General features: G+C 47.2%; 2 protein-coding genes across 2 annotated transcripts; both read right to left on the reverse strand.

The window, feature by feature from the left end:
- Positions 1-23138: 23138 nt before the first annotated feature.
- Positions 23139-24344, reverse strand: LOC123041482 (uncharacterized). The gene is made up of 3 exons (XM_044464083.1): positions 24155-24344; positions 23826-24044; positions 23139-23687 (listed from the first exon to the last, which is right to left on the reverse strand). Exons 1-3 carry the CDS (start codon positions 24323-24325, stop codon positions 23613-23615), a joined length of 465 nt encoding a protein of 154 aa, XP_044320018.1. The 5' UTR covers positions 24326-24344; the 3' UTR covers positions 23139-23612.
- Positions 24345-25920: 1576 nt separating this feature from the next.
- On the reverse strand, positions 25921-31859 carry LOC123045646 (LRR receptor kinase SERK2). Its single transcript, XM_044468787.1, has 11 exons — positions 31524-31859; positions 30204-30336; positions 30039-30110; positions 29346-29489; positions 28829-28900; positions 28635-28706; positions 28449-28561; positions 28190-28318; positions 27722-28063; positions 26743-27137; positions 25921-26473 (listed from the first exon to the last, which is right to left on the reverse strand). Exons 1-11 carry the CDS (start codon positions 31621-31623, stop codon positions 26162-26164), a joined length of 1884 nt encoding a protein of 627 aa, XP_044324722.1. The 5' UTR covers positions 31624-31859; the 3' UTR covers positions 25921-26161.
- Positions 31860-72089: the final 40230 nt, after the last annotated feature.

Consider the following 72089-nt stretch of genomic DNA (forward strand, 5'->3'; position numbering starts at 1 on the left):
CCTGATACACTGCAATGATGCAATTCGCCATTGACAATGGTCATAGACTTGGATCGCCGGACTATCTGCCTGGCTAGAGTCTCATCCTCTGGCAACTCTCCCCGGTTCATGTACGCAAGATAAGGAACTGTCCAATCCGGTATAACATGCAGGGCTGCCACCAATTGAGCCTCCGGATCAGGAATAGCCAAATCCGCTTCACCTAGGAGCTTGACTGACGGATTGTGCAACACATCAAGAAAGACATTAGGCGGGACCGGTTTACGCTGAGAGCCCAACCGGCTTAAAGCGTCCGCCGCTTCATTTTTTCGACGATCCACGTGATCCACCTGATAACCCTTGAAGTGACCTGCAACAATATCCACCTCACGACGATATGCAGCCATGAGTGGGTCTTTAGAATCCCAAGTGCCAGACACCTGTTGAGCTACGAGGTCCGAGTCACCGAAGCACTTAACCCGACTTAGATTCATCTCTTTAGCCATCCGGAGACCATGGAGCAAGGCTTCATACTCAGCTGCATTATTAGTACAAGGGAACATTAAGCGGAGAACATAACAAAACTTATCACCTCGTGGGGAAGTTAACACGACTCCAGCCCCCGAGCCTTCCAATTGCCTGGATCCATCAAAATGGATAGTCCAATATGTGTGATCCGGCTTCTCCTCTGGTGCTTGCAACTCAGTCCAATCATTGATGAAATCAACAAGTGCTTGAGACTTCACCGCCGTCCGGGGTACGTACTTCAATCCGTGCGGCCCAAGTTCTATAGCCCACTTGGCAATCCGGCCAGTCGCCTCCCGGTTCTGTATGATATCGCCCAAGGGAGCTGAACTGACCACTGTGATAGGGTGCCCTTGGAAATACTGCTTCAACTTCCGGCTTGCCATGAAAACTCCATATACCAGCTTCTGCCAATGCGGATACCTTTGCTTGGATTCAATAAGCACCTCGCTGATATAGTAAACCGGCCGCTGAACCGGATACTCCTTGCCCGCCTCCTTGCGTTCCACCACAATAGCCACGCTAATTGCGCGAGCATTGGCCGCTACGTATAGCAATAACGGCTCCTTGTCGACCGGAGCTGCAAGAACGGGCGGATTGGCTAATTGCCGCTTCAAGTCCTCCAACGCTTCGTCAGCAGCCGGACTCCAGACGAATTGATCTGTCTTTCTCAGCATCTGGTATAAAGGGATGGCCTTCTCTCCGAGGCGGCTGATAAACCGGCTCAGCGCGGCAATCCGACCCGCCAAACGCTGAACATCATTGATACACTTCGGTTTAGCCAGGGAGGTGATAGCCGTAATCTTCTCTGGATTAGCCTCGATTCCTCTGTTGGACACAAGAAAGCCCAGTAACTTGCCTGCCGGAACACCAAAAACACATTTGGCCGGGTTAAGCATCATCTTGTAAACCCGCAAGTTGTCAAAGGTTTCCTTCAAATCATCAACCAGTGTCTTCTTCTGCCTTGACTTGACTACAATATCATCCACATAGGCGTGCACATTGCGGCCGATCTGCTTATGCAGGCAGTTCTGTACACACCGTTGATAAGTGGCTTGGGCGCTCTTGAGCCCAAAAGGCATAGATACATAGCAGAAGGCTCCAAAGGGAGTAATAAACGCCGTCTTCTCCTGGTCCTTAACCGCCATTTTGATCTGATGATACCCAGAATACGCATCCAAAAAACTCAAACGCTCACAACCCGCCGTGGCATCAATAATCTGGTCAATGCGGGGGAGGGCAAAAGGATCCGCTGGACAAGCCTTGTTAAGATCCGTATAATCCACACACATACGCCAAGTGCCGTTTTTCTTAAGAACCAGCACCGGATTAGCAAGCCACTCTGGATGGAACACTTCAATGATAAAACCAGCTGCTAAGAGCCTGGCCACCTCCTCCCCAATAGCTTTGCGCCTCTCTTCGTTAAACCGGCGGAGAAATTGCTTTACCGGTTTATACTTGGGATCAACATTAAGAGTGTGCTCAGCGAGTTCCCTCGGTACACCTGGCATGTCAGAAGGCTTCCATGCAAAAATGTCCCGATTCTCACGGATGAACTCGATGAGCGCGCTTTCCTATTTAGGGTCCAAGTTGGCACTGACAGTGAACTGCTTGGACGAATCGCCGGGCACGAAGTCAACAAGCTTGGTCTCAGCCGCTGATTTGAACTTCAGATCTGAATCATGCTCCGTAGTTGGCTTCTTCAAAGGGGTCATGTCCGCCGGATCAACATTGTCCCTATAATATTTTAACTCCTCCGTGGCACAAACCGACTCTGCATAGGCCGCATCACCTTCCTCACATTCCAAAGCAATCTTGCGGCTCCCATGAACCGTTATTGTCCCTTTGTGACCCGGCATCTTGAGCTGCAAATAGATATAACAAGGTCGTGCCATGAATTTGGCATAAGCCGGCCGCCCAAACAAGGCGTGATACGGGCTCCGGATCTTCACCACCTCAAAGGTTAGTGTCTCGGATCGGGAATCATGCTCGTCCCCAAAAGCCACCTCCAGGGCTATCTTACCAACAGGATATGCTGATTTGCCAGGCACCACACCATGGAACACCGTATTAGACGGTTTGAGATTTGTGTCTGTGAGCCCCATGCGGCGGAATGTCTCATAGTACAGGATGTTAATACTGCTCCCTCCATCCATGAGCACCTTGGTGAATTTATAACCTCCCACCTGAGGGTCTACCACTAATGCCAACTGGCCCGGATTGTCCACCCGGGGTGGGTGATCCTCCCTGCTCCACACGATAGGCTGTTCCGACCAACGTAAGTAACATGGTACGGCCGGTTCAACAGAGTTCACCGCTCGCTTGTGAAGTTTCTGGTCGCGCTTATCCAAGCTAGTTGTGAAAACGTGATACTGCCCATTGTTCAACTGCTTTGGATGGCTCTGATAACCCGACTGCTGCTGCTGCTGTTGGTTGTAACCCCCTTGACTGCTCTGATTATTCTGGTTGTTATGACTGCCCTGATTAAAACCTGAACCGGAAGCTCCATCGTGGCTTGGCCCATGGAAACCGGATCCTGAGCCACCACCTGACTCATGGTTATACCGGAAGGCATTAGAGTTTTTAAACTCCTACATAATGTAACAATCCTTCCAAAGGTGGTTCGCCGGCGCTTCCTTCGTCCCGTGTTTCGGACAAGGCTGATTCAACAAATAGTTTAAGCGATCCGGGTTAGGATTCGGAGCTCCACTATGATTCGCCGCTTTACCTCTGCGCCGCTGACCCTTGTCCTGCGCATTAGTGTTAGCCACAAAGTCCATGCTGCCATCCGCTTTACGCTTGCCTCCGTTCCCATGGCTCGCCGGTTTGTGTTGATGCCCCTTGAAATTGCTGTTCTTCTTTCCCTTCCCTGCTTCGTCATCGTCAGTCTCAGGATCCTTGGTACTATCAGAATCAGCGTACTTCACCAAAGCGGCCATGAGAGTTCCCATGTCGTTACAGAACCGCTTCATACGCCCCAACTTCAACTTCAGAGGCTTAAACCGGCAGTTGACCTCTAGGGTTAAAATCGCAGAGTCAGCATTGATCCTGTCAGACGAGTGCAAGACTTCCGAAACGCGGCGTACCCAATGGGTTGTTGACTCTCCGTCCTCCTGAACACAAGCGGCCAAGTCTACTATGGACTTAGGCTGCTTACACGTATCTTTGAAATTCTGGATAAACCGGGTCCGCAACTGGGCCCATGAACTGATAGAATTAGGCGGCAGGCTCTTCAACAGAGTACGGGCCGTGCCTTCAAGCATCATGGTGAAGTATTTTGCACACGCGGTCTCATCCACATCCAGCATCTCCATGGCCATCTCATAACTCTCTACCCACGCTTCTGGAGATAAGTCAGCGGTGTAATTCGGCACCTTGCGCGGACCCTTGAAGTCTTTGGGCAGGCGCACATTGCGTAAAGCGGGGACTAGACAGGGCACTCCCAGGCTAGAGGCGACCCCTGGCCCGGCAGAGGTGGTAGGACGAACCGGTGTAAGCTGATCCGCCTCGTTCTGTGCTGCTAACTCGGCCTCCCTTCGTGCCCGGGCCCGGTCCACTACATCCTGAGCATCGCGAACACCACCTGCCGGGTTATTGCCACGGGCCGCTTCACGGCTCCGCGCATTGCTTGATACGGCCGGTTCATCCATGTGCCTACTGTAGCTCCGGCTTGGACGAGGTGTGGAATGAATCCGATCGCGGCTGTATGAATATGCCTCCTGCTGAATCAAAGCGGTCCGGAGAAGTTCCTTAACCCGGCGCGTCTCTATTGCTTGCGGAGAGTCTCCTTCGATCGGGATAGCTTCTAATCGCGCAGCAGCTGCGACAAGATTGTCCATAGGATTAGAATAATGACCCGGAGGTGTCTGGACCGGTGGAGGAATCACAATGTTCTGCCGAGGAGGTTCCATCAGGCGGGGTTGGACTGTCGCTCCTGGCCCTGGTGCCTCGACCCGGTTTACCTCCCGGTGCCCCGGCGGATTACTGGTTCCAGCCTCCGGAGTGTGAAAGAGATTTCGAGGGTCGAACCCTAACGGCAGGCGTGATCTGTGCTTCCGCTTCAAGACCTCCTGTGATGCGTTCTGGTCGAGCATGAGCTTATAGGCCTGGGCGTCCAAAGCGGCCCGCTCTGCGGCCATCCTGTCCTTCTCTGCTGCCAGGTCGGCTTTGGCCTGTGCGATCTGCTCTCTCACCTTTGCAACCTCTGCATCATGGGCCTCCTGATCCGCCGGATTGGCCTCTGCCATAAGTACAGCTAGTGCATCAAACAGGTCAGACAGAACTTGAACCGGTGGGCGCACAAGGCCTCCTGCCCCTGCTGCCGCTGCCGCTGCTGATCCGGAGAACATTGCTGCTGCGGTCGAGGAGTGATTCGCCGCCTGCGTACCGGCCATGAATATTCCAACCCGGTTGATCTGCTCAGGGGGGTCCGGAATACTGTCGCCATCGGAACAGCCCCTAATCTGGTCGTCTTGCAACTGGTACAATGATTCGGTCTCCCCGGTCGAGGACTCGTCGCTAGAATAGACGACGGTCTCGCTACCGTATTCTGACTCGTCCCCATGCTCTCCTCCGTGGATGACTCCCACGAAGGCACGCTTCACGGCCGGTTTAACCTGGGTAGATCTTGCACGCTGAGCCATTTCGACGAGGTTGGTGCAGATGTCCGGCTCAGGCCCAGGCTCACCAATCTTGCCGATAAAAACGTGTATGCCACCAAAGGGGACCCGGTACCCGTACTCGATCGAGCCGGCTTCGGGACCCCATCCTGCATCGTCGATGTAGAGCTTGCCGCGACGACTCTTGGTCATCCGGCCCACAGCATAGCCTTCAAGTCCTTTGAGCTTGCCCTCCAAGATCATCAAACCGTCGTGCGATAGCCCCACGGTGGGCGCCAACTGTCGTGGTTTTGTCACGACAGATGTCCTCATGAAGGGACTTAGTCATGGAGCCATCGCTACGGGTTAACTTGAAGGGGTTAAAGCGGACGCAAAGACACAAGGATTTATACTAGTTTGGCCCCTTCAATGAAGGCAAAAACCTACGTCTAGTTGTGATGGAATTGATGTGGTCTCGGTGACTAGGGAGCAAACAAGCTTCGCCTAGGCTCGAGTTGTTGTTGTCTCTCCTTGAACCGCCGCCGGATCGTCCCCTTATATACACGGATGACGCCCGTCGGTTCATAGAGTGCCACACCGGTTCATATTCATATCCCGGTTGGTCTCTCTCTATTCCTATCTTACAATACAAGTTTACATATCAAGCCGGTTTACGGCTACAGGTTCTAAACCGACTACAGGCCTTGGGCCTTCATCTGCTTAATCACCTTTATACTACTAATGAAGTTAACCCGGCCTAGGTAGGCCGGTTCACACCTAGTAGTAATATCCCCAACACCTGTGCTCCCTCAACAATAGTTTCCGGATTGAAAATGTCATCTAATCCAAGTGAGAAAGATGGGGTCGGGCAGTACTCATGAACAAAACTGTTTGGTGATGCGCTTTTGCTTTGGTGAATCTGTGGTCCATCCATCTCTGCTTGAATGAAAATGGGTGACATGTTGCTTGAGATTTCTACAAGTTTTTTACTTGGAGGGGCAAATCTTTCTACGAGATCACTGATTTCCAGAACATTTATTTCTAGGCTATTCTTTGTGCTCCCCTTGAATTGTAGTGGTGGACGGTTTTCTTTGTTACCATCAAAACAAATGGGTTTTTCCCCCTTGGGACTCACTGTTTGGGCAGTCTGGGCAACTAAAGTTGACTTTGCAGGCAACTTGCTCAATGATTCAGGCAACTTTGATGAGTGACGGTCGGTGCAAATTTTGTCGCCTGTAACAACGGTGAATGTCAAGGGGCAAATGTTTTCTTGATCCTTGCCCATACCTTCATCTAGTAATGGACCCTGTGATGCTCCTTTCAACTTAAGCTCTTTGGCAAAATTGGAAACATTTGTCGATTGCGGCGAACTAACGCAAGGGAGCTTTTGTGCTTGACAATTTAGCTCGACCAAGGGTTACCTGGAACTTAGAATAGTTGTGTTCGTTGCTGTTTGTGGAGACACTCTAACGGGTGCTTGTTTGATTGAAAGATTTGCATGGAGTTTTTTGCAACTTGCTTCCTCCTTGGGCTGAGTTGCGAGACTTTGTGTGACAGTTTGCGCAACATTCTCACTTTGGAATCCTTTTGGTGCTCTTATAGTGCTTGATGTTTTATTTACTTCCACCTGGGGCTTCAAAGTAGCACAATTTGCCTCTTTCTGTACAGCAGTTGCCAGGCTTTGATGTTGTATTTGCCTAGATTTCTTAATAGCTGACCGCCTTTCCTTGGGAACCTGCACTTGTTGTGCATTTTTTGAATGTCTTTCTTTTAGATCCTCTATTGTTGTTGTCACTACTGTTGGCTGCAGGATGAAGCTGACAGTCTTTTTCTTCTTTGGTGGGATGGGTGGTAGTTCCCTCTCTGCAATTTCTTCTAGTTTTCCACCCAAGTTATGTGTTTTCCCTCTAGTTTTCCCTCTCTCGTTTTCCCCAATTTCTTCTAGTTTTCCCTCTCTACAAGGGATGGGTGGATGTTCTGCACCCATTTCTCTCATCAGCCTCTTGCACATGTGTTTTGGACATATTTCCGTCAAGTCCATTGGGGGAGTTCCTTCAACTCTAATCCCATCATCAGGTTGTGAAAAAGGCTCTTTGCTTCCCATGCAGCTGGTGGCTCATCAATGCATTCTTTCGCTTCATACACTGGTATGCGTGGGGAAAAAGATTCCCGCTCCATCATCACTATGTCTCCGATGTTAACCGAGCCAAAGTCATCAAGCTCCTTAGGTTTGCTTTCCTTCTTTTGAAGCAAAAACTGTAGTGTGCATTGATCATCGTCATCACTGTCCAAGTAATCAGCAGCTCGATCATCATTCCTGATGTTCCCACTGTCGTGGTTCTAAGGCTGACAGTAGAAAGGGGGGTAGGTATGGAGAGGCAAGATCTTAGCTATGGCGAAGATGTACACATGTTCCCACTGTCGTGGTTCTAAGGCTGACAGTAGAAAGGGGGGTAGGTATGGAGAGGCAAGATCTTAGCTATGGCGAAGATGTACACACGAGATTTACGAGTTCAGTCCCTTCTCGGAGGAAGTAATAGCCCTACGTCTCGGTGCCCGGAGGGGGTCGATTGGATTATGTGTGTTGAATTACAGGGGGTGTGAAACCTTGTGCCAGAGGAGGGGGGTGGCTTATATAGAGTGCGCCAGGACCCCAGCTCGCCTCCATTACAAGGGAAATAATGTACATAAAGTAAGGGGCGTTATTGGTAACGCTAGCATTAAGTATTCTTAATGCTCATGAATACTAAGGAGTGAATATTTGGTCGTTGCGTGCTCTTCCGACTCCCGGTCTTCGATATGGTCGAGTGGCCTTCCATACGGTCGAGTGACAGCAGGTAGTGACCGTCGAGTGATGTGACCGTCGAGTGGATGTCACTCGACGTACTTGACTGGAGCTCTTCTATTAACTCTTGGTCTTTTCATCTTCTGGGGTAGTGACCTTGGGTAGGACGTGTAGGTCAGGCCTACGACCCTACCCCAGGTCTGTATCCTCATCAGTAGCCCCCAAATGGATTAAGGTGCGAGTGCAAAGTAGGCTGAAATTGAACCTATTCCGAGCTTCGGGACCTCAAGAGTGCTTGCTGCAAGTCTGAACGCCTGCGTCGGTATTTGATGTCGACTCAGTCGCCTTGATCCATTCAGCGGACAGTCGAGTGAACTGTTCATCCCATGTGTCGAGTGTTGTGTTGGAGCGTGGCATCCTGGGCGCGATTGTCTGCAGTGTGTCCTGGATTTCACGGGATACGAAATTTCAGGGGAGCGCGCTGGACGGAGGGTGCCGAAGTGGGCAGAGCGGATAAACAGTGATTCCTTGATTCCTGTGCCGCTTTTTTCGCCACATACGCTGCGCACGACTGTTGCGGGATTTGATGGGATCGTCCGGCCCCACGCGTCAGTCACTCGGAAATGACCTCTTATAAGGTGACCGGACCGAGGCGTCCGCACGGTGCGCATCTTCTCTTCCTTCTTCTTTCTCTGCTTCTCCGCCGCACCTTACTCATCCGCTCCGATGCCGCTGCCACGTCGCCATGGCGGCGCTAGAGCGCGCAAAGAAGACGAAGGAGGTGGCGAAGGGCAAGAAGCAGCAACGCGGGTCGTCATCGCGCGCGGGGCTGCCGCCGGGCTGGATCCAGGGAGATTGGATCCGGTCTTTGATTCGGCAAGCGGACCTGGACGAGCTGATGGAGTCCGGGTTGATCGCCAAGGGAGCGGCGAGGCTGCCGGAGGGGGAGATGAGTCCACAACCTCGACTGGGTGAGTGTGTTCTGCTCGCCACCCACGTCGACCGTGGCTTTTTGCTTCCCCTGCATCCTTTTTTTCGGGGGTTTCTGAAGTTTTTCGGCGCTCAACTCCACCATTTCTCCCCCAACACCATCACGCATTTAGCCGCTTTCGTGTGGATGTGCGAGAACTTCTTGGGGTGTCGACCGCACTGGGGTCTTTTCAAACACATCTTCACTATTCGTTCCCAATCGGTAAAAAAGGCGAAGTCGAGTGACTCGAAAACCCATGTCATCCAGATGTGTGGGGGTTTAGGTATCCAAAAGAGAAAAGGGAGTGCCTTTCCTGCCATGACCCTTCCTGATTCTGTTAGAGGCTGGCAGTCGACTTGGTTCTATTGCCAAGATGCCGCGACTCCAGGTTAGTCGACCGACCTCCCCCACTTCTTGTTTGACCGAGTCCAAACTCCTGCTCCACTGAAAGTGACTGCTGGCGAGATCATGGAGACGAGGATGTTGGTGGATAGGGTGGTTCAACTTATCAATGATGGCATTACGGGTCTGGATCTGTTGGAGGTGTTCCTCAGTCGACGCATCCAGCCTCTCTAGGCCCGTGATCACCCAATGTGGCTGTATTCCGGGCCGAACGACACCGCTCGGACCCATCCTGAAGAAGTGTCGTCTGAAACAGTAGCCTCGTGGATGAGGAGCATCATAGGCAATCAGGACAATCCCAGAGGATCTAGGCGAGTCGTTCCCTTTAGCAGCGTAAACCCACCCGACAAGGTATGCTTTTCGTTCCGACTGCTTCTCATTCATGTTCCGACTGCACTTGATATTGACCGACTCTCGTTTGACCAATTTTATTCTGCAGGTGTTCACTAAGATGCATTCGATGCCCAACGGTGAACAGGCTTTGGAACAGGCCCAGGAGGGGGAGGACAGCGCAGAGGATAGTGCCGAGTGGGATTCCCAGGGAAGCGACGAGGAGGAGGAGAGCGAGGAATCGGACGAGGAGGAGGAAGTCGACTCACCGCCACGCTCCAAACGTCGATCCAAACAGTAGCATGATTCGGTCAGCGGGCGCGGGAAAGGCGTGGGTCCGAGTGTCAGTACTCAGAAGCGCATTCGGACATCGACTCCGGAGCCGACGGAGAAGGTGGCCAAGCAGCCTAAAGTTGCCCCCTCCAAGACCCGGAAGAGATTGCCGCGAATCAAGATGGACGTCCCCGTTGCCTCAGGGTAGGTATCTTGTTTGTGTTTTTGTAAGTCGACTGAAGGTTTTCTTGATCTGACCGACCGATTCTTGTGTCCTTCCAGCCCCACCTCTACTGCCACTGACATGGACGTTGACAAGGCGCCAGGAGACAAAGAGCCACCTCACGAGCTGGTAAGTTCATCCAACCCAGTTCTGTTTGATCGAGTGGGTGGTCGATTGACTGAAAATTTGATACTTCTCTTCTTATGTAGCTCCGCAAGACATCGTTGTGCTTCCCGACGATGAAGAAGAAGAAGTGCCTCTACAGGAGATGAAGAAGAAGAGTGGAGGTTCGAGCAGGAAGATACTTGAAGTCCAAATCCCTCAGTTGACACCGGCGCCTGAGGCGATAGTTCGGACTAACTTCACATTTGCTAACCCGTTGACGACTGATCGTCCGTCGGGGTCGACTGCACAGACGCCTGCTGCACCGGTGCAACTCCACTCATCCGACCCGGCAACTGCTTCGACTCCTCTGGAGCCATCCCTCTTTGCTACATATCAAACTCCGGACGACTCACCGAGTGCCGCTAGGGAAGCTCTTCGCCAGGCGAATCTTGTCATGGAGCAGGTGAAATTGATGCATGAAGCCAGCCAGATAGCCTACAATGCTAGCACTGCCCTTCAGACCAATGTCCAGGTCAGTAAAATTCCGACCGAACTTTTGAGCGTTACTTTATATCTGATCACCCACTGGGTGTTCCTTCGTTTATAACTCAGGAAATCTTCAATTTTTCACTTTCCGAATCAGTGGGGGCACGTCGAGTGCACCCACTGGGTGTAGTCCCCGAGACCACGGTCGGCTGCTGGCAGTCGACTGAGGTCTGATGATATATCTCTTTGTATTTTTTTTGAACTCATGGTGAGTATTGATCTGATCCAGTGGGGGCACGCTAAGTGCACCCACTGGGTGTAGTCCCCGAGACTACTGTTGAATATTTGATTCGGCAGTAGTCTTAGAGTAAATCCTTTCCTTCAATGTCTCTTATTTCTGTCGACTAAAATGTTTGTCTTTTCGGCTGCAGAGGTCTTGTGATCTTGGAGCTCGGCTCACCGAGTTGAAGAAGAAGCATATCAGCGTTGAACTTGACCTCGAACTGGCAAAGAAGAATCTAAAGACTGCCCAACAAGAAACGGCCATCATGGGAGGTAACCATTCGACCGTTTCATCTGCTTGGTGGACTTTCCGCTGCTTTTCTTTCAGTCTCTTTGAACCGAGTGACTTCACATAAGCAGATGTGCATAGTGAAAATCGCCAACTCCAGTCTCGTCTGAAGAGTGTTGTTTCTTTAGAGAGGATGAAGGAAGCATTGGAACAGAAGGATCTGGATCTGGCAGCTGCTCAAAAGGAAGCACGCGAGAAGACGAAGCTTGTGGACCAGAAGCTGGCTTCAGTCGGCAAATTGGAGGACGAGAACGCGAAATTGAAGATGGCCGTCTCGTACGCCAATCGTGAAGTCGAACAGCTGAGGAAGGACAAGGAGAACCTGACCGCTAAAGTTGATGGTCTCAGGGCCAAGACGGGCAAGCTAGAGTCTCATTTGGAGCAACTTGCGGCGAAGCTCGTCTTGAAGCTTGAAGGTATGACTGTTCAGTTAGATAACTGTCGTCGACTGAGATTTATAATACTGTCGACTCACTGTTTGTTGTGATGGAACAGAACTCTGTCAGGACTTTGAAGCTGAAACTGGACGGGTCGAGACAGGTCTCGACCCCATCAACTGTCCCATGAAAGATGCAGTTGCGATGAACTTGCTTCGACTAGAATCACGCTTGGACGGTGCAGTCGACTATCTGGCTCAGCTGAAGGCGGCGATGGCTTGAGTGGACGCCGAACTCTGGCCTCAGGCGGAAACGTCTCAAGACCTCGAGTCCTTGATGACTCGGCTAAATCAGATTCTAGGCCGAGTGCAAGAGTGGAAGAAATCTTCTGCCCGCTGTGGTGCTGATGTCGCCTTGTCTTTGGTCCGAGTGCACTGTAAGGAGGCTAAGGAAGACAAGCTGGCAGCTCTCAAAGTGGCAAACACTAAGAAGCACTCCTTCCAGGACTTCATGGACATTCTCCTTGAGGCAGCCACTCGCATCACCGACATCATCGATCTCGATAGCTTCTGCGACCCGACCAGTCCTTCTCCCGCCGAGTGATTAAAAAACATTATGCCACCTCTTTTATTTGCCTCGGAATGCCGAGTGGATTTGTAACCGTTAAAACTCCTTCGGGCCTGATGCACGAGCACTTTATTTTGCGGTTAAGAAACTTCGGATTTATCATCTCATATATTGCGTCCGTCTTCGAATGAAATTCGTTTTTCTCTCGAATTGTTGTCTGTTTGCTTGATGCAGCTTCTGGAAAAGGAGGGCCAGTCGCCTGATCAGGCGATCCTTGAGCAACATTGATCAACTTATCAGCGAGGCATTTCAGCAATGGTCTTGCATTCCAGTCGACCGATTGAGTGACCCTTGAGTAGCATTGATCAGCTCATCAGCAAGGCACTCAGCAATGGTCTTGACGTTCCAGTCGGCCGATTGAGTAATCCTCGAGTAGCATTGATCAGCTCATTAGCAAGGCACTCAGCAATGGTGTTGACATTCCAGTCGACCGATCGGGTGATTCTTGAGTAGCATTGATCAGCTCATCAGCAAGGCACTCAGCAATGGTCTTGACATTCCAGTCGACCGATCGGGTGATCCTTGAGTAGCATTGATCAGCTCATCAGCAAGGCACTCAGCAATGGTCTTGATGTTCCAGTCGACCGATCGGGTGATCCTTGAGTAGCATTGATCACCTCATCAGCAAGGCACTCCGCAATGGCCTTGACGTTCCTGTCAACCACCCGGTGAGGTTTTTCAAAGTTAGGCGAGCACAGGACTGCAGCTAAGCCCCTGAGTGGGAGGATCGCTCTCCACCCGGTAGGATTTTTTCAAACTTAGGCGAGTACGGGACTGCAGCTAAGCCCCCGAGTGGGAGGATTGCTCTTCACTTAGTAGGATTTTTTTCAAACTTAGGCGAGTACGAGACTGTAGCTAAGCCTCCGAGTGGGAGGTTTGCTCACCAATCGGTAGGATTTTTCAAATTTAGGCGAGTATAGGACTGCAGCTAAGCCCCCGAGTGGGAGGATTGCTCTCCACTCGGTAGGATTTTTTCAAACTTAGGCGAGTACGAGACTGCAGCTATGCCCCCGGGTAGGAGGATTGCTCTCCACTCAGTAGGATTTTTTCAAACTTAGGCGAGTACAAGACTGCAGCTAAGCCCCCGAGTGGGAGGTTTGCTCACCACTCGATAGGATTTTTCAAACTTAGGCGAGTACGGGACTGCAGCTAAGCCCCCGAGTGGGAGGACTGCTCTCCACTCGGTAGGATTTTTTCACTTAGGTGAGCACTGGGCTGCAGCTAAGCCCCCGAGTAGGAGGCGGGCTCACCACTCGGTAGGATTTTACAAACTTAGGCGAGCACTGGGCTACAGCTAAGCTCCCGAGTGGGAGGCGGGCTCACCACTCGGTAGGATTTTACAAACTTAGGCGAGCACTGGGCTGCAGCTAAGCCCCCGAGTGGGAGGCGGGCTCACCACTCGGTAGGATTTTTATCCCTTAGGCGAGCACTGGGCTGTAGCTAAGCCCCCGAGTGGGAGACAGACTCACCACTCGGTAGGATTTTACAAACTTAGGCGAGCACTGGGCTGCAGCTAAGCCCCCGAGTGGGAGACAGACTCACCACTCGGTAGGATTTTACAAACTTAGGCGAGCACTCGGCTGCAGCTAAGCCCCCGAGCAGGAGGCAGACTCACCACTCGGTAGGATTTTACAAACTTAGGCGACCACTGGGCTGCAGCTAAGCCCCCGAGTGAGAGGCGGACTCACCACTCGGTAGGAGTTTACAAACTTAGGCAAGCACTGGGCTGCAGCTAAGCCCCTGAGTGGGAGGCCGACTCACCACTCAGTAGGATTTTACAAACTTAGGAGAGCACTGGGCTGCAGCTAAGCCCCCGAGTGAGAGGCGGACTCACCACTCGGTAGGATTTTTATAACTTCATCTTAGGCGAAACAGATTCGCAGCTAAGATAACACATACAAAAGAAATAAACAACAATCATTCGGAAGACTGTAAAATGATGTCTTTTGATAATCAAACTAAGAGGTACTTCTTATTACATCTAATCAGTCTAAATACTTAAGAGTAAAAAGGGCGGAGCAGTTCCGCATTCCAGGCGCACGGTTCATCTTTGTTGTGCTCGACGTTGAAGAGATGGTATGCTCCGTTGTGGAGCACCTTGGTGACGACGAAAGGGCCTTCCCAAGCGGGGGCGAGCTTGTGTGGCTTCTGTTGATCCACTCGGAGGACCAAGTCTCCTTCCTGGAATGCCCGACCCCTTACGTTCCTGGCATGGAATCGACGCAGGTCTTGCTGATAAATGGTCGACCAGATCAAGGCCATCTCTCTTTCTTCCTCCAGGAGGTCGACTGCATCTTGTCAAGCTTGCTCTGCTTCCTCTTCTGAGAAGAGTTCGACTCGGGGAGTGTTATGGAGCAAATCGCTCGGCAAAACGGCTTCGGCTCCGTAGACTAAAAAGAATGGAGCCCGTCCAATCGACCAATTGGGAGTTGTCCTCAGCCCCCAAAGCACTGATGGGAGCTCATCGGCCCAAGCTCTTGCCGCGTGCTTGAGGTCACGCATTAACCGAGGCTTCAATCCTTTGAGAATCAATCCATTTGCTCGCTCAGCCTGTCCATTCGACTGAGGGTGGGCGACCGAAGCGTAATCGACCCTCGTGCCTTGGGAAGCTCAAAAGGCTCTGAACTCATAGGAGTCGAAGTTTGACCCATTATCAGTGATGATGCTGTTCGGTATGCCATATCTGAATATCAACTCTCTAATGAAGCTCACAACAGTACTTGCTTCAAGGTTTTTGATGGGCTTGGCTTCGATCCACTTGGTAAACTTGTCGACTGCTACCAGCACATGGGCAAATCCGCTCCTGCCGATCCTCAGAGGTCCAACCATGTCCAATCCCCAAACAGCAAAAGGCCAGATGAGTGGAATAGTCTTCAGAGCTGATGCAGGTTTGTGGGACATATTGGAGTAAAACTGACAACCTTCACACTTGTCCACTATTTCCTTTGCCATCTCGTTGGCGTGTGGCCAATAAAATATGGCTCGGTATGCTTTGGCCACGATGGTCCGAGAGGATGCATGGTGACCACAGGTCCCCGAGTGAATATCATTGAGGATCATTCGGCCTTCTTCTGGCGTGATGCACTTCTGGCAAACCCCAGTTACACTTTCTCTGAACAACTGTCCTTTTATCACAGTAAAGGCTTTAGACCGTCGGACGATCTGTCAAGCCTCTTCTTCATCCTCTGGGAGTTCCTTCCTAAGAATGTAAGCGATGTATGGCACTATCCAGTTGGGAGTGATGACCAAAACCTCCATGACTAAGTCGACCACGGCTGGGATTTCAACTTCAGTCGGATTTGTGGCACTCTTGGGCTGCGGTGACTCTTCGGTGAAAGGATCTTCCTGGACTGAAGGTGAATGAATATGTTCCAAAAACACGTTTCGGGGAATGGCCTCTCTCTTTGAACCTATCTTAGCCAACTCATCTGCAGCCTGATTTTTTAGTCGGGGTATATGGTGGAGCTCCAAACCTTCAAACCTCTTCTCCAGCTTTCTCACTCCATTGCAATAACCAGTCATGGTTGGGCTCCTGACATCCCATTCCTTCATCACTTGGTTGGCCACCAAATCTGAGTCGCCGTAGACCATAAGGCGACGGACACCGAGTGAAATGGCTATACGCAACCCGTATAGAAGTGCTTCGTATTCGGCTTCGTTATTGGAGGAATCAAAATGAATCTGGAGAACATAACTGAGCCTGTCTCCGCGGGGGGATACCAAAACTACTCCAACGCCTTAACCATTCAGCATCTTGGAGCCATCAAAGAACATAGTCCAATGCTCCGAGTGAACTTGAGTCGGTAATTGCTGCTCAATCCACTCGGCAAGGAAATCTGAAATTGCTTGGGACTTCATGGCCTTCTTTGCCTCGAACTTGATATCTAATGGAAGGAGTTCAATCGCCCATTTTGCCACTCGACCAGTTGCATCTCTGTTATTCAGAATTTCAGATAGTGGCGCGTCGATGACGACTGTAATGGAGTGGTTAGAGAAATAGTGCGCGACTTTCTTCATGGTCATGTATATTCCATAGACAAGCTTCTGATAATGTGGGTATCGTTGCTTGCATGGAGTCAAAACTTCAGAGAGATAATAGACCGGGCGTTGAACCTTGTAAGCTTTTCCTTCTTCTTCTCGCTCGACCGTGAGTACTGTGCTGACAACTTGTCCAGTGGCTGCAATGTAAAGTAGTAAAGGCTCTTTGCTGATTGGCGCAGCGAGCACCGGCTGGGTGGAAAGCAGGGTTTTGAGCTCCGCAAACGCTGCATCAGCTTTATCAGTCCACTCGAACTTATCAGACTTCTTCATCAGTCGGTAAAGAGGCAAGGCCTTTTCACCGAGACGAGAAATGAATCGACTCAGGGCGGCCAGACAACCAGTCAGCTTCTAAACGTCATGCACTCGCACGGGGCGTTTCATTCAGAGGATGGTATCAACTTTTTCTGGATTGGCGTCGATCCCTCGTTCGGAAACGAGAAATCTGAGTAACTTTCCTCCTGGAATCCCGAACGTGCATTTTGACGGATTAAGCTTGATATCGTACCTCCTTAGGTTGGCAAAGGTTTCTGCAAGGTCAATCAATAGGTCGGAACCTTTGCGAGACTTGACCACAATGTCATCCATGTACGCTTCCATATTCTGACTGATTTGAGTGAGCAGGCACTTCTGAATCATTCTCATGAATGTGGCTCCGGCATTTTTCAAACCGAAAGGCATGGTGACATAGCAAAAGCACCCAAATGGGGTGATGAAGGCTGTTTTTATTTCATCGGGACCATACAGTCGGATCTGATGGTATCCGGAATACGCATCTAGGAAAGACAAGCGCTCGCACCCCGCCGTCGAGTCAACAATCTAATCGATGCGAGGGAGAGGGAAGTGGTCTTTAGGGAAGGCCTGATTGATATGCTTGAAATCAATGCACATACGAAGTGAATCATCCTTCTTAGGAACCATGATTACATTGGCTAACCACTCGGAGTGGTAGATTTCACGGATGAACTCTGTTGCCAACAGTCGAGCCACTTCTTTGCCGATTGCTTTCCTCTTCTGCACGCCAGACCGCCGAAGGTGCTCTTTGACGGGCTTTACTTTGGGGTCGACACGCAAACGGTGCTCGGCCAGTCCCCTGGGTACACATGGCATGTCAGAAGGTTTCCATGCAAAGATGTCCTAGTTCTCACGGAGGAACTGAATGAGCGCTTCTTCCTACTATCGAGCATCGTTGATATATGAGTCGGTGCAGCATTGGGATCCGTCGGGTGGATGTGAATTGGCTTCGTCTCACCAGTCAATTGGAATGCGGAATCTGTGGTAGGCTTCTTGGCTCGAAGCAAATCACTCGGATCTACATTCTTCTGACATTCTTGGAACTCGACTGCTGCCATCTGTGCGTTGGCGATTTTGGAACCTTTCTAGAAACATTCCTCAGCTTTCTGCCGATTGCCAGTAACTATGATCACACCTTTGGGGCCAGGGATCTTCAGTTTGAGGTACACATAACATGGTCGAGCCATAAAACGTGCATAGGCTGGCCTACCCAGAATGGCATGATAGGCACTCTGGAAATCCACGACCTCAAAATGTCAACTTCTCCTTTCGGTAATGCTTGGAGTCACCGAAAACCACGTCGAGGGTGATCTGGCCAAGTGACTTGGCTTTTTTTCCAGGGATTACGCCATGAAAACTCATATTGCTCTCGCTGAGCTTGGACATCGGAATGCCCATCCCCTTCAGGGTCTCAGCGTAGAGGATGTTCAGACCACTGCCATCATCCATCAGTACTTTTGTCAGTCGAGTGCCTCCAACCACGGGGTCGACCACCAGTGCTTGCCTCCCAGGGGTGGCCACACGAGCGGGATGGTCTGACTGGTCGAACGTGATGGCTGTCTGAGACCATCTCAGATAGGTGGTATTCTCCGCAGGGGCGACCATATTCACTTCTCTATTGATGACCTTCAATCGACTCTTGCTTTCAACATCAGCAAAAATTATCAGAGTGGAATTGACTTTGGGATAACCATCGTCTTCCTCCTCATCCTCGTCTTTGTCTGACTCATTCTCCTTCTCATTGGGCTATTTCTCTCGGAACTGCTGGATTAGGAGTCGACACTGTCGAGTGGTATGTTTCGGGTAAATCAGATTACCTTCCTCGTCCTTCTTTGTGTGGATGTGGCACGGCAAATCTAGCACATCATTCCCTTCTTTATCCTTCACCTTCTTAGGGGGCCAGGGCCCCTTAGGTTTTCCCTTAAACTTTCCTTGATTCACTGCTGCAATCTCTTCAGGTGCCGCTGGCTCGGCCTTACGCTTCTGTTTCCGACTGGAGTTACCTCCACTGGCCTCTTGGCCGACTGGTTTGCTCTTCCCGCTACGGAGTCGATCCTCTTCTTCTCCGTTAGCGTACCGGGTGGCTATCTCCATCATTCGAGCCAGGGTCATATCCCCAGTTCGACCGAATTTTAAGACCAACTCCCTGTATTTGATGCCTTCCTTGAAAGCACATATAGCCTAATGCTCTGGAACATTCTTGACGGTGTGATGCAAAGTGGACCATCTCTGGATGAACTCTCTCAAAGTCTCATTTGGCTTCTGCACACAGTGCTGCAACTCGGGCAATCCTGCAGGTCGCTTGCACGTGCCCTTGAAAGTTCTCATGAACACTCAAGATAGCTCTTCCCAACTGTGAATACTGCCCGGAGTCAACTGAGTCAGCCACGCTCGAGCCGACCCTTCCAACATAAGAGGGAGATGCTTCATCGCTATCTCGTCGTTACCGCCTCCAATCTGCACAGCCACTCGGTAATCTTCAAGCCAGGTTTCAGGCTTGGATTCACCGGTAAACTTACTGACCCCGGACGCCAAGCTAAAGTTGGGAGGAATCACTGCTGCCATGATGGCTCTGCTAAAACACTCGGGACCAGAAACACACTCGACTGCCATTTGGACGATCTCTGCCTGGGTCTTCTCTGTGCGCCCTGTTTCGGTCGACCAAGCCTTGAACGAGGATAGACCTCGCGTTAAAGCCCGGTTCCCTTGGGTCGACTGAAGCTCTGCGCTCACCACTATGATGGTGCCTGTCATCGTTCCGCCGAGGAACATACGATGTACTCCTCAGGGGAGGCGTGGGCCCACGATGGCGATTGTCACGGTCGAGTGGATGATCATACTGCCCATGGCCTTCACGCCGCGGAGGCGATCTGGGGCTGTGAGACGACTGAACCGTGTCCGCTGCAATGGATCTGCTGTGAATCCAGTTCCGCGACTGAGATACTGCTGTATTCTGCTCTCCTGCCGCCCTGAGCAGGGCCCGGATTTGCATCAACCCTCTGCCAGCTTCTGACTGGGAAGGTTGGATCGACTCGGCTATGCGGGCTGCAGCTGTGAGATTCTGAATCGGAGTGCGGTATACCTTAGGTGGAGGCAGAAAAAGTTGTCGCCGACTGGACTCATGGACCCACTCCTGAGCACGCTCATGAGAGCCTGCTGAAGGTTATCCAGTCGAGTGCGCTCAGCCAGATTAGCCAAGCGCACCTCCTCCAAGGCCCAAGCCTCAGGGGTTTCTCCAACGATGGGCGTGTGGAGTGCATCCATGTTGCGGCGACGAAGTTCTTCCCTCTGCTGCAAAGAGAGGGGTTTGGATCGGTATTCCTCGTGGACGTGCGATGGATCGCCGCCTCCGTCTCCGCCACCCTCGCGGAGGAAACCAGGTGGACTGTGAGGACCATCGACCATCAAAACTTCGGCCGCAGGATCGCTGCTATCGCACTTGGATGCGGTCTCCGTGGAGCCAGTCGACAGATTGAACAGGCCGTGGAGAGTTTCGTCGGGCTCAATTGCCGCGACTTGGTGGGTGGTCGACTGCCGAGCCACCGCGTGTTTCACCCACCGCTGAAGCCGCGATCGATCGGACCGCTTGCGGCGGCGGACAGCGGGGAGGGAAAACGCCATCGGAGCCGACTGATACTGAGTCGACGGCTGCCGAAGAAGAACACCGCGAATGCACGCGCGGAAGTGCGTCGCCCCTCGGACGGGGAGCGCCTCAGTGTCCAGGGGAGCTTCTTGAAGCCATGCAGAGTCGTCGGCGACGAAAATGAACCGCTCAGACGGATCTCGCGGCCCTCAGCCAATCCGCCGCCGGAAACCATGATGATGGTGATCGGAAAAACTTGCAACTTCACCAACAAGTCGCTAAGACACCTGCCCCACGGTGGGCGCCAACTGTCGTGGTTCTAAGGCTGACAGTAGAAAGGGGGGTAGGTATGGAGAGGCAAGATCTTAGCTATGGCGAAGATGTACACACGAGATTTACAAGTTCAGGCCCTTCTTGGAGGAAGTAATAGCCCTACGTCTCGGTGCCCGGAGGCGGTCGATTGGATTATGTGTGTTGAATTACAGGGGGTGCGAACCCTTGTGCCAGAGGAGGGGGTGGCTTATATAGAGTGCGCCAGGACCCCAGCTCGCCTCCATTACAAGGGAAATAATGTACATAAAGTAAGGGGCGTTACTGGTAACGCTAGCATTACGTATTCTTAATGGTCATGAAGACTAAGGAGTGAATATCTGGCCGTTGCGTGCTCTTCCGACTCCCGGTCTTCGATATGGTCGAGTGGCCTTCCATACGGTCGAGTGACGGCAGGTAGTGACCGTCGAGTGATGTGACCGTCGAGTGGATGTCACTCGACGTACTTGACTGGAGCTCTTCTGTTAACTCTTGGTCTTTTCATCTTCTCGGGTAGTGACCTTGGGTAGGACGTGTAGGTCAGGCCTATGACCCTACCCCAGGTTTGTATCCTCATCACCCACCAACATCACCGTGGCCACTGCTATTACCTCCATTGCTATCCTCATCATCCTTGCCATCCCCATTCCCATCCCCTTCCTTGTCTTCTTCCTTGCCACCACCTTTTCCCACATCATCATCATCATCTTCTTCATCCTCGTCATCTTCTGTACTAACTTCATCTTCTTCCTTTTCATCGCTATCTTCCTCTTCATCATCTCCCTCTTGCTCGACTGTTTGATGTCCCTTGCCCGCTACTATACTTGCCACTATGTCACCTGGTCGTGTTTCCCCATCCTTGCTAGCACTGCCGTCACGGGTTGCTTGATCCTCTTGTTCCATTTCAGCAGTACATGCTTCCTTCCTCTCACCTTGTTCTTCTGGCTTGTTAGGGTTACGCCCTGCATCTTCCCTCCTCAGTTCATCACCATCATCATCATCTGAGTCACCATCGCTGCCGCTGTCGCTTTTTCTCCATCATCATCTGCTTCATCAGATTCATCTCCATCTTTGTCTTTATCATCGCTGTCCGACTTGTATGAATCTTCTTGACTAGGTAAGCTATTGTTGCCTTCTTCACTTAATAAGCTTTCACTGTCACTGCCCAATTGTTTACTTCTTCTGTTTGAACGTTGCCTGCTTGTTCCCATCTTACTAGGTTCTATCGTGTTTGTCCCAGCTTCAATATCATCGATCCTGCCAATATTGTACACAAGCTTTCCAACTGAGTGTGATATTTCGGAACACATTTCGTGCACCATGATTGATAACTTCTTTTGTTTCTGTAAAAGAATAAAGAAGTGGTCAGAACATATAACAAAAAGTGCTGACACTACTGTAAGCAACTCTAAAAAAGTGCTGACAATATAGTTGTATGTAAAGTTGCCTAAAACACAATTGCATTAATTTGTGCAAAAGAACACTCAGATGAATACATGTTGCTTAAAAACAAAGAGAGAAAAAGTAAATGAAAAATAGAAGAAAGGTTGAGTGAATTACTTTAGAAGGAAAAAAATGAAAGTTGCATGAATAACTGTGTGAGGAAAATATAGATAGATAAAATGAGTTTGCCTACATATACACAATAATATGATTTAAACACTGAAGTTGCCTAACCTCAAGAAGTTAGTTGCTTACATGTGTGTTTAAATTTGTGCATGATAAAATGTCTATGGAGGAATTGGGAACTTGGCACACAATAAATATGATTTTAAAACACTGAAGTTGCCTACCCTCAAGTAGGAAGTTGCTTACATACATGTTTAAATTTTCCATGCGGCTAGTTAGCTTGAAAAAAAACACGAGGAAAAAAGGCCATAATGACTTGATGCTAACAAATAAATGAGAAAACAAAAGCTAATAAATTACTTACTTCTTTATTATATGACTCGGGTAATCTTGTTGCAACAAATTTTGTAATGTGATCCATGCTTCCGAACAAATTGTCGTCCGCACATCGGGAAAACACGGTCTTAAGCTAATTGCATTTGTTGGTAGAGAAAAAAGAATAAAAAAAGTGTGAGCACATAAGATCCATTTTGTGGAAAAAACAGTATGATATAGTATATAACTTCACGTTGGGAAAATAGGCAATTTTCCACCTAAGAGTTGAGCTAAATTACTAGCATGTCTGAAAAAAAGTAACAAAATTGCTTGACCAAAATATACGACTTGCCAGATTTATATACATGAATTGCCTATTTTTCTATCATTATTGTACCTTGTACTTTAAAAGTACTCCACGGACATAAGAAGTTTGTGTGTCCTAATAAAGCACAAAGGTGAACATAAAAAGGAAAAGAGAAAAAAACTTACACATAGTTTGCCATACTGACCCGGGTCAATCTTATCCTTCTTCATGACTTTTGCGATTAAATCTGAGTTCCAAACAGAAACTCTTGGTGTCAAGCTTGGAATAGGTTCATCCACATCAAGTGAGTCTAGATACAACAGTTGCATGGGAGTAAAATAAACACATGATTTTCCAACAGAAAAAGAAACAAGAAAGAAGAGAGAACCAATGTTAAGATTGTCTGCACTTACTACAAGATGGAAAGCACAACAGCATACAATATTCTTCTTGACACCTGCTACTATGAACGATGCCTTTAACTGATCAACAACAAACTGACAAACATTTATCTTTGTTTATACCATTGACATCCATAAAAACAGGGAAGCTTTTTGGAGAAATGTTTAGACTTGTTGATGGTGCAAGAAAGCAAGAAAAGGCGACTGCTAGCCAAGCACGGAGGAAATTGTCGTCATGAGCTCCACCCATATCTTCAATCATCTTACACCATGCCGTGAGGGTTGGTGAGTTCTTGGATGTAATGTTGTAGATGTTGTAAATGGCCTTTGTGATGTCAGGACAATTCTCATAACAGACCTTTATGCCCTTGTTTGGCGACCCCCATATCCTATGCACACTTGCTGCATCTACCGGGATCTTCCCCCTCTCTGGTATAACAACTTGGGACTTCTCGGGGTCGTAGTGTTTCATAATCCATTGGCTGAGATCTGCATCCATTGTAGTGGCTGCAGGTCCAACAAACCACCGAACTCTTTGTCAATGATCAACCCTTTTGGACAGATATAAGAGATTTGTTTAGTTTATACAGCCTTGCAGGTGATCCCCTGTTCCTAAAACCCTACATAAACAAAAACATAAACACCGGGAACCACCCTGTTAAAAACAGATTTGAGGCAACACATGTATATAGTTTGGCAAATCACACACATTAGATGGGCAAAAAGTAAAGCAAATCTAAGCAAAAAAATTGCATTACCTCATTTCCTGAAGACTTTTGGCGCTTTGCTTTTCTTGGATGATCCTCAATATCTTTGTCAGCTTCACGCTCATTATCTTTGTCAAATTCAGGGTCCTTATCAGCATCTCTAGATACATCCTCGTTGCTATCAATATCTGATGGACGGGGGCCACGAGCAATGATCGCTTTCGACATTCTTTGACGCTTGTACCCAATTGTGGGCGCAGTGCTACGAGCCTACAGAGGTGCAAGAACCAACAAAAACAACATATAGACATGCTGCCAATTAAATGCAGCACTATGAAAAAAGGAAGGAAAAATAATTTTGAAGAATTTTCCCCACGCACCTCTGTTTCATTATCTGCAGTAACATTAGAAGGATTGGCGTCAGGATTGACTGGAAGGCGGTCTTCCTGCATTTCCTTACTGCTGTCATCCATTGTTCCTGATATATGCCAGAAAAAAGCCATTCTTAAAAACGATGGGTAAAAAAATAAAAAATACATACATAAACACATGAGTTGAACATTTAAGTAATCAAGGGAATGAACAGTTGCTTCCACTTCAACTAACTTACACAAAAAAAGCATCCTACAAAACTAATTCCACTTCAACTAATGCACAGGACACATGTGAAGCAGTTAACTAAATACACAGGGAAGTGCATCCTTTACAGTAGGCAAAAACAATGACAAAAACAGGCAAAAACTATTAGGCAGAGGACACGGCAATGCATGGTTTTTAGCAAACATGTGTACATAGAAAAGAACATAGTCAGCAAGGCTATATCAGCGATGACCTGTGGCAAGGCTATATAATAGACTCAAAAATAGTCATATGCACAAAATTGCCGTCCACCAGATATGACTATTTGTTGTTTCCCCTCCAAAAATACACATGCAATTTGTTGTACATCGGTTGGGCAAACACCATCCAGTTGACAGGCAATTAGGGAGACAAATGTTAGGCAACTATGTTGTACATTGGTTGGGCAAACACCATCTAGTTGACAGGCAATTAGAGAGACAAATGTTAGGCAACTGTGTTGTACATCAGTTGGGCAAATACCATCCAGTTGACAGGCAACTAGGGAGAAGTGTTAGGCAACTAATCTGAATAACTTCTATTACGCATGGTTTCCCCCAAAAACCTAACGAGTTCAACAGACGACGGAGTAAGAGGAACCTCTGACCAAAAAACTACTACAAAATCGCCTTACCAAAAATGATTTCCCGCACATCTAGAACCTCCCGTGGTGGATTAAAACATGCACGCACACATGCCCGAAAAATCGAGTTCCTCCACCCTTCCTCTAACATCAACAAGCGTGAGTCGCCTCGCACCCCCAACCAAAATCGAGCGTGTCCAGGGTCCAAGGCTATCCTAGCAACGGGCGTGAGTCGCCTCGCAAACCCGAACCAGATTCGAGCACATCCAAGGCTATCTACAACGAGATGCATAGATGGGGAGCAGAGCTAGGGCGGAAATGCGCAGCGAGATTCATATGTGGGGAGCAAAGCTAGGGCGGGGATTACCGGAGTTTTGGGACATAGATCCTTCGCTCATCCCCGGATCATCGGTCCTCCCTGCGCCCTGCTGCTGCCGTTCACCGCACCACCGCTGTCGGTTGTCGTTCCTCCGTAGATCCAACCCGTCAACGAAGCAGCTCAACCAGCGTCGCCGAGAGCACCGAATGCCTTGCCCCTCGAACGGAAACGCCGCGCACCACTCAAATCGACGGGGGAGGAAGGATTTGGAGAAGGAACCACCGGATTTCGTCGCGGGGGAGGGCGAAAATGGGAGGAACGGCAGTTTCGAAATGGGAGGAGCCGTTCCTCTGAGCCGAAGTAGGGGAAGGGCGGTGGGCGTGGGAATGGTGACGCGCGACGTGGCTGCAAGGGTGGGGATAGACTAGTCGCATGTGTCGAACGTTGCGGGCCGACAGGCCAAAACCTGAAACCCACCTGGGACGCGCCCCCGACCCGACCAGGCAGCACCTGCGCGTCGCGATCTCAGATCGGACGGCGGGTGAGGGTGTGCGCTCGGGACGACAAAGCAGCACAGCTGCACTTTTTAGGATTTGGGTAAGGATTTAGCCTTGGCACGGACGAAGTGTAGTGCACGTACAAGTACAATACATCACGAGTAGCATTAGCCACCACAACAATGAGTTGCAGTCAAGAGCAGCCTGCGACTGGGAACTGCTGCTGACATTTCCCCTTAAATTTGACACTAATTAAAGGGACCAGCTATCTGTCGGTCATCATGTACAAAAGAGAGCTAAAAATTCTGAAACGAGGCGCTGCCTGGAGCTTGTCGATCAGGAGACGATTTTGTTTTGTTCTTTTTTCCTGTTACCTCGGGCCGGACAGCTCCACCGCCCGGAGGTTGTAGGTGGAGTCGACGATCCAGTCGTTGTTTCGCGGGGCCAGCTCCGCCTCCTGCCGGACCACCTCCACCTTCTGCCACTCCTCCCAGCGCTCCGCCAACCCGTCGCCCTCCAGCATCCTCACCACCTCCGACATCTTGGGCCGGTCCATCGGCGACCCCTGCGTGCACAGCAGCGCCACCTGGATCAGCGCCTCCACCTCGTGCTCCACGTACACGCTCTGCAGGTCCGGGTCCACCAGCATCTCCACCTTCTTCTCTTTCAGCAGCCCTTTCACCTGCACCCACGCCACGCACAATTCTCGGCATTACTTTTCACTTCTCACGCTAGCCTCCTCTCAAGTCTCAATCATGGATGACACATCACACATGGGAGGGAGGCCAAGTGTCAGTCAGCTTGTTTACTCACTCATCATGCATGCTATAGGACACTGAAGACTGAACCAATAACTAGAACTGGCAGACAGCTAAGATGCACGATGCAAACAAACCTATGAGTTGCATCGCTGCTCATGACATATAAGCTCAATGATAGAGGAGAACTTACCCAGTCAAGCAGCATGACATCGTCGTCGTTTGCAAGACGTGCAAGGTCAAATGCCCTCTGTCCAGTGATAAGCTCCAGAAGCATGATGCCGTAACCGAAAACATCCGTCTTCTCGGAGGACTTCCCGGTGGATAGGTACTCGGGAGCAATATGACCGATCGTTCCACGGACAGCTGTGGTTACATGAGTGTCCTTGTAGTCCATAAGCTTGGCCAGTCCAAAGTCACCCACAACCGCCTCAAAGTCTTCATCCAAGAGAATGTTTGCAGCTTTGACATCACGATGAATGATCTTGGGGTCGCAGTGATCATGCAAGTAAGACAGTCCTCTGGCAGATCCCAGTGCAATCCGAGTTCTTTTTTCCCATTCAAGAGCCGGCTCATTTGGCCCTCGCTCTAAAAATCAAGTACCATAAGTCAAAACTGAAATCGCTAATCATGTACTAGAGGTACCATAAATCATAACTGAATTAACTAAAAATGCTCTATGAGTAGTACATAAAGTAAAGTTTAGTTATTTCAATTGCCGTAAAAGTTATATTGCTTCTGATCACATTCACAGGTTGTACATATGGGGGACGCGAACTTATTCATCGGTTAAATTTTAGGATCAGAATTTAGTGCAGTCCAAACAGCAGCCCATGTCAGTTGGATTTGCAAAAGTGGGTACATAATGAAGCTCAGAGTCGCTGCCTGGTTTCTTCTTTTTTATAGACTAAATACTAGAGACATGCTAAGTGCAATGCTGCATTGATCACATCATGTCCCATGTGTCAAAGTTATGCAGATGAAGCAATTAAACAGTTTAAAGTCAAGCTTTGACAGTATTACTCTTGCTGTCCCGACTTGATTTTGCTTGCTTAAAAATAAATGTGGCTCTGTATATGTACAGAGAAAGAGACAACTAGGCCTACAGTTGGTAAAAAATGTACAGAAATGTAATAAAAAGTCTAGAAGAATTAGTACAACAGAGTAGGTACCTCGCAAACGTGATGCAACGCTGCCATTAGCCATGTATGGATAGACTAGTAGCCGTTCTGTAGGTGTCATGCAGAATCCACGGAGACGAAGCAGGTTCCTATGCACTGCCATACTAATCATTTCAACTTCTGTTTGGAATTGGAGTTCGCCACCAGGAGTACGTTCTTCTTTTAATCTTTTCACTGCCACCAATGTACCATCTGTCAGTCTCCCCTTGTACACCTTTCCAAAGCCACCTCTTCCTAGAATGTTCTTATTGCTGAAGTTATCGCTAGCAACTTGAAGCTCCCTTAGTGAGAACCTCTTCAGCTGGCCAAGGTGCACTTCTGGATCCTCCTCAGCTGAAGATAAACAAAAGTACAGACAAATGCATTGAATAACATGACCAAGGACAGCAAAGCATGCTATATATATATATATATATATATATATATATATATATATATATATATATATATAATACTGACCAGGGACATCAAAGAAATGCTCTTCAGGTTTACGTCGCCGCCACAGTGCAAATCCAATTGCAGGAACAGCAAATATCAATGCAGCACCCGCAGCAACACCTCCAGCAATTGCCCCGGTTTTAGGGTCACCTAGCGGAATTGAATTATTCCAGAAAGCACATGTTAAATACTATCATCCAGATAATTTGAGAGTTTCAAGGATTGCCCATTTCAAGAAGAATCACCACAGTGCCACAGAATCATAGTTAACAAAATTCACCTGGTGTCGTAGGTGGTGTTGGAGGGTTGAACGGGGGCGGTGGAGAAAAAGGAGGTGCCCCAGGACATGGTTTCGAAGTACCCGGGCCACAAAGATTTGGATTATTACCAAAACTGTGACAATAAGTCAAAAATCACCATCCTCACAAGATGCAGTAAGACCTGAATTTTCAACCAGAAAGAGTACCTTATAGGGGTAAAGAGTGAAAACGAGCCAGTTGATGGAACCGCTCCGGAAAGATTGTTGTTTGATAGATCCCTGTGAGATTGTCAGATGCATGTGTTATAATGTACTGGTTTGAAGGTTTGTTACCATGCCCACAGCATATCCTTCAGATACATATAGAATATGAACTATGAATAGTAGAACAGATAACTTACAGAACTTGGAGGGTGCTAATATTGGTCAAGGATTGTGGAATTTGACCAGAAAGACTGTTGTTGTTAAGACGGCTGTTATTCCAAGTAGACATTCCCAGAAAGAAGTATATTAGAAACATTCCAACAAGCAGGGTTAGAAAATAATCATTCGAACCAGCGGGCCTACAGAAAAGCATTAAAGCCACAAGAAAAGAACTACACAATAGATTTACCCTCCATTGTAACTAGATACCTAACTGGATATGGTCATACGAAAGAAGAAAACTACAAGAACACCTTATCATTCAATAAGACATGCAAATCTAAGAGGACTTCTGGGAAGAAAATCTCGTACAAATGCATGCATGTGCCATGATGCATCTTTATTGTGGTTCTGTGCGGAGTTCCTATTATGGTTTTTTTTTTGGTAAGGGTGGGGCACATGTCAAAGAAATGTGGCGGTCTGAACCAGAAAAACATGACACGTGGAATTGACAATTATATTCGTTTCGAAAGGAGTAAAAAGGTATATTCTTACAGGAATCGCAACTTTAAGAGTTGCCCCAATGTGTCTGGAATACCGCCAGTGAATTTGTTCAGGTACAGATCCAAACTGACCAGGTTTGTCAAGTTCCCGAGTTCCAAAGGTATTGTCCCGCTTATATTGTTGCTGTACAGCTCCCTGTCATATAACAGTGAAATTTCACTAAAAGTTTCAAGGCATACATAATGAGAGCGCCAAAATTGTAAAAGGTACCATAAATGATTGACAAAGAATAGAAGGCACAGAAATAATGAGAAAACTATAAAACTACACAATGTAGGATCTCAGCAGAAATCTCACAAACATCACTTCCAAAATCTGTAGGAGAACAAACCACATGTAGTAGCCACTCTAAACATCCTAGAGTAGTACAATTGGAACATAATTACAGATTTTATTGAAAACCAAAGCAGTTCAGGTATGTAGATTACTCATTTTGTCATCAGTACTCAGCACAGCTATGTTCTGCAAACCCAAGTCGTGTACTCATTTTATTGCAGGACAGATTTTATCGAACATAATTACACATTTTGTCATCAGTACTCAGCACAGCTATGTTCTGCAAACCCATCATGTATGTAGATTACTGAAGTTCAGGCACCAAGCTTACGAAAACATACACAGATGCAACTACTGCACCATAAAACTATAGAAATAATTCTCGGAAGGCTAGAACGTTAAACTTACAAATATTGTAGATTTTTCAACTGTCCAAGTTGGGACACCAATGCACCTGACAGTTGTGCGTTTCCAAGATCACTGCAACAATAAAAGGTTACAGTCGACACACAAAAGATCACCTTTATAACTTTTAGCAAGTGTAAATTGGAGAAAAATCAATCAAAAACTTACACTCTGATTACACTGTTGTCAGTGTTACAAGTAACATGGAACCATGTGCACGGATTAACCAGAGTGGGATCCCAACTCTGCAGCACATTGTTAGCATCTTTAAGGCTTTGACGCAGACTGTACAGAGCATCACCTACCAATGGAAGTACAATATGATCAGGTATCAGCAATATTATACATGCCTAGTCATAATATACAGATATTCTCCCAATAATCTTATGTGCAGAAATTTAACAGTTACTTCGCCACCACATTATGCATACAAATATATAGCTCCCATTTTGTCCAAAAAGCTATGCAAAATTTAGCATAGCCTACTAATCAATATCTAAAGTACAGATAAATGTGTGAATGCCAATATAAAAACAGATAATTCATGTGTGTTTAACATGATTTATTTTTAGATTATGGAAGAGAACATCTCTTTAGGCCTGTGCATCCAAAGATGCGCACTGCCCCCTTTTTTGCAAGAATAAATGTGGTCCTCATATTTAGCTTCAATTCCTTGAACCAAGCAGTTACTCTAGTATAGGGGTCAACATATAGTAAAAACCAAAGGTAAAGCAAATACATTTTTGTTCATTGACCAAAATAGTACCTACACATTCATACAACAGGTACATCTTTGTTATGTACAGTTCGTGTAGGAGCCAGGCATTACTAAAATTAATGCAAAGCAAATTATTATGACCATAGACAGAATGATATCACTATTTTGATTCTTACACCAGAAGAATACTAGTTCTGCCTTCAGACAAATAAATTCTACTAGTTCAGTTAAAGCCCAATGATATGGAAATCTAAGTGAAAAAAGGCAAGACTATCTTTACGAAAGGTTCAGACAGAGAGAAACATGTGCGGTGGTGGTCTCTACAAATAAATATGTGTCGTGAATAGTGAAACTTGTAGAGCCATAACATGCACCTCCAGAAAACCAGTTTAAGCATAAGCCAAATTACAGACTTGGCGTTACTTCAGAAGGGGAAAATGTTTTTTATTTTAAACCGTAGTTGGGACAAGCAGATACTGGTACTACTTGTGTGGAAGCTAATTCTATCTCTGTGAATTTGCCAGTAGACCAAATTTATCAGCCATAGGGGAAAAGGAACCTACATAATCCATCAAAGCTATTAACAGGAATAAATTCAGTCCGCGCCCATGGACGGAAACTTGCTAAGAAGTACAGCAACGCATGCGAGATGTCCCCTTCCCCCAAAATATGTGCTCACGAGCTCACGCATAGACCAAGCAATTCGTCAACCCGAAAGGAGGGCGGAAGCCAAATAACTCAAAATTGATAAAATTGATGGAGTGGCTCACCCTCTGTGTTAGCGGCGACCCGGCTCACGGCCAGCACCACCGACAAGACCGCCACCGCCGCCCACCAACGCCTCCGCAGCATCTCCGGCGACGCAGCCATCCAAGCGCAGGCAGCCGCCAGGTGGGCCCGTCTCAAAGCCGCGGCATACGCGCGCTCCCGGTCTCCGGCGCCCTTCTGAGCTGCCTACGACGGCCCCCGATTACCTCCCGCCGCCGCGTTGACAGCTCTGCCTCGACCCTCCCCTCTTCTCTGACGGAGCAGAGCACGGAGGAAGCGATTTTTTTACCGGTGTGGAGTATTTTTCAGCTGGAGATGATTTTTAAATTTCTGCTGGTCTCTGCCCGTGCCCCAACCTAAAATGTTCCATCGGCAAGGGAGGCCTGTTTCGCGGAAGGCCGGGCCACCGCGCGCTGCCCACCTCGCGTCGCTGTCAGGTGGGGAAGGCACGCGCGGGGCCCGCAGGTCGGTGAAGGAGAGCCGGTTTCTATACGGTGGCTGTCGTTTTCCACCGAGGGTGGTGGAGGTTAGTGGGAGGTGGAAGTGCAGCAGGAGGGATGGGCGGTGACGCCGGCGTGATGCGGGAGCGCGGGGCTTCCCTGGACACTGTCCTCGTACGCCTGTCACCAGTATCAATCTCTACTTCTAATGTAGCAGTTGGTAGTCTCGCTTCCAGGTTTTTTTCGTCCCTCGTCCGGTTTTTTTCGTAGGTTAACTGTCGTAGATTTTTTTCAATGATGGTTTTTTATTCACTGGTTTATTTACCCCTCAGCTCTTTCCTTGCAAATCAGGACTTTCCAAACGTGCACGCATCACGGATCTAAATTTACTAACTTATCCAAATCAACCGATACCTTCCATTATTGCAAATTTCTTTAGGAAACAAATAATAGATTTTAAGAAAACAAATAAAAGATTTTAAAGACACATCATACTTTACTAATAATCACTAGAAATCAAATCTAAATTAATTAACCTTACCTTAAATCACTCAAGCACTTTAATTAGAAAACATTTTCTTTCCTAACTGCACCTCGCTTAGTGTGCACATAACAATCCGAAGTAATTAGAGTCACATGATTGAATCCATTTATTTAGAGCGACATGATTGCGTTCCGGGATGGAGGCCATGATTTCGTCGAGGTCGTTGCTGCCTCCTACACTCAGGGTGTGTCGCCGAGATCGAGGCGAGCATGAGGAGCTGTGGCCACCGCCATGGTCACCTCATCGCAGGGGATGGATCACGCCGTCGGCCTACAGCTTGTGGAGATCAGCACTTTCCAAACGTGCACGCAATCACGGATTTAAATTTACTAACTTATCCAAATCAACCGATATCTTCCATTATTGCAAATTTCTTTAGGAAACAAATAATATATTTTAAAGAAACAAATAAAAGATTTTAAAGACGCATCGTACTTTACTAACAATCACTAAAAATCAAATCTAAATTAATTAATCTTACCTTAAATCACTCAATCACTTTAATTAGAGAACATTTTCTTTCCTAATTGCACCCCGCTTAGTGTGCACATAACAATCCGAAGTAATTAGAGTCACATGATTGAATTCATTTATTTAGAGCGACATGATTGCGTTCCGGGATGGAGGCCATGATTTCGTCGAGGTCGTTGCTGCCTCCTACACTCAGGGTGTGTCGCCAAGATCGAGGCGAGCATGAGGAGCTGTGGCCACCGCCATGGTCACCCCATCGCAGGGGATGGAGCACACCGTCGGCCTACAGCTTGTGGAGATCACTGTTGCTCTTCAGGTCGCGTGGTGACCGGATCTTGCCGATGTGTCCCTCCCCGACGACCTCCTCTTCGCCCGGTTGGCCGGCATGGATCTCGCCACTACTGCCCTCAACTTCTCTGCCTCGAGCTCGACGGTCAGCCACCATGGATCCCCCAGCTGGAGGGTCACGTGAACCAGCCGTCCTCCCATGCTGCAGCGGCGAGAAGGTGACATGGCTCTCCGTACACGAAGAGTGGAGTGTGGAGTTCGGTCAAGTACTTATATACTTGGCCTCTACTGCTGATTCATGTACATTGAGAAGAACAGACAACCGCTCATTCATGCTTCGTTCCACTCCTTTGCGCTACATTACTGGAGGTGACATTTTCCTATCTCTCTATGTTGTAACAAGCCTGTTGCCTGCATAGTTAATGGATTTTTTATTTAAATTTATCGCTGCTTAGTGCTTTGTTGCAATTGTTCACGCAAGATTCTTATATATAATCCGAGCGTATGTAGGCATACTTAGCTTTGCTATTCCATTTTTTTTGGCGCATAGAAATAAGAGTATTGTCCAGGTTAAGTATTCAATTGAGTATGATATTTGGATTGCTATCAGAATGTCTTTTCTATGCATGTGATTTCTCATATCTGGTTATAATATTTGTGAAGACATGCATTGCACGTGCACTTGGAAGCGGGCCCGTGGCCCGCGCTGGACGGCGCCGACGCCGACCCGAGCCACCTCGTCCGCGTATTCTTGGAGCTGTGGATGGTCGATTTACATGAAATTAATTTCCTCAGTTATGGTGGCAAATATAATACACATAATCCATATTGTTATGCACTAGCGTGTATGTGTGAAATAGATGGATTATGGTCCCGTACCCAATAAGATGGATATGTGTGTGTGTTAGCCAGAGAGGGAGAGAGGGATAGAGAGTGAGGAAGACGGAAGGAGAGTGTGTGTCTGTGTGTGAGGATTTGATGGTAAAAAAAGTCGCCAATGTCGTAATATTGAACTCTTAAAATTAATGTGACCCCGTTGCAAACTCACGCGCGTTCTTCTAGTCATTCACGAATAACTGAACCCACGGCGGCTTCGACCACGAGTAACCGAAGCGGCCACGTAACACGGATTTTACGGCGGGACAGCAGGGCAGAGTAAGTACTGTGCCGAAACGGGCCGGAGCGGAGCAGTACGGCGCGTCCACGCACCACCGTGCCCGGCTCGTGGCCACCGGGGGGGCCGGCGCTGGCAGGACGGCAGCTGAAGGGCGCAGTCAAAATTCACCCTCGTGAACGGGGGATCCGGTGCGGTGCGGCACCGCGCCTCGTGCCGCGTCCGGCGTGCCGTTCGGTTCGGGGGTCCCGCCGGAATAGGCCAGTAGGAGGCCGTCACGCGGCGGGGTGACAGGGGCGAGACGCTGTTCGCTGCTCGGGAGGGGCGCACGCGATCCGTTCCTCCCCGTTGCTACGGACGTGGGGGCCACGGGCCGCGGCGGGCCAGGTCGGATCCCGTATTTTCCAGTCAAAGTTGTGGACCGCGCTGGTCTACGGTCTACCCCGTCCCTCCTCTAGGTGCGTGGTGTAGACGAGTTGTAGAGTGGGGGTCTGGAACGGCTCCGGCCTCCGGAGGGGGAGGAGACTTGACTGCGAGCCTGAAATGTCACTGTTCATGAAAAGGAAATGGGAATTGACGCGCGCGTCTGCATTTTGTGTTTTTGACGATGCCATGATGAAGGAAGAAAACGGGACGATACTATGCGTGGTGTCGTCGGACCGGCCAGAAGGACGTACGAATACGATTGGTGTTTGTGTCCTAGTGGAGTCGGCAAGTTTGATCAGAAAAGGCGTCGGAATATGAAAAGTTATTCGGAAAATTCAACTGTGTCCAGTGGCATACGAAAACGACAGTGGTGCCGGAAGGCCTTGCTCGACTGCTCGTGCTGTCCAAATGGCACGCCTGAGATGCGATGGTCTAGGGCACGATTAGCTGTTTGTTCATGTTCAGCCTATGCTTCTAGACCAGACGTGTGCGGAAGCTGCAACGCTCTAGCCTGGGGCTGCACGCGTTTAGAGTCTAGGTTCACTGCAGACTCTGCGGTTGTACTACCAAGTGCATAAATTTGCAGGAGAAAGCACATTGATTCGCAACTACAGAAAAAAAGTGAGAATCGTTGATTTTATACAGTGAACCGTGCACACACTTTGCTATTTTGAAACTCTGTCATTTTGTCATTTTTCTGTACCTTACGTGTCAATGTATTTTCTAATGAATCAATGTTCAAACAAAATGTATTTTCTAATGAAAATTTGCACATATCCAGTATATCCATATGACAATGTGTATTTTTCTTCAAACAAAATTGGACTTTGAAACAATTGTTTTGATTTTCTTCATAAAAAATGAGCTCGAGCACTAAAACGCACTTCTTTTGAAAGCTCAGTAACTTGTGTCTTACGTAGGGCGTCGCTACAAGAAATATATTTTTGGGGGGTAAATAGGAGTTTTATTCTGTAATTCTAGGGTTATAGTCAAGAAGAAAAGGTTTCTCAATACATGGGTTCCTCTATGTAGTCATACAGTAGTGCTACTCTTCCTACGACTATACATTGTCAAGCTATGTGGCTTGAGACTCCTGTGAGCATCTTCGAGAGACTGAATCGGTATGTTTTGTGATTGACGAGTCACCACACACACACTTCATAGTCGACGGATACATCATACAACGTAAAGAATAGCACCGAAAAGTCTGAAACATATTCAAGAAATATGCGAGCACTCATACTAAGGGCATCTTCATCGCCGACCCTCAGACCACCCGCAACCGTCCGGACCGCACGTCCCTGACGTGTTTTGCCATCCAATGCGGGCATGTATCCCGCCGACCGGTCTGGACGTACTTTTTCTCGCAAAACCAAAAAAAAACTAGTGGGGGTTTGTGTGTGTTCAGTTCATTGTCACATCCGCTTCTGATTGCGCTGGCCCACCTTAAATACCCTCCCTCGCCCGCGCACTTTTCCACTCGGAGCTAGCTACATGCATTCATGCAGCTCTAGAGTGGCCGCTCCGCATTGACGTCGGCCCAGAGCGGACGTGACCTCACGCTGGGGACGACATTGAAGCGGCTCGCCGGCCTAAGGTGTCGCCCGCGTCGTGTCCCCGGCTTCCGCGCCTGTTTAGTGCCTAAGAGACGTTTACTGGGCGGGGCGGGATGGATATCTACCATGTCCGTTCAATGCCCATCCTCCGTCTGCCGCTATTAAACCAGCTTGGCGCCCGAGAAACCAACTTCGGCACATGTGCATTGACGCACCCGAACGCTCGGTCTCACTGGCATCCACTATTTACAAGGCAGTACACCCGGCGAATAGCACACCACATCCCATCCGCTCCACATCTTCCTCATGTGCACCACATTCTCCATGACCGCAAGCCGGAACGTTATGTGGGAGAGCCTGTTGACGGAGATGAAACACGAGGTAGCCGCCCTTGCGGCCGCCTGGAAGAGCCACCATGCCAGGCAGATAGAGGTCGGCATGACGACCAGCTTTCCTGAGGTCTCCGATGACGACCCCACGATGTTGACTGACTCCGACGATGACTCCGCGCCGGAGCCCGCCCTGGTGCATGCCGGCTTAACGATTGATTGGCGCACTTTAACGCCGCCATGGCTGGGGAGCTTCCGGCGCCTGCGCCTATGTTGTTGTTCCGAGGGGCGTAGGAGAAGCAGTGGTGCAACCTCTTCCTCCTCGAGCAGCACCAGTTGGCGGAGGGTCGAACCGACGATGAGCGAGCGATGAAGCCCTGGCGGCCATAGCCGCGGCGAACCTAACTTCATTGCGGAATAGTAGCGCTCTGCGAGGCCACCCGCGCTCAAGCCACCACTTGCAATGCACAGGCGGCGGCGCCGGACATGGAGGTGGCGTTGGCTGCGTGCGTGATCACAGACCAGAACGCCACCAGCTACGCGGCATACGCGTTGCTAAATGCTTTTTGGCCGTGCCGGTGGGACAACGAGAGTATCGACCCCCTCCATTTCCATTGTGGACCTCACATCCACCAGCAGCAGATAGGTCACTGACTCCGCCAAGGATGAGTAGGGCATGGGAGGTTAGAGGGCATTGTGTCCAATGTAGGCTGGTTCGTCTCCCATGTGCTACTCTTCCTCGTCGGCGACTGCACCTTCACTTCACGGGTCTTATCACCGCCACTCATGGAGATTCAGATGGAGGATGCAGTCACCGGAAGGAAAAAACAAGGACTTGGACGACAGATGTCGTCGTAGTCTATGTTTAGGTCTGGTCCCTCTTTTTTAATGACAAATCTCCGAAATGTATGAATGTGCTCCGGTTTGTATGAATATCATCTAGTTTGCATGAATTTCGCCTGGTCTGTTGGAACTTGTTTTGAAATGTATGCAGATAGCATTGGAAGGCTGCCTCTTGCATCTGTGCCCCGGACCACCCCCTGTCCATGAACGGATGCGGTGTCTAGTTTGCAGGTCAGCGTTGGAGATGCCCTAAGTCTAGTGCTGGAATGTGGATGGGTTGGTTCCACCACCAGGAATCTAGTCATCTAACGGCATCTGCAAAGCACTATACCTCAAACGAACATCTTCAAATGTTCGTAGACACATCTGGACGTGTCTATGGACAATCGGGCAGGCGAGAACCATCCAAGGCTAGCACTCAAATTCCTCCCTACTTGTTCATCACTCCTCCCCTTCTCTTTTATTCACCAAGTCAAATTCTTTGATGAGCAACATTCAATAGCAATTCACCGGCACATATAACACTTATAAACAAAAGTAACCAAAAGAAAAAGCATTGTATGTTCAACAAGTTTCATAATCTGCATCCATCAAACAAATAACCGAATAGAATGAATCATTGCCCATCTTTTTTTCGTGTAGTGTGGAACGATGTCGCTCACATCCTATATACATAAGAAGTTGATCCCCATTATCCTACTTATCTCAACATGCATACATGCCACCTCATCAAAAGCCCACCACTATATGCATGAGAAAAAAATTCCATTATTAGTTGATCTCAGGCACACTTTTCACCTCATCACACATGACACCTCATCAAAGGTCCACTCAACATGGATGAAAAAAAGCTTTCCATTACGTTATGCCACTTATATCAAAATATTTATAACTACACAATAATCAAATACAATATAGAATATTTATTTTTAGCTTTAGTTTATATATTATTAATTCGACAATGCAAGCTTCATACAATCAAATCACTGAAATATATTGCAATCGATTCCCGCAGCAACGTGCGGGGTATTTGTAGTTTGATGAACATACTTTGCCACATCGGGATCTAAGTTGTTGGCCTTCGTGCATAAGACCTTGGACTCCTCGCACATTTTCTTGGCAACAGGTTTCTTCTCCTCAAGGCTAGCCTTCATTTGTTGCATCTCCTCGAATGCTCTAAACATATCTTCCTTCATTTCCTCATTGATATCATTAGGTTTGGCACTTTCCTCCTGCCGAGGATACAATGCACGGGCTCCACAAGTCCAAGAAAGATAAGGAAGATCGTCTCCTATTGGGCCATGCTAATGGCTCATGGTGAGGCAACTTCACGAATACGCAAGCTTGCGTATCTTTTCATTAATAGAAGGAAATAGAATGAGTACAATAAAGGGTACATCACATGACATGAATGCAGGAAGGCATGAGAATGGAAAGATATGGGATGCTCGGCCTGAACAGAAGAAAGACACAACTAAACCCACCAAGCCTAGAACTAGAGAGGCAGGCCGAACCAGCATGACATCGAACATCCCCAAATCCAACACCGGGGACACCACGAGCAAGCAAGATAACGCCTTCATGAAGGGGAACGATGTCGTGGTGCCGCTGCCATCCAATCCGAAGAACTGGTCCTAGGGTTTCCCCCAATGCTCGAAGAGGGGCACGGATAAAGGCCATGGCAGCACCTCCAAGAAGGGATACGGCACCCAGCGAGTGACATCGCTACTAGCATCGGCAAGCCGAGCAGTCCGAGCAATCCCATAGACACCAGATCAAGATCCGAAGATGAAGAAGTCAACTCATGGGACGAAAACCACCGTAGAAGGGGGTGGGTCTGCACCTGCCGCCGCCGAGAATACTTGGACCCGACATGACATGTAGGTGGACGGGGTCAGGAAGGCAGCAGGGTAGAGTGACGATGAGGAGGGTTGGGTGTGACTGACACCACCGACAGGCCAAGAACCAGAAGAGGACACACTGTCGAGCCATCGAAGGCGGTGCCGCTAGAGCACCGGCAAGCCAAAGCTAGAGGGCACGCAATAATGGAACACCGGGGCCGCAACCGCACCAGAAGAGACGCTGGCAAGCCATGAACGCTGCAAAACGCAGGTCCGTGGCCGCCAAGGCCGGAGCGGTGCCAACAAGGATCGACCGCAAAGCTTTGACCTTCTGCCAAAAGAGACCACCGTGACCAAACACACATAAGTCATTACCACCGCTCAGAGAAGTCACCATCGGAGACGAAGGGAAACCAGCGCCAGTGTAGGACCAAGCCGCCGCCACCTCCACCAAAATGACCTCCCACACCCCCACAACAGTAGGCACACAAAGAGGAGTTGTACCACCGGGGGAGGAGCACCACAGTCGTGGCCACGTCAGGCCAACAGGATAGGACACGTAGTAGTTGGAGCAGGGGTGCATCCACAGAGCGCGGCATCAGACATGAGGGGGGTGGAGGGGGCACTCTGGCATGACACTACTACAGGATGCTGCTAACGCGACACTACAATCAGAGACCCTTTGACGAAACTGTGTGCGATGCATTAATCGCAAACGATGATGTAAAAAACCGTCAAAAAGATGCAAAATGTTTGCGATGGCGGATACATCAAACACGGTCCATATTACAGTTGCGTGTGCGATGCATGACATACCGTTAATCCATAAGAACTGTTTGCGATGAGGCAGAACAACAGAAACGGGTTGCTATATAAAGGTGTGTGGGATATACATCATACAATTCGCTCGGATGAATTGTTTGCTATTAGGAAATGCAACAGAAACGGATATCTAGATCAAGGTGTGTGCGATACACGGCATACGGTTCACTCGAACGAACTTTTTTCGATTAGGAAACACAACAGAAACGGTTCAACTTAACAAGATGTGTGTGATATGTGGCATACAGTTCACATAGATGAACTGTTTGTGATGAGCCAAAAGAACACAAATGACTCGTGTAAACAAGATGTGTGTGATACACAGTAAATAGCCCACTCGGAAGAACTGTTTGTGATGAGAATATATAACATAGATGGTTACTAGAGTTAATTCGTGTGTGATTCTGTATGTAGAAAAAACTTTGAAAACTACAAACTAGTTGCTTGGATGGCTAGGAGTATCGCACACGACGCATGTGTGAGTACTCGTGTGCAATGATTAGTAAGTTACACATACCATTCCTTATGGCAACACGTGTGCGATAACACGTGACACCGCATACAGTTGTCGGGTTGTGTACACCACTTAGTCTTCATGCGCTCCAGCGAAGGCTTCTCGTGCTCCACTGGGGTGAATTGTAAAATCCCCAATCCCCTAGCCAGCTGCTAGCTATAAATAACCACATCAAGGCCATCGGCGGCGACTCGCTACTGATCCAGTTGCTAGCTAGTTACCCACACATACCGGCATACCCCCAACAGCCGACGATGGGATGGAGTCGCGCAATGGCGAAATCGAGGCTGAAGGCACGATGGTTAGCTTGGCGGTCGACAGCCATGCCGCCACCTCTCCCGACGATGGCTAGAGGAAGTAGGAAACACGGTACGAGCAAGCTGCCAGGTTAGCCAGGGTCATCTAAAAGCGGACAGGGATCGCCAACGGGCGATACTGCTCGCTCGATGCAGAGTATGGCAGATGGTGCGGGCAGCGGAAGAGGAACCGCAACAACGCAAGGATAACTGCAGTAGTGGCAGCCGCCACATGAGGCGCATGCTTATGTCCCAGATGGAGGAGGGCGCAACGCCGTACGTCACGGGGCATGCCTGGGGGCCATCACGGCAGCCCTGGCGAGAGCTAACGTCACCTCGCCGGACTTCACCGGGGTCCGGGGCAGACCTCGCGGTTGTGGTAGCCTAATGAGCGCTGCGCCTGAGGCAGTACCGACGATCCTCGATGTTGAGTCTGCCCCAACCTCGACTGATCAAGGTGTGTAGGTCATCGACTTGGCGGCCTTCGCTCCCACTGAGCCAATGATCGACACGCTGATGGACAATGGCCGCTATGCATGTTGTCTCAACATCAGGTGCACAATAGCTCTTTTGTGCGCGCGCGGTTCATTATATTCTTGTAAATTAGGATATATATATATATGAGAGGTGTGTTTTCATTGATAAAGGGTGAGAGCACGGCACTTGTATAGGAAAGATAGAGGAAGGGAGAGAGCACGACACTTGTACAGGAAAAAAAGAAAGAAATGGAAACAAAAATTAAAAAGTAAAGAGAAGAATGCTAAATATGATCTCATGATAAGATGTCAGCCACCAGCGAGCGCCCACATGAGCAAACCTATAGTAGGTCCTAAGACACATAATATGTGATTAAGGGGCATAATTGGATTATGAGTTTGGACCAGAGATACTTCCTAAAGTATATGCATTGTAGCCCTTAGCAATGCACGGGCGTTCTACTAGTATAGTGTGTGCCGCAGTACTCACGCGAGTGAACTTCCCGTCGCAAAAAAACTGCACGCCGTGTTTTTTGGTACTGTTTTCACTTTAGTTTTTTAACCGTTTGTTGGAACGAGGCGTATAATATACCATTGGAAAGCTATGGGCTAGGCGCAACTTTGACCTGTTGAACACTTTTCGATATTTCTCGTTGTTTAAGAGCAGTTTTGAAAATGGTGCGGCCCACAATGAGTGCCAGCAAGTGTATTTTTGTGATTTTTTCTAAACCGCTCATCGCAATAAAGCAAATGATACGCCGTTGGAAAGATATCATTGAGACGCATCTTTTTCATATGTATTTTTTCTCTAATTCGTTATGGTTTAAGAGTAGTTTCAAATTTACTAAATCGCGGAATTACGTTTTTTTGAAATTTTTGCAATTATCGGTACTGTTTTCGCTCTAATTTTTGAACCGTTTGTCGAAACGAGGCATGTAATATGTCGTTGGAAAGTTATGGACAAGGCGCAACTTTCATATGTTGAAATATTTTTGAGATTCCTTACAGTTTTAAGTTAATTTTGAAAATCGTGCGGCGGACGACGAGTTTCAGCGGCCGTTTTTCGCGAAATTTTTACAAATCGCTGGTCGGAATAATTCAAATGATATGCCGTTGGAAAGATATCAATGAGGCGCAACTTTTTCATGTAGAACACTCTCTCTAATTCTTTATGGTTTAAGAGGAATTTCGAATATACCGAAATGCGGATACTCTGTTTTTTGCGACAACCAAATCATCGTGCATACTGCATCAGACAGATGAGTGCACTGCTTCAAACAGAAAAGCGCACTGCATCAGATAACCAAGTGAACTTCATGATTCCTTTTGTCGGGAGTAAACTTTCTCACACCTGTTTTTGTGAGTTTTTTTCAACATTTTTTTATGAATGAGAGTGGACCACAGAGACAAGGGCAAATGAACTGCGACATATATCAGAAGGAACCGCATTACTATCTTGTTGTTCCGCTAATTTTTTTTCACTTTTTCATGTTGGGCGCAAGTGAACAGCATCACTCTTAAAAGTGAACCACATCCGAGAACTAAACGCACTGCAAGTGTTGGTGTAGTCGACTAAATTTGGAGATACGAAACAAATTGGACTTCATACAAAGGGGTAATGAGCTGCTACAACAAATGGAGTGAACTAATTTTTTCAATCGTCTCACAAAAAAACAAATTACATCAGAAAAAGAAATGAACCTCTTGCATTAGAAAAAGAAGTGAACCTCATGTGGGGATTCCCCCCCCCCCTTCTTTTTACAAAAGTGACCACTAAGGGGCTGCACTTTTTTCACAAAGTGAACCGCTATTGTTTTTACAAGTGAATAACAAAGAGTCTTCACACTGAACTACATGATGTTTCAATAAATTATGAAGAAGTGAAACCGAAGCAAAATTAAGAAAAAAAACAATCAGGTCGCTAAAGGTCTACGGGCTGTACTTCCACTGATACAAAACCGCACCACTCAAAAATATACAAAATTGCAGCCTGCATGACATCAAACCACAACACCTTGCACACGGGCCACGCCATTGGACTGAAGCAAAAAAATATGCAGAGTGAATTGCAACAGAAAATTCACAATGCAGTGTCGGGGCACACTAACGAGCAATTGAGCTGCGTTCGCAAGAAAACTTTACTTCTGTAGCAAAAAAGAAAAGAACTTAGCTGCGCCAAAACTGTATTTTGTGGATCAATAATCTGAAAAAATAATCTGCACTGCAGTTTTAAAAGTGCACATACACCGACAGAACTACTTGTGGAGGCGCACTGCACTGCTAGCATATGACAATCTCACAGCTATCCCTCCCGCTGTTGACTACATGCGTCTTGTAGCCGAGCTGCACGATGATGGCCACTCGAGAGAGGTGGAGAGCGAGCCTATGGCTGACTAGCCGGTGATGCCCCTGTTCTTGCCTGAGTAGCCCTGCAGTGTGGACGACATCGAGGTGGACTGGGAGCTGCGCAAGAGCACTACCTAAATTGCACGGCAGTGCCACCGGTGGGATGCCTGCAGCAAAAAACCAAAATTGAAATCATAGAAGGAATTCTGGGCTGCAAACCACAGGGCGTGTGAGCTGCACTGCCGCAATCACGAAATGCTCACTGCTACCTCTTGAGCACTGCGTTGGATTTCCCCGAAGAGGAGAGGATGATGCAGTAAAGTAGCGTAAGTATTTCCCTCAGTTTTTGAGAACCAAGGTATCAATCCAGTAGGAGATCACGCACGAGTCCCTCGTACCTACACAAAACGATAGCTACTCACAACCAACGCGATTAGGGGTTGTCAATCCCTTCACGATCACTTACGAGGGTGAGATCTGATAGAGATGATAAATAATATTTTTGGTATTTTTGATATAGAGATGCAAAGTGAAAAGTAAAAGGCAAAAAAACAAAGCAAATAATAAAGTAATGGAGATTGATATGATGAGAATAGACCCGGGGGCCATAGGTTTCACTAGTGGCTTCTCTCAAGAGCATAAGTATTCTATGGTGGGTGAACAAATTACTGTTGAGCAATTGATAGAATTGAGCATAATTATGAGGTTATCTAGGTATGATCATGTATATAGGCATCACGTCCGAGACAAGTAGATCGAAACGATTCTGCATCTACTACTATTACTCCACTCATCGACCGCTATCCAGCATGCATCTAGAGTATTACGTTAAAAATAGAGTAACGCCTTAAGCAAGATGACATGATGTAGAGGGATAAATTCATGCAATATGATAAAAAAACCATCTTGTTATCCTCGATGGCAACAATACAGTACGTGCCTTGCTGCCCCTACTATCACTAGGAAAGGACACCGCAAGATTGAACCCAAAGCTAAACACTTCTCCCATTGCAAGAACTACCAATCTAGTTGGCCAAACCAAACGGATAATTCAAAGAGACTTGCAAAGATAACTCAATCACACATAAAAGAATTCAGAGAAGAATCAAATAGTGTTCATAGATAAGCTGGATCATAAACCCACAAGTCATCGGTCTCAACAAACACACTGCAAAAAAGAAGATTACATCGAATAGATCTCCATAAGAGAGGGGGAGAACATTGTATTGAGATCCAGAAAGAGAGAAGAAGCCATCTAGCTACTAGCTATGGACCCGAAGGTCTGAAGTAAACTACTCACACTTCATCGGAGAGGCTATGGTGTTGATGTAGAAGCCCTCCGTGGTAGATGCCCTCTCCGACGGAGCTCCGAAACAGGCCCCAAGATGGGATCTCGCGGATACAGAAAGTTGTGGCGGTGGAATTAGCTTTTTGGCTCCGTATTTGATCTGACGGGGGTACGTAGGTATATATAGGAGGAAGGAGTACGTCGGTGGAGCAATAGGGGGCCGACGAGGCAGGGGGCGCGCCCTAGGGGGGCACCCTCGTGACCTCCACGGCTGTTCCTTGGAGCAGGGTCCAAGTCTCCTGGATCACGTTCGGTGAGTGTTGGGGAACGTTGCAGAAAACAAAAATTTTCCTACTCGTTTCACCAAGATCATCTAGGAGTTCATCTAGCAACGAGTGATTAGATGCATCTACATACCTTTGTAGATCGCGCACGGAAGCGTTCAAAAGAACGGTGATGATGTAGTCGTACTCGACGTGATCCAAATCACCGATGACCAGCGTCGAACGGACGGCACCTCCGCGTTCAACACACGTACGGGACGGGAGACGTCTCCTCCTTCTTGATCCAGCAAGGGGGAAGGAGAGGTTGATGAAGATCCAGCAGCACGACGGCGTGGTGGTGGATGCAGGGCGTCACAGCAGCAGGGCTTCGCCGAGACTACGAGGGAGAGACGTAACGGGGGGAGATGGAGGCGCCAGGGGCTGGTATAAAATCCCTCCTCTCCCCCCACTATATATAGGGGTGCCAAGGGGGGGGGCGCCGGCCCTAGTAGATGGCATCTACTAGGGGGGCGGCGGCCAAGGGGAGGTTTCCCTCCCCCCCAAGGCACCTAGGGGTGCCTTCCACCACATGGACTCTTCCATGGTGGAAACCCTAGGCGCATGGGCCTATAGGGGCTGGTGCCCTTGGCCCATCTAGGCCAAGGCGCACCCCCTACAGCCCATGTGCCCCCCCCAGGACAGGTGGCCCCACCCGGTGGACCCCCGGGACCCTTCCGGTGGTCCCGGTACAATACCGATAACCCCGAAACTTGTCCCGATGCCCGAAATAGCACTTCCTATATATAATTCTTTACCTCCGGACCATTCCGGAACTCCTCGTGACGTCCGGGATCTCATCCGGGACTCCAAACAACATTCGGGTTTCTGCATATACATATCTTCATAACCCTAGCGTCACCGAACCTTAAGTGTGTAGACCCTACGGGTTCGGGAGACAAGCAGACATGACCGAGACGACTCTCCGGTCAATAACCAACAGCGGGATCTGGATACCCATGTTGGCTCCCACATGCTCCACGATGATCTCATCGGATGAACCACGATGTCGAGGATTTAATCAATCCCGTACGCTATTCCCTTTGTCTATCGATATGTTACTTGCCCGAGATTCGATTGTCGGTATCCCAATACCTCGTTCAATCTCGTTACCGGCAAGTCACTTTACTCGTACCATAATGCATGATCCCGTGACCAGACACTTGGTCACTTTGAGCTCATTATGATGATGCATTACCGAGTGGGCCCAGTGATACCTCTCCGTCATACGGAGTGACAAATCCCAGTCTTGATCCATGTCACCCAACAGACACTTTCGGAGATACCCGTAGTCTACCTTTATAGTCACCCAGTTACGTTGTGACGTTTGGCATACCCAAAGCACTCCTACGGTATCCGGGAGTTACACGATCTCATGGTCTAAGGAAAAGATACTTCGACATTGGAAAACTCTAGCAAACGAACTATACGATCTTGTGCTATGTTTAGGATTGGGTCTTGTCCATCACATCATTCTCCCAATGATGTGATCTCGTTATCAATGACATCCAGTGTCCATAGTCAGGAAACCATGACTATCTGTTGATCAACGAGCTAGTCAACTAGAGGCTCACTAGGGACATGTTGGTGTCTGTTATTCACACATGTATTACGATTTCCGGATAACACAATTATAGCATGAATAAAGACAATTATCATGAACAAGGAAATATAATAATAATGCTTTTATTATTGCCTCTAGGGCATATTTCCAACAGTCTCCCACTTGCACTAGAGTCAATAATCTAGTTACATTGTGATGCAACGAACACCCATGGAATTCTGGTGTTGATCATGTTTTGCTCTAGGGAGAGGTTTAGTCAACGGATCTGCTACATTCAGGTCCGTATGTACTTTACAAATCTCTATGTCTCCATCTTGAACATTTTCACGAATGGAGTTGAAGCGACGCTTGATGTGCCTTGTCTTCTTGTGAAACCTGGGCTCCTTGGCAAGTGCAATAGCTCCAGTGTTGTCACAGAAGAGCTTGATTGGCCCCGACGCATTGGGTATGACTCCTAGGTCGGTGATGAACTCCTTCACCCATATTGCTTCATGTGCTGCCTCCGAGGCTGCCATGTACTCCGCTTCACATGTAGATCCCGCCACGACGCTTTGCTTGCAACTGCACCAGCTTACTACCCCACCATTCAAAATATACACGTATCCGGTTTGTGACTTAGAGTCATCCAGATCTGTGTCGAAGCTAGCGTCGACGTAACCCTTTACGACGAGCTCTTCGTCACCTCCATAAACGAGAAACATTTCCTTAGTCCTTCTCAGGTACTTCAGGATATTCTTGACCGCTGTCTAGTGTTCCTTGCCGGGATTACTTTGGTACCTTCCTACCAAACTTACGGCAAGGTTAACATCAGGTCTGGTACACAGCATGGCATACATAATAGAACCTATGGCTGAGGCATAGGGGATGACGCTCATCTCTTCTATATCTTCTGCCGTGGTCGGACATTGAGCTGAGCTCAATTTCATACCTTGTAACACAGGCAAGAACCCCTTCTTGGATTGATCCATATTGAACTTCTTCAATATCTTATCAAGGTATGTGCTTTGTGAAAGACCTATGAGGCATCTCGATCTATCTCTATAGATTTTGATGCCTAATATATAAGCAGCTTCTCCAAGGTCCTTCATTGAAAAACTTTTATTCAAGTAGGCCTTGATGCTGTCCAAGAGTTCTATATCATTTCCCATCAACAGTATGTCATCTACATATAATATGAGAAATGCTACAGAGCTCCCACTCACTTTCTTGTAAACGCAGGCTTCTCCATAAGTCTGTGTAAACCCAAACGCTTTGATCATCTCATCAAAGCGAATGTTCCAACTCCGAGATGCTTGCACCAGCCCATAAATCGAGCATTGGAGCTTGCACACTTTGTCAGCATTCTTAGGATCGACAAAACCTTCCGGCTGCATCATATACAATTCTTCCTTAAGGAAACCATTAAGAAATGCCGTTTTGACGCCCATTTGCCATATTTCGTAATCATAGAATGCGGCAATTGCTAACATGATTCGGACGGACTTCAGCTTCGCTACCGGTGAGAAAGTCTCATCGTAGTCAACCCCTTGAACTTGTCGATAACCCTTAGCGACAAGCCGAGCTTTATAGATGGTCACATTACCATCCGCGTCTGTCTTCCTCTTAAAGATCCATTTATTTTCTATGGCTCGCCGCTCAATGGGCAAGTCAGTCTAAGTCCATACTTTGTTTTCATACATGGATCCTATCTCGGATTTCATGGCTTCTAGCCATTTGTCGGAATCCGGGCCCGCCATCGCTTCTTCATAGTTCGAAGGTTCACCGTTGTCTAACAGCATGATTTCCAAGACAGGGTTGCCGTACCACTCTGGTGCGGAACGTGTCCTTGTGGACCTTCGAATTTCAGTAGGGGCTTGATCAGAAGTATCTTGATCATTGTCATTAACTTCCTCTCTAGTCGGTGCAGGCACCTCAGGAACATTTTCTTGAGTTGCGCCATTTTCCGGTTCAAGAGGTAATACTTCATCAAGCTCTACTTTCCTCCCACTTACTTCTTTCGAGAGAAACTCTTTCTCCAGAAAGGACCCATTCTTGGCAACAAAGATCTTGCCTTCGGATCTGAGGTAGAAGGTGTACCCAATAGTTTCTTTTGGGTATCCTATGAAGACGCATTTTTCCGACTTGGGTTCGAGCTTTTCAGGTTGAAGTTTCTTGACATAAGCATCGCATCCCCAAACTTTTAGAAACGACAGCTTAGGTTTCTTCCCAAACCATAATTCATACGGTGTCGTCTCAACGGATTTCGACGGAGCCCTATTTAAAGTGAATGCGGCAGTCTCTAAAGCATAGCCCCAAAAGGACAGCGGTAAATCGGTAAGAGACATCATAGATCGCACCATATCTAACAGAGTGCGACTACGACGTTCAGACACACCATTACGCTGAGGTGTTCCAGGCGGCGTGAGTTGTGAAACTATTCCACATTTTCTTAAGTGTGCCCCAAACTCGTGACTCAAGTATTATCCTCCACGATCTGATCGTAGAAACTTGATTTTCCTGTCACGTTGATTTTCAACCTCACTCTGAAATTCCTTGAACTTTTCAAAGGTTTCAGACTTGTGTTTCATTAAGTAGATATACCCATACCTACTTAAATCATCCATGAGGGTGAGAACATAACGATAGCCACCACGAGCCTCAACACTCATTGGACCGCACACATCAGTATGTATGATTTCCAATAAGTCGGTTGCTCGCTCCATTGTTCCTGAGAACGGAGTCTTGGTCATTTTACCCATAAGGCATGGTTCGCACGTGTCAAATGATTCATAATCAAGTGACTCTAAAAGTCCATCAGCATGGAGCTTCTTCATGCGTTTGACACCTATGTGACCAAGGCGGCAGTGCCACAAGTATGTGGGACTATCATTATCAACCTTACTTCTTTTGGTACTCACATTATGAACATGTGTAGCATCACGTTCGAGATTCATAAAGAATAAACCATTCACCATAGGAGCATGACCATAAAACATATCTCTCATAAAAATGGAACAACCATTATTCTCAGATTTAAAAGAGTAGCCATCTCGAATTAAACGAGATCCCGATACAATGTTCATGCTCAAAGCTGGCACTAAATAACAATTATTAAGGTTTAAAACTAATCCCGAAGGGAGATGCAGAGGTAGTGTGCCGACGGCGATCACATTGACCTTGGAACCATTCCCGACGCGCATCGTCACCTCGTCCTTTGCCAGTTTCCGCTTATTCCGCAGCCCCTGCTTTGAGTTACAAATGTGAGCAACTGCACCGGTATCAAATACCCAGGAGCTACTACGGGCACTAGTAAGGTACACATCAATTACATGTATATCACATATACCTTTTGTTTTGCCGGCCTTCTTATCCGCTAAGTACTTAGGGCAGTTCCGCTTCCAGTGACCGCTTCCCTTGCAATAAAAGCACTCAGTCTCGGGCTTGGGTCCATTCTTTGGCTTCTTCCCGGCAGCTTGCTTGCCGGGCGCGGCAACCTCCTTGCCGTCCTTCTTGAAGTTCTTTTTACCCTTGCCTTTCTTGAACTTAGTGGTTTTATTGACCATCAACACTTGATGTTCCTTCCTGACTTCTACCTCTGCTGATTTCAGCATAGCAAATACTTCAGGAATGGTCTTTTCCATCCCCTGCATATTGAAGTTCATCACAAAGCTCTTGTAGCATGGTGGAAGCGACTGGAGGATTCTGTCAATGACCGCATCATCCGGGAGATTAACTCCCAGCTGAGTCAAGCGGTTATGCAACCCAGACATAGTGAGTATGTGCTCACTGACAGAACTGTTTTCCTCCATCTTACAGCTGAAGAATTTGTCGGAGACTTCATATCTCTCGACCCGGGCATGAGCTTGGAAAACCATTTTCAGCTCTTCGAACATCTCATATGCTCCATGTCTCTCAAAATGCTTTTGGAGCCCCGGCTCTAGGCTGTAAAGCATGCCGCACTGAACGAGGGAGTAGTAATCGAAACGTGCCTGCCAAGCGTTCATAACATCTTGTTCTGCAGGGAGAACGGGTGCGTCACCAAGCGGTGCTTGTAGGACATAATCTTTCTTGGCAGCTATGAGGATGATCCTTAGGTTCCGGACCCAGTCCGTATAGTTGCTGCCATCGTCTTTCAGCTTGGTTTTCTCTAGGAACGCGTTGAAGTTGAGGACTACGTTGGCCATTTGATCTACAAGACATATTGCAAAGATTTTAGACTAAGTTCATGATAATTAAGTTCAACTAATCAAATTATTAGTGAACTCCCACTTAGATTAGACATCCCTCCAGTCATCTAAGTATTACATGATCCGAGTTTAACTAGACCGTGTCCGATCATCACGTGAGACGGACTAGTCAACGTCGGTGAACATCTTCATGTTGATCGTATCTACTATACGACTCATGCTCGACCTTTCGGTCTTCTGTGTTCCGAGGCCATGTCTGTACATGCTAGGCTCGTCAAGTCAACCTAAGTGTTTGCATGTGTAAATCTGTCTTACACCCGTTGTATGTGAACGTCTGAATAAAACACCCGATCATCACGTGGTGTTTTGAAACAGCGAACTGTCGCAACGGTGCACAGTTAGGGGAAACACTTCTTGAAATTATTTTGAGGGATCATCTTATTTACTACCGTCGTTCTAAGTAAACAAGATGCAAAACATGATAAACATCACATGCAATCAAATAATAAACGTGACATGATATGGCCAATATCACATAGCTCCTTTGATCTCCATCTTGGGGCTCCATGATCATCTTGTCACCGGCTTGACACCATGATCTCCATCATCATGATCTCCATCATCGTGTCTCCATGAAGTTGCTCGCCAACTATTACTTCTACTACTATGGCTAATGCGTTTAGCAATAAAGTAAAGTAATTTACATGGCGTTTCTTGATGACACACAGGTCATATAAAAGAATAAAGACAACTCCTATGGCTCCTGCCGGTTGTCATACTCATCGACATGCAAGTCGTGAATCCTATTACAATAGCATGAACATCTCATACATCACATATAGATCATTCATCATTCATCACAACTTTGGCCATATCATATCACAAACCACTTGCTGCAAAAACAAGTTAGACGTCCTCTAATTGTTGTTGCAAGTTTTACGTGGCTGAATTAGGGTTCTAGCAAGAACGTTTTCTTACCTACGTTAAAGCCACAACGTGATTTGTCAACTTCTATTTACCCTTCATAAGGACCCTGTTCATCGATTCCGCTCCAACTAAAGTAGGAGAGACAGACACCCGCCAACCACCTTATGCAACTAGTGCATGTTAGTCGGTGGAACCGGTCTCACGTAAGCGTACGTGTAAGGTTGGTCCGGGCCGCTTCATCCCACAATACCGCTGAAGCAAGAAAGGACTAGTAACGGCAAGAAAGTTGACAAATCTACGCCCACAACAAATTGTGTTCTACTCGCGCAAGAAGAACTACGCATAAACCTGGCTCATGATGCCACTGTTGGGGAACATTGCAGAAAACAAAAATTTTCCTACTCGTTTCACCAAGATCATCTAGGAGTTCATCTAGCAACGAGTGATTAGATGCATCTACATACCTTTGTAGATCGCGCACGGAAGCGTTCAAAAGAACGGTGATGATGTAGTCGTACTCGACGTGATCCAAATCACCGATGACCAGCGCCGAACGGACGGCACCTCCACGTTCAACACACGTACGGGACGGGAGACGTCTCCTCCTTCTTGATCCAGCAAGGGGGAAGGAGAGGTTGATGAAGATCCAGCAGCACGACGGCGTGGTGGTGGATGCAGGGCGTCACAGCAGCAGGGCTTCGCCGAGACTACGAGGGAGAGACGTAACGGGGGGAGATGGAGGCGCCAGGGGCTGGTATAAAATCCCTCCTCTCCCCCCCCACTATATATAGGGGTGCCAAGGGGGGGGCGCCGGCCCTAGTAGATGGCATCTACTAGGGGGGGGCGGCGGCCAAGGGGAGGTTTCCCTCCCCCCCAAGGCACCTAGGGGTGCCTTCCACCACATGGACTCTTCCATGGTTGAAACCCTAGGCGCATGGGCCTATAGGGGCTGGTGCCCTTGGCCCATCTAGGCCAAGGCGCACCCCCTACAGCCCATGTGGCCCCCCGGGACAGGTGGCCCCACCCGGTGGACCCCCGGGACCCTTCCGGTGGTCCCGGTACAATACCAATAACCCCGAAACTTGTCCCGATGCCCGAAATAGCACTTCCTATATATAATTCTTTACCTCCGGACCATTCCGGAACTCCTCGTGACGTCCGGGATCTCATCCGGGACTCCGAACAACATTCGGGTTTCTGCATATACATATCTTCATAACCCTAGCGTCACCGAACCTTAAGTGTGTAGACCCTACGGGTTCGGGAGACAAGCAGACATGACCGAGACGACTCTCCGGTCAATAACCAACAGCGGGATCTGGATACCCATGTTGGCTCCCACATGCTCCACGATGATCTCATCGGATGAACCACGATGTCGAGGATTTAATCAATCCCGTACGCTATTCCCTTTGTCTATCGATATGTTACTTGCCCGAGATTCGATCGTCGGTATCCCAATACCTCGTTCAATCTCGTTACCGGCAAGTCACTTTACTCGTACCGTAATGCATGATCCCATGACCAGACACTTGGTCACTTTGAGCTCATTATGATGATGCATTACCGAGTGGGCCCAGTGATACCTCTCCGTCATACGGAGTGACAAATCCCAGTCTTGATCCATGTCACCCAACAGACACTTTCGGAGATACCCGTAGTCTACCTTTATAGTCACCCAGTTACGTTGTGACGTTTGGCATACCCAAAGCACTCCTACGGTATCCAGGAGTTACACGATCTCATGGTCTAAGGAAAAGATACTTCGACATTGGAAAACTCTAGCAAACGAACTATACGATCTTGTGCTATGTTTAGGATTGGGTCTTGTCCATCACATCATTCTCCCAATGATGTGATCTCGTTATCAATGACATCCAGTGTCCATAGTCAGGAAACCATGACTATCTGTTGATCAACGAGCTAGTCAACTAGAGGCTCACTAGGGACATGTTGGTGTCTGTTATTCACACATGTATTACAATTTCCGGATAACACAATTATAGCATGAATAAAGACAATTATCATGAACAAGGAAATATAATAATAATGCTTTTATTATTGCCTCTAGGGCATATTTCCAACAGTGAGAAAATCACGTTCCCGAAGGTTTCATTCCGTTTGGACTCCGTTTGATATTCTGTTTCTTCAAAATACTGAAATAGGCAAAAAAACAGCAATTCTGGGCTGGGCCTCCGGTTAATAGGTTAGTCCCAAAAATAATATAAAAGTGGAAAATAAAGCCCAATATAGTCCAAAACAGTAGATAAAGTAGCATGGAGCAATCAAAAATTATAGATACGTTGGAGACGTATCAAGCATCCCCAAGCTTAATTCCTGCTCGTCCTCGAGTAGGTAAATGATAAAAAAGAATTTTTGATGCGGAGTGATAATTTGGCATAATTTCAATGTGAATCTTCTTAATTGTGGCATGAATATTCAGATCCGAAAGATTCAAGACAAAAGTTCATATTAACATAAAAGTAATAATACTTCAAGCATACAAATTAAAGCAATCATGTCTTCTCAAAATAACATGGTTAAAGAAAGTTATCCCTACAAAATCATATAGTCTGGCTAAGCTCTATCTTCATCACACAAAATATTTAATCATGCACAACCCCGATGACGAGCCAAGCAATTGTTTCATACTTTAATAATCTCAAACTTTTTCAATTTTCACGCAATACATGAGCATGAGCCATGGACATAGCACTATAGGTGGAATAGAATGGTGGTTGTGGAGAAGACAAAAAGGAGAAGATAGTCTCACATCAACTAGGCGTATCAACGAGCTATGGAGATGCCCATCAATAGATATCAATGTGAGTGAGTAGGGATTGCCATGCAACGGATGCACTAGAGCTAAAAGTATATGAAAGCTCAACAAAAGAAAACTAAGTGGGTGTGCATCCAACTTGTTTGCTCACGAAGACCTAGGGCACTTTTGAGGAAGCCCATCATTGGAATATACAAGCCAAGTTCTATAATGAAAAAAATTCCCACTAGTATATGAAAGTGACAACATATGAGACTCTCTATCATGAAGACCATGGTGCTACTTTGAAGCACAAGTGTGGTAAAAGGATAGTAGCATTGTCCCTTCTCTCTTTTTCTCTCATTTTTTTATTTTTTTGGGCCTTTTCTCTTTTTTTATGGCCAATCTTTTTTTTTCGTCCGGAGTCTCATCTCGACTTATGGGGGAATCATAGTCTCCATCATCCTTTCCTCACTGGGACAATGCTCTAGTAATGATGATCATCACACTTTTATTTTTCTTACAACTCAACAATTACAACTCAATACTTAGAACAAAATATGACTCTATATGAATGCCTCCGGCGGTGTACCGGGCTATGCAATGAATCAAGAGCGACATGTATGAAAATTATGAAGGTGGCCCCACAAATACAATGTCAACTACATGTTCATGCAAAAAAGCAATATGACAAAAGTGATGTGTGTCATATGAACGGAACGGTGGAAAGTTGCATGGCAATATATCTCAGAATGGCTATGGAAATGCCATGATAGGTAGGTATGGTGGCTGTTTTGAGGAAGGTATATGGTGGGTGTATGATACCGGCAAAAAATGCGCGGTATTAGAGAGGCTAGCAATGGTGGAAGGGTGAGAGTGCGTATAATCCATGGACTCAACAGTAATCAAAAGAACTCATGCACTTATTGCAAAAAATTAGAAGTCATCAAAAACCAAAGCACTATAGGCATGCTCCTAGGGGGATAGATTGGTAGGAAAAGACCATCGCTCGTCCCCGACTGCCACTCATAAGGAAGACAATCAATAAATAAAATTGTGCTCCGACTTCATCACAAAGCTGTTCACCATACGTGCATGCTACGGGAATCACAAACTTCAACACAAGCATTCTTTAAATTCATAATCACCCCAACTAGCATTGCTTTGATATTATCACCTCCATATCTCAAAAAAATTATCAAGCATCAAACTTATCTTAGTATTCAACGCACTCAAAAGAAAGTTTCACATATCTTGAATACCAAGTATATTATCTTTAAGCAAATCACCATGCTATTAACAACTCTCAAAATAATCTAAGTGAAGCATGAGAGATCAATAGTTTCTTTAAAACAAATCCACCACCGTGCTCTAAAAGATCTAGGTGAAGCACTAGAGCAAAAATTATTATGCTCAAAAAGGTTTAAGTGAAGCACTATGAGCAAAACTATCAAGCTCAAAAGATATAAGTGAAGCACATAGAGTATTCTAGCAAATTCCAAATCATGTATGACTCTCTCAAAAGGTGTGTATAGCAAGAATGATTGTGGTAAACTAACAAGCAAAGATGCAAACAATACAAGGTGCTCCAAGCAAAACACATAACATGTGGTGAATAAAAATATAGCTCCAAGTAAATTACCGATGGAAGTAGACGAAAGAGGGGATGCCTTCCGGGGCATCCCCAAGCTTTGACTTTTTGGTGTCCTTGAATTATCTTGGGTGTGCCATGGGCATCCCCAATCTTAGGCTCTTGCCACTCTTTGTTCCATAATCCATCGAAAGAATTCACCCAGAACTTGAAAACTTCACAACACAAAACTCAATAGAAATCTCGTGAGCTCCGTTAGTGAAAGAAAACAAAAGACTAATTTAAGGTATTGTAATGAACTCATTCTTTATTTATATTGGTGTTAAACCTACTGTATTCCAACTTCCTTATGGTTTATAAACTAATTTATTAGCCATAGATGCATTGAAATAAGCAAACAACACAAGAAAAACAGAATCTGTCAAAAACAGAACAATCTATAGCAATCTGCAACTAACGAAAATTTCTGGAACTCTAACAATTCTACCGAAATAGGACGTACTGGAAAATTTGTTTATTGACCAGAAGCAAAAAGAATCAATGCAAAAACATGTTTCTGTGATTTATTGAATTTTTTCTCGTGAGCGCAAAGTTTCTGTTTTTCAGCAGAATCAAATCAACTATCATCATAGCTTATCCTATAAGTTCTACTTGGCACAAACACTAATTAAAACATAAAACCACATATAAACAGAAAGTAGAAACAAAATTTAACACTAAACAGGAACAAAAACAAAGAAAATAAAATAAAATTGGGTTGCCTCCCAACAAGCGCTATCGTTTAACGCCCCTAGCTAGGCATAAAAGCAAGGATAGATCTAGGTTTTGCCATCTTCGGTAGGCAATCCATAAGCGGCTCTCATGATAGATTCATATGGTAATTTTATTTTCTTTCTAGGTAAGTGTTCCATACCCTTTCTCAAGGTAAATTGGAATCTAATATTCCCTTCATTCATATCAATAATCGCACCAATCGTTCTAAGGAAAGGTCTACCAAGAATAATAGGACATGAAGGATTGCAATCTATATCAAGAACGATAAAATCTACGGGCACATAATTCCTATTTGCAACAATAAGAACATCATTAATTCTTCCCATAGGCTTTTTAATAGTGGAATCCGCAAGATGCAAGTTTAGAGAACAATCTTCAAAGTCACGGAAATCTAGCAAATCGCACAAAGTTTTGGGAATAGTGGAGACACTAGCACCCAAATGTTGGAAATATGCCCTAGAGGCAATAATAAAATGGTTATTATTGTATTTCCTTGTTCATGATAATTGTCTATTATTCATGCTATAATTGTATTGACCGAAAACCGCAATACATGTGTGAATACATAGACCACAACATGTCCCTAGTGAGCCTCTAGTTGACTAGCTCGTTGATCAACAGATGGTCATGGTTTCCTGACCATGGACATTGGATGTCATTGATAACGGGATCACATCATTAGGAGAATGATGTGATGGACAAGACCCAATCCTGAGCATAGCACAAGATCGTGTAGTTCGTTTGCTGAAGCTTTTCTAATGTCAAGTATCATTTCCTTAGACCATGAGATTGAAGGAAATATGCCCTAGAGGCAATAATAAAGTTATTATTTATTTCCTTATATCATGATAAATGTTTATTATTTATGCTAGAATTGTATTAACCAGAAACATAATACATGTGCGAATACATAGACAAACATAGTGTCACTAGTATGCCTCTACTTGACTAGCTCGTTTATCAAAGATGGTTATGTTTCCTAGCCATGGACAAAAGAGTTGTCATTTGATTAACGGGATCACATCATTAGGAGAATGATGTGATTGACTTGACCCATTCCGTTAGCCTTAGCACTTGATCGTTTAGTATGTTGCTACTGCTTTCTTCATGACTTATACATGTTCCTATGACTATGAGATTATGCAACTCCCATTTACTGGAGGAACACTTCGTGTGCTACCAAACGTCACAATGTAACTGAGTGATTATAAAGGAGCTCTACAGGTGTCTCCGAAGGTACATGTTGGGTTGGCGTATTTCGAGATTAGGATTTGTCACTCCGATTGTCGGAGAGGTATCTCTGGGCCCACTCGATAATGCACATCACTATAAGCCTTGCAAGCATTGCAACTAATGAGTTAGTTGCGGGATGATGTATTTCGGAACGAGTAAAGAGACTTGCCGGTAACGAGATTGAACTAGGTATTGAGATACCGACGATCGAATCTCGGGCAAGTAACATACCGATGACAAAGGGAACAACGTATGTGTTATGCGGTCTGACCGATAAAGATCTTCATAGAATATGTGGGAGCCAATATGAGCATCCAGGTTCCGCTATTGGTTATTGACCGGAAACATGTTTCGGTCATGTCTACATTGTTCTCGAACCCGTAGGGTCCACACGCTTAAGGTTTCGATGAAAGTTATATTATGAGCTTATGAGTTTTGATGTACCGAAGGAGTTCGGAGTCCCGAATGAGATCGGGATATGACAAGGAGTCTTGAAATGGTCGAGACGTAAAGATCGATATATTGGACGACTATATTCGGAGTTCGGAAAGGTTCCGAGTGATTCGGGTATTTTTCGGAGTACTGGAGAGTTACGGGAATTCGCCGGGGAGAAGTATTGGGCCTTATTGGGCCATACAGGAAAGAAAGATGGGCTGCCTAGGGCAGGCCGCGCCCCCCCAAGGCCTAGTCCGAATTGGACTAGGGGGGAGGGCTGCACCCCCTCCTTCCTTCCCTTCCCTCTCCCCCTTCCTTGACTCCTACTCCTACTACTTGGAAGGGGGGGAATCCTACTCCCGGTGGGAGTAGGTGATGTAGGGCGGAACCCTATGGTGACGATCTTTCACGTTTGGAGTGGATCCTATGGGGAAACACGAAGAACGCGCGGAAGAACACGAGGAAATCACGGGGAGGAACGAGAGAAAACACTCAACCAACAAGGAATCGGTCACACAAGTGCTAGATCAAAGAACACAAAGAGATACACGAGATCCAAAGTCAACAAAGGTAAGGATACATAGGTAACCGATCTTCTCCGTGAGGAGGTCTTGAATCCGCAAGGGGATCTTCCCACGAGGGGGTCTTGAATCCGATTGGATCTTCTCCGAGGAGGCCGCGGTCTCTCACGAAGAGGAGATCCGATGGATAAGCGAAGCTCTATCTCTAATCTGAGCTAAATCAACGCTAAACCTAACTAAGAGGAGGTGGAGGAGTATATATAGTCTAGGGCCACGAAGGGGTAAGTGAAGGGGTACATGGGTTGTGGCCCAACACATGGCAGCGCACAGGCGCCGGTCGTCCGACAGGTACCGGACGTCCGGTGGCTCACGAGGGTCCGGTCGTCCGGTACATGTCGGACGTTTGGCGTTTTGGCTCTGGACAGGTGGTGTCGGACGTTCGGTCGGCGTCGGTCGTCCGGGCGCTGGAGAGTGTCGGACGTCTGGTGTCTGGTGGTCGTCTGGGCGCTGGGAGTCGTCGGACGTCCGTTGGCTCCGGTCGTCCATGGATTCGGCTCGGGTCCTCAGGGGCCGGACGTCCGGGCTGGGCCGGTCGTCCGGTGACTGTAGCTTCACGCAGCTTCTTCTCTTGGTCCTTGTGCTTGGTGTCCTCGCCGTCTTGTCCATGGTCTTCCTCCTTGTTCCTAGTCATGCATAGCACATATATTTGAGGTAGTAACCATGTCTCACATGTGGGAAGTGAAGGTTCGGAGAGGAGCGAGTTCACCTTGTGTCCTGTGGCGTTTGTTCGAGGTCTCGTCATATGTCCACTTGGGGCTTGAAGAGTAGTGGGAGTGTACATGGGGATGAATGTGGGATGCTCCGCATCATCTCCCCCCCCTTGGGAAAGATCCGACCTCGGATCGTGATCCTCATCACCATGGAAACGGTTGTCGTAGACGGACTTGTAGTTGGACGAAGTTGAAGACATGGCGCCATCCGAGTAGTCCAAGGTGTCGCCGGAGTGATAGACACGCAAAAAGAGCAAATACAAGCAACACTCTGAAATACAATGGTTATCACACACAAAGTGTCGATCATGCAAGAATGAGTCCGTGCGGCAAGATTGGTCGTGACAAAGCGCATGAAGCTTATCAAGATGATCTATAATGAGATGCAAAGCATTCATGGGAGGAAATGCAATCATTGTGCACACAATTGTGTTATGAATATGAGCAATGCAACCACGATGCAAAATGATGTCATAATAGATGGTGTATCAAAAGCATGAACATAGCAATGGATTTTCAATATGTGAATGTCATCATGCAATTGATGGTTGACAAAATGATCATGATGTATGAAAATGCCATCAAGGTAGATCACAACAAATTTGCTAAGGAAGTGAACAAGCTCATATATCATGGATGACATGGAAATAGATGCAACAAGACAAGCATAATGTGAGTCAATCCATGCATAGGGTGCAAACTTGTGGTGAGTATGATAAGTCCATCGAGCATGACATGTATGAGCACAATCAACAAATATGGAGGTGTTGGTGTACCAAAGCTCGATGTCGAGGCATGAGTGGAGTTTCGAAGGTGCATCCAATAAGTGCGAGCGCTCCTCAATGTGAAGGTCCATGTAGCCAATCTCCAATGTCAATCCTCCGTTCACGAGATGTATCATGTAGACAACAAGAAGGAAACAACAATGAAAGAGTGACCCATCCAATATACAAACTTGAGGATGGATCAAAGGGAAGGAGGTCACCTTTAGGAGTGTCTCAAGGATGATGTAGTTGCGCATCTTGTATGCCTTCACATAACCAATATGTCTCGTGGTGGTACCGCCTTGTAAATCCTTCAAAATGAAAGAACATGACAAACACTCGGAAAAACAAATGAGGTTAGCAGAAGTGCAAAAACCTATGATTCATGTGGTAAGATACCCAACAAGTGTATGCATCATGCTCATCATAAGAATGGACAAGGGAGCATTTCATAGTATGAAGGCTTATGATGTAAGAACAACCAAATACAAGAGGCTCAATCAAACAATCATGCATCACAAGTAAAGTGTCCAAGTCTCCAAGATCAATAAGCATAACAAGTTGGCACTCAATACAAGGTGATATGAGAGATGCAACTAATGGATACAAGAGGCAATGATCATGACAAATCAAGTGAGAGGCATGAACATATATGTCATCAACCCAAGAAAGCAAGTGATATTGGAACATGGGTGATGCAACATAGCAAGCAATCATAGCGATCAAGTCAAGCATGCTAGTAGTGCAAAGATGCAACATACTAGAAGGAATCATGGCAAGCATGTCATGTGTGCAAATAGTGGGCATGAATAATTCACATGTCATAGCACAAGCATGAAAGCAAGATGTGAGGAACATAGCATGAATGTATTGGTGAGAAGCCATATGTAAATAGCAAGTGGTCATCATGACTCTCCCAACACAACAAACATCTATAGCATGGGGCACATGATAAACATGACAAAAGCAATAAGGATCTCCACCAAGCATGCAAATACACATAGGAGTATCATAATGGTGAAGCATTGGTAGATGCAAGCAAAGGTCACAATTGCATGGCAAAGGCATAGAAGTAAGAATAACATGCAAAGTGAACACGGGAAAATGAGCATAAGGTGACAAGTGGTAAATAGCCCATAGCCGTGTGAGAGCCAAGTAGAAGAGATGCGCGTAGTCCTTGCGCGAAGGGAACGGTGGTAAGGATAGTCCTCGTGATCCCAAGTCGTCGTTGCGCTCAAGAGCTCGTTTCGTCAACTCATGGGATTGTGAGGTTAACGAGTGTTCATAAGTACCTACACAAAACAAAGACAAAGAGAAAATTGTGTGTGCATGGTATATGTACACATCATCCATCATGATGCGCACGGGCATATGTTGGTTAGCACAAAATAGCCAATGCTCAAAAAATGAGATGCGTGATATAGAAACATGTCATCCATCATGATAGGTTTGTTGTTATGTATAGCATATTGGAGACTCAAAGGATGTAATGCATCATGAGAAATATCTAGAGCATTGTTATTCATGGAATGCATATGGTGCAAGCAATCATGGAAATCATGCCAAGGATGGGATGAATCAAAATCTCCTAATATGTATGAGGAAGCTATGGGGATCTCCTCATGAGCATGAGTAGCAACATCACATGGAGAATATTGACAACATCCAAAACAATCCATATTCGAAACAATGTGATCATGGCATGACATAATAGATGAATTGCGCAAATCATGTAAAGAAAGCATGGCAATATCATCACAAGAGAAGCAAAAGCCAATGACCATCATCTCGTCATCTATGCCATAAGTGCAAATGGGATTTATTTTAATGGGGCATGCATAGTTACTATGTTGAGATTGTAATGATGCAATATGGGAGATCTCACTCATAGCATATGACAAGTTCAATGGATTGTCAAACATGATGTGACCAAAAGAATTTTCACATGATATCCTATGGAGCATAGCATCACAACTAGGCAACTCAACATGCTCATCATCATATTCATCATAAATTGGTAAGTCAAGGCATGAAGAAGTCTCACTAGCATGAAGCATGGCAATAGGTTTGTCAACATCATGGGAGCAATCAATGTCAAGAGAGTCACTAGTGGGACAAGAGAAGCACCATCACCTATGTTACCTTTGGAGCACCGCTCACGTGTTGTAGGTGAGGTGTTGAAAATCCACTCGTTGTCATCTTCATCTTGATGGAACCATGTGGGGGGTGCATCATTATCCACCATGGCCATCGGTTTTTCCATTGGAGGGATGGACTCGTCGCGTATAGGCATGTCGTCATGTAGGAGACCTAGCACCAAAGAAGAAAACACACTAGGAGTAGAGGTTAAGTCGTTAGAAATCATGGTGGCCTCACATGCCGTGTCAACTACCTCACTCACTAAGTGTTGTGGTTCATTCACTCCCTCTTGGATGCTCTCACTCATATGGTTGGTGGAGTCACTCAAATGACGCTCAACCTCACATAGGATGTGTGGCATGATCTCATGTGTGGGGCTAGTGGTGGTCACACTCATCCTCTCAAAGGAAATGCTCTCAATGTCACGTATGGTGAAGTCACTCATCTCTCTCATGGGGTGGTGGCTCTCCTCACATGACAAATGGGGCATCTCAACATATGTGGGTGTCAGAGAGATGTTGGTGCAAATGTCTCCATGCGCGGTCGCGTAGCTTGACTCGGAGTAGGAGTCCAATGTGGGCGCCGTCTTCATGGTGTTGAAGAGGTTCTCGCTCGTCGTCGTGGTCGAAGGGGATGGCCCTTGCTCGACCGTCTTGTCACCGTCTTGGTGTGGGAGGCCCATATGATGTGGCACCTCGTAGCTCGTCTCCATGACCAAAGGGAGTTTCCCATGCTTGGCCATCTTCCTTGAGGGGCTTCCGAAGATGGAAGTGTCTCCCTCGCTTGTAGGTAGTCGCCTTGGACTTGATGAAATCGATGTAGGCATACTCGTGGGAAGTAGGCGAAGATGCCGTACGTCCAAAGGCGAAGATGCCTTGATAGCACTTGGTGAAGATGCCGAAGTGGTTGATGTAGCCATAGTGCCGTCTTGGTGGTGCTTGTCTCGCGGTCTTCTTTTGTGCTCTTGAAGCTTGGACTTGGCGTGAAATAGGGCTTGTTGGGACTTGTGCACTTGCGCTTGTGGAGCATCTTCATGATGATGATGTCGTTGTCGTGCTTGAGCTCGTAGTAGATGTCGTTCGTTGTCGTCATGCACATGATGCTTGGAGGTGACTTGCCCTTCATGACGATGTGGATCATGAACGTGATGGTGGTCGCCATGTAGATGTGGACGAGGATAATTTGCACTTGCATCGTTGCCGTGCTCCGAAGACTTGTGGCTTGAATGCCGCCGCCTTGAAGATGACGAAGGGGAAGAAGACTTGATCAATGCTCTAATCTCCTCCATCCTTGCATCTTGCTCCTCTTTATGTGCGGAAAGCTTCTTCTCGATGTGCTCTAGCAATCTTGATTGTGCGCCTTGCACTTGTCGTTGTAGATCGAGGATAGACGCTTTGGTGATGTAGTTGTTCACGCCGTCGTTGTTGTCGAGGACCGGAGAGGAAATGCCTTGCCTATCCATCACAAGACTTAAGCAAATATGAGTGGGAGAACGATAAGAACTTATACCAATGTACCTTGACCGATGTTGACAATGAATCAAGTTCACTCAAATGCGGACAATGAAATAGCACTATTGGTACCAATCCTTGTTGGTTCTCACACCTACACAAGTAAAGCTTATAGTGGAGCTCGGTGAGGATAGTGGCACAAAAATTTGATGCAAAATGTTAGCAAGAGTCAATAATGTTGAAAGAGATTCACAAATTCGCAAGTGAAACAAATGGACCAATAGCAAAGAATGGCACACGGAAACACACACACGGATAGATAAATGGGGTCGTGCAACCAAGGAATGAGCACAAAATGTGGAATCCACGGAAAACGCTCGTGTTGCACAACTCAAGAGAGACGCTAGCACGATTGCTCAATAGGCGGATACGAAACTTGTGCACAACCTATAAGATGCAAAATGGATAAACTTCTATCCCAAGTATGCTATGTATGTATGGTTCCCGGTGTTTCTCTCAAGATGATCCAAGATGATCGGATATGACAATCTTATATGCAATATGGTATGATGCTATGGCACTTGCTTACAAGCTTCTTTGCTCTCTTTCTTTTGCTTAAAAGCTTTATTTTCTTTTTTTTGTATGGCCACTTTTGCACAATGCACAAACCAAGATAGCAATTGTGTATATGCGGGAACAAACTTGAGACACAATGGATGATATGATACCAAGATGATATGGTATGTATGCTATGGGAAGTATGATCACTAATGTGCACAAGTAACGTTGTCGACAATACTCAAATGGCTAGTCTCGATAGGCAAGTAACGCAAAATGGGCTAGGGGTTATCAATGCAATTTGCAAGGGGAATATACAATGGTGTTGTCGAGGTTACCGTCCTTTGCGATGATGAGTGGCGGTGTTCTTGATGTAGATACCAAGATGATGGAGACTCGTCCCTAAGTAGCCGAAACACCTTAGGAAACGGAAAAACCGCGAACTCAAAATCTCAAATAACAAATGTCAAATGGTGGTAGCGGGAATGCGTTGGTGGTTTGCACTTGGCAAAGTGGAAGTGAAATGATGGGCTACACACGTGTCGGAGTTGAAGTTGTCGTCCCTAAGTAGCCTAAACACCTTAGGAGACACAAGCCACGACTCAAACAAAATTGGGTTAGGTTGGGTTGTCGGAAGTGTATGGTGGGCAAGGTTATGTGGAAATGGAGGTGGTGGTTGATGAAGAAGCAACCATCCCTAAGTAGCCGAAACACCTTAGGAGACTCGAATCACTACTCAAGCAACCACTAATGCTATGGTGAACAAAATGGGTTAGGTTGCGGAAGTCGGTGGTGGCTATGAGGATGATATGGTGGAAGCCCTAGGCAAAGATGCCAAAGTTCCAAAAATTTGATGGATTCAAATGATTTTGGTGGTATTTTTGTGGGAAGGGGGATGTCAATAGCTTCAAAACGAGCTAAAGAACGTCAAAATCGGAGTTCGGATGAATTAGTTATGACCGAAACAAGAATCAGCCGAAGTCAATATCTACAGGTTACGGACGTCCGTAAATGGACGGATGTCCGGGGCGTCGGACGTCCGGGAAAGTCGGAAATCCATAAATTCGGTTCAGGTTAGGGGTTCCGGTCGTCCGGAAAAGGTCGGACGTCCGGTCGTTCCTGGGGCTCCGGACATCCATAAAACTCCGGTCGTCCGGTGGGTCGGGGTCAACACGAGATGCGAGTTCAGGGGCGCGATTTTGAGCGGAAAATGGAGATTTCGGGGTCAAAATTGACGCGATTTTGTGGAGGAAAGATGGGGAAACTTGGGGTGATGCTAGATCCACTTGAAACCAAGCAAATCCATGGATCAAAATCAACAAAACATCATCAAACCAACAAATCACAAAAAAATTTGGGGCTATTTTTGGTGGGGATTTTCAGATTTAGGCAAGAACACACAAAATCAAGCAAGAAAAAGAGGGGTAGGGGCTCCAAAACGTGATCAACGTGGCTCATGATACCAAGATGATATCATGAGACAAGCTGGCTCTGATCCAAGATGATGTAGGATGGAACCCTATGGTGACGATCTTTCACGTTTGGAGTGGATCCTACGGGAAACACGAAGAACGCGCGGAAGAACACGAGGAAATCACGGGGAGGAACAAGCGAAAACACTCAACCAACAAGGAATAGGTCACACAAGTGCTAGATCAAAGAACACAAAGAGATACATGAGATCCAAAGTCAACAAAGGTAAGGATACATAGGTAACCGATCTTCTCCGTGAGGAGGTCTTGAATCCGCAAGGGGATCTTCCCACGAGGGGGTCTTGAATCTGATTGGATCTTCTCCGAGGAGGCCGCGGTCTCTCACGAAGAGGAGATCCGATGGATGAGCGAAGCTCTATCTCTAATCTAAGCTAAATCAACACTAAACCTAACTAGGAGGAGGTGGAGGAGTATATATAGTCTAGGGCCACAAAGGGGTAAGTGAAGGGGTACATGGGCTGCGGCCCAACACATGGCAGCGCACAGGCGTCGGTCGTCCGAAGGGTACCGGACGTCCGGTGGCTCGCGAGGGTCCGGTCGTCCGGTACATGTCGGACGTCCGGCGTTTTGGCTCTGGACAGGTGGTGTCGGACGTCCGGTCGGTGTCGGTCGTCTGGGCGCTGGAGAGTGTCGGACGTCTGGTGTTTGGCGGTCGTCCGGGCGCTGGGAGTCGTCGGACGTCCGGTGGCTCCGGTCGTCCGTGGATTCGGCTCGGGTCCTCAGGGGCCGGACGTCCGGGCTGGGCCGGTCGTCCATTGCCTGTAGCTTCGCGCAGCTTCTTCTCTTGGTCCTTGTGCTTGGTGTCCTCGCTGTCTTGTGCATGGTCTTCCTCCTTGTTCCTGGTCATGCATAGCACATATATTTGAGGTAGTAACCATGTCTCACATGTGGGAAGTGAAGGTTCGGAGAGGAGCGAGTTCACCTTGTGTCCAATGGCGTTTGTTTGAGGTCTCGTCATATGTCCACTTGGGGCTTGGAGAGTAGTGGGAGTGTACATGGGGATGAACTTGGGATGCTCCGCATCAGTAGGACTCCTCCAGGGCGCGCCATAGTGGCCGGCCCTCTCCCCCTCCTCTCCTCCTTTATATACGGGGGCAGGGGGCACCCCATAGACACTACACACAAGTTGATCTTCGTGATCGTTCCTTTGCCGTGTGCGGTGCCCCCCTCCACCATATTCCACCTCGGTCATATCGTTGCGCTGCTTAGGCGAAGCCCTGCATCGGTAGAACATCATCATCGTCACCACGCCTTCGTGCTGACGGAACTCATCCCCGACACCCTGCTGGATCGGAGTCCGGGGATCGTCATCGAGCTGAACGTGTGCTGAACTCGGAGGCGCCGTACGTTCGGTGCTTGGATCGGTCGGATCGTGAAGACGTATGACTACATCAACCGCGTTGTCATAACGCTTCCGCTTTCGGTCTACGAGGGTATGTGGACACACTCTCCCCTCTCGTTGCTATGCATCACCATGATCTTGCGTGTGCGTAGGATTTTTTTTGAAATTACTACGTTCCCCAACAGTGGCATCCGAGCCTAGGTTTTATGCGTAGATGTTATATGCACGAGTAGAACACAAGTGAGTTATGGACGATACAAGTCATACTGCTTACCAGCATGTCATACTTTGGTTCAGCGGTATTGTTGGATGAAGCGGCCCGGACCGACATTACGCGTACGCTTACGCGAGACTGGTTTTACCGCCGTGCTTCGCACACAGGTGACTAGCGGGTGCCTGTTTCTCCAACTTTAGTTGAACCGAGTGTGGCTACGCCCGGTCCTTGCGAAGGTTAAAAGAACACTAACTTGACGAACTATCGTTGTGGTTTTGATGCGTAGGTAAGAACGGTTCTTGCTCAGCCCGTAGCAGCCACGTAAAACTTGCAACAACAAAGTAGAGGACGTTTAACTTGTTTTTGCAGGGCATGTTGTGATGTGATTGTTGGAAATATGCCCTAGAGGCAATAATAAAAGTGTTATTATTATATTTCTTTGTTCATGATAATAGTCTTTTATTCATGCTATAACTGTATTATCCGGAAATCATAATACACGTGTGAATACATAGACCACAATATGTCCCTAGTGAGCCTCTAGTTGACTAGCTCGTTGTGATCAACAGATCGTCATGGTTTCCTGGCTATGGACATTGGATGTCGTTGATAACGGGATCACATCATTAGGAGAATGATGTGATGGACAAGACCCAATCCTAAGACTAGCACAAAAGATCGTGTAGTTCATTTGCTAGAGCTTTGCCAATGTCAAGTATCTCTTCCTTCGACCATGAGAGCGTGTAACTCCTGGATACCATAGGAGTGCTTTGGGTGTATCAAACGTCACAACGTAACTGGGTGACTATAAAGGTGCACTACAGGTATCTCTGAAAGTATCTATTGTTTTATGCGGATCGAGACTGGGATTTGTCACTCCGTGTAAACGGAGAGGTATCTCTGGGCCCACTCGGTAGGACATCATCATAATGTGCACAATGTGACCAAGGGGTTGATCACGGGATGATGTGTTACGGAACGAGTAAAGAGACTTGCCGGTAACGAGATTGAACAAGGTATCGGTATACCGACGATCGAATCTCGGGCAAGTACAATACCGCTAGACAAAGGGAATTGAATACGGGATTGATTAAGTCCTTGACATCGTGGTTCATCCGATGAGATCATCGTGGAACATGTGGGAGCCATCATGGGTATCCAGATCCCGCTGTTGGTTATTGACCGGAGAACGTCTCGGTCATGTCTGCATGTCTCCCGAACCCGTAGGGTCTACACACTTAAGGTTCGATGACGCTAGGGTTATAAAGGAAGTTTGTATGTGGTTACCGAATGTTGTTCGGAGTCCCGGATGAGATCCCGGACGTCACGAGGAGTTCCGGAATGGTCCGGAGGTAAAGATTTATATATGGGAAGTCCTGTTTTGGTCACCGGAAAAGTTTTGGGCGATATCGGTAATGTACCGGGACCACCGGGAGGGTCCCGGGGGTCCACCAAGTGGGGCCACCTGCCCCAGAAGGTTGCATGGGCCAAGTGTGGGAGGGCACCAGCCCCTAGGAGGGCTGGTGCGCCCCCCACAAGGGTGCAAGGCGCAAGGGAGAGTGGGAGGGGGCAAACCCTAGTCCAGATGGGCCTTAAGGCCCATATTGGTGCGCCTCCCTCTCCTCTCCCCCCTTGGCCGCCTCCCCTTTGCCATCTAGGGCTGGCCGCACCCCTTGGGGGTGGGAAACCCTAAAGGGGGCGCAGCCCCCCCTTCCCCCTATATATAGATGAGGTTTGGGGCTGCCATACACATGAGTTCTATCCCTCTTGGTGCAGCCCTACCTCTCTTCCTACTCCTCCTCTCCCATGGTGCTTGGCGAAGCCCTGCTGGATTGCCACGCTCCTCCATCACCACCACGCCGTTGTGCTGCTGTTGGATGGAGTCTTCCTCAACCTCTCCCTCTCTCCTTGCTGGATCAAGGCGTGGGAGACGTCACCGGGCTGTACGTGTGTTGAACGCGGAGGTGCCGTCCGTTCGGCACTTGATCATCGGTGATTTGAATCACGACGAGAACGACTCCATCAACCCCGTTCACTTGAACGTTTCCGCTTAGCGATCTACAAGGGTATGTAGATGCACTCTCCTTCTACTCGTTGCTGGTCTCTCCATAGATAGATCTTGGTGACACGTAGGAAAATTTTGAATTTCTGCTACGTTCTCCAACAGTGGCATCATGAGCTAGGTCTATTGCGTAGATTCTTTGCACGAGTAGAACACAAAGTAGTTGTGGGCGTTGATTTTGTTCAATATGCTTACCGTTACTAGTCCAATCTTGTTTCGACGGTATTGTGGGATGAAGCGGCCCGGACCGACCTTACACGTACTCTTACGTGAGACAGGTTCCACCGATTGACATGCACTTGGTGCATAAGGTGGCTAGCGGGTGCCAGTCTCTCCCACTTTAGTCGGAACGGATTCGATGAAAAGGGTCCTTATGAAGGGTAAATAGCAATTGGCATATCACGTTGTGGTTTTGCGTAGGTAAGAAACGTTCTTGCTAGAAACCCATAGCAGCCACGTAAAACATGCAAACAACAATTAGAGGACGTCTAACTTGTTTTTGCAGGGTATGCTATGTGATGTGATATGGCCAAAAGGATGTGATGAATGATATATGTGATGTATCAGATTGATCATGTTCTTGTAATAGGATTCACGACTTGCATGTCGATGAGTATGACAACCGGCAGGAGCCATAGGAGTTGTCTTTATTTATTGTATGACCTGCGTGTCATTGAAGAACGCCATGTAAACTACTTTACTTTATTGCTAAACGCGTTAGTCATAGAAGTAGAAGTAGTCGTTGGCGTGACAACTTCATGAAGACACGATGATGGAGATCATGATGATGGAGATCATGGTGTCATGCCGGTGACAAGATGATCATGGAGCCCCGAAGATGAAGATCAAAGGAGCTATATGATATTGGCCATATCATGTCACTACTCTATTTGATTGCATGTGATGTTTATCATGTTTATGCATCTTGTTTGCTTAGAACGACGGTAGTAAATAAGATGATCCCTTACAAAAATTTCAAGAAGTGTTCTCCCCTAACTGTGCACCATTGCTACAGTTCGTCGCTTCTAAGCACCACGTGATGATCGGGTGTGATGGATTCTTACGTTCACATACAACGGGTGTAAGACAGTTTTACACAGCGAAAACACTTAGGGTTAACTTGACGAGCCTAGCATGTACAGACATGGCCTCGGAACACGGAGACCGAAAGGTCGAGCATGAGTCGTATAGCAGATACGATCAACATGAAGATGTTCACCGATGATGACTAGTCCGTCTCACGTGATGATCGGACACAGCCTAGTTGACTCGGATCATGTAATCACTTAGATGACCAGAGGGATGTCTATCTGAGTGGGAGTTCATAAGATGAACTTAATTATCTTGAACATAGTCAAAAGACCTTTTTGCAAATTATGTCGTAGCTCGCGCTTTAGTTCTACTATTTTAGATATGTTCCTAGAGAAAATATAGTTGAAAGTTGACAGTAGAGATTATGCGATCAGTAGAAAGATTATGTCCTTAATGCACCGCTTAGTGTGCTGAACCCCAAACATCGTTTGTGGATGTTTCGAACATCGAACATACACGTTTTGATAACTACGTGATAGTTCAGTTAAATGGTTTAAGTAGAGGCACCAAAGACGTTTTCGAAATGTCACGGAACATATGAGATGTTTCGAGGGCTGAAATTGGGATTTCAGGCTTGTGCCCACGTCAAGAGGTATAAGACCTCCGACGATTTTCTTAGCCTGCAAACTAAGGAGAGAAGCTCAATTGTTGAGCTTGTGCTCAGATTGTCTGAGTGCAACAATCACTTGAATCAAGTGGGAGTTGATCTTCCAGATGAAATAGTGATAGTTCCTCCGAAGTCATCACCACCAAGCTGCTAGAGCTTCGTGATGAACTATAATATATCAAGGACATATATG

Source organism: Triticum aestivum, chromosome 2B (genome assembly GCF_018294505.1).
Source record: "Triticum aestivum cultivar Chinese Spring chromosome 2B, IWGSC CS RefSeq v2.1, whole genome shotgun sequence".
In the NCBI taxonomy this organism is placed as follows: domain Eukaryota; kingdom Viridiplantae; phylum Streptophyta; class Magnoliopsida; order Poales; family Poaceae; genus Triticum; species Triticum aestivum.

Coding starts and splice junctions, on each gene's coding strand:
- LOC123041482 (XM_044464083.1), bottom strand. CDS start 24,325: ATGTGTTTATGTATGTATTTTTTATTTTTTTACCCATCGTTTTTAAGA. Junction 24,045..24,154: donor CTGCAGATAATGAAACAGAG/GTGCGTGGGGAA, acceptor GCACCTCTGTAG/GCTCGTAGCACTGCGCCCAC. Junction 23,688..23,825: donor AAAAGTCTTCAGGAAATGAG/GTAATGCAATTT, acceptor TTGTTTATGTAG/GGTTTTAGGAACAGGGGATC.
- LOC123045646 (XM_044468787.1), bottom strand. CDS start 31,623: ATGGCTGCGTCGCCGGAGATGCTGCGGAGGCGTTGGTGGGCGGCGGTG. Junction 28,562..28,634: donor TCACTCTTTACCCCTATAAG/GTACTCTTTCTG, acceptor TTATTGTCACAG/TTTTGGTAATAATCCAAATC. Junction 27,138..27,721: donor CGTTGCATCACGTTTGCGAG/GTACCTACTCTG, acceptor CTTGATTTTTAG/AGCGAGGGCCAAATGAGCCG.